This window comes from Notothenia rossii (assembly GCF_949606895.1).
Source record: "Notothenia rossii genome assembly, chromosome: 1".
Classification (NCBI taxonomy): domain Eukaryota; kingdom Metazoa; phylum Chordata; class Actinopteri; order Perciformes; family Nototheniidae; genus Notothenia; species Notothenia rossii.
In genome coordinates, this window is record NC_136912.1 from 79,999,135 (window position 1) to 80,071,223 (window position 72,089).

Sequence of the window (72,089 nt, forward strand, 5' to 3'; positions counted from 1 at the left end):
TGCCTTTTATAAGCAGCCCTAATGAGGGGAGTGGTTGGGAAGGGGGTCCGGCCTTGAGCTGCATTATGTGCACTGCATTATTTTTGAGAGCATTACCCACTAAACCTACTATAAACAGATAATAGCTGAGACAAAGCAGTCTGGTAAAACCTTTGTGGAGAGTGCCTTCACAACAAAAATCCTGCATTATCTTAGGTATTATTTCAGTCTTGCAGTAGCAATTAATAATCGTTGTGCAATAATTTACTTTGATAACACAGGCAAAGATATACATACAGTAATAACAACTATGATGGTATAAACTGATTCACATGGTGCAGTCACAAAGACACCATAGGTGATTTTTTATTGCAAATGTGATGCAAATGTTTCTGGTTTGACTTACTGTAGTATAGCCATTTAACAGTGAGATAAACCAAGTGGGAGATAATGTGGCTAGAGGGAAAGATACATTTTTTGCTGCTGAAGTTACACTACAAAAACTCAAAATCTTGCCCAGTATATTTGTTTAATATTTAGTCAGAACATGTCTTTAAACTAGCTATAAGACATAATAACAGAAGTAACAATGTTGTGAGAAATCGGGTCTTGTTTTTAGACAATGCATCATCTTGTTAAGTCAAATAATCTTATTTTGAGTTGTATCTCAGATGGATATTTTTTTTCATATTTATTGGAAAATCACCTACTGACATCAGAAAACACAACACTTTTGAGCATTTATGAGGTATCCCAGTTAATAACAAGATCTGATTTATCTAAATATTTCATCTTATTTAAAAAATCTTACCGAGCAAATTTTCACTTGTTATATTGGCAGATGTTTTTACTTGTTTCAAGGGAAAAAAACTTGTTTTCATTATTGTTTAATTTGTTTTTGTAGCAGCATTTTTTCCAGTGTAGTGTAGTTATACAGCACATTCTTACAAGGGCACAGATGGCAGTGCTTTCTCAAATTTTGAAGTTATGGATTGGGATGAGATTTGCACATCCAATTTGCTGCCTCACAATTGTGTTTGGTTGGGACAGATTATCACCTCAGCGTTTACCATCCATCCCAACTCAATCTCTCGACTGTGCTCCTACAGATACAAAATGGTTTGAGCTCACCGTTAGTACTTCCATTAACACAGAAGTGTAAAGTAACCCCGGGAGGACTGAGACTCTGGGGCATCTATTTTATCCTCCATGCATTTAACATTCAGAAACCAAGCCTCTTGGGACACCAGACGGCTCCAGTTTCATAGTGTAATCTCTGCTCATATGGGAGGGTAAGCAAACTGTCCACTTCTCCATCCCCCCCTTCAAATGAACAAGCTGAAATGTAGGAGGCAGGAGGCATGCTTGGCTCATACACTTTGAAAAACGTTCTTTGGTACTCAAATGGTCAATGGACTGACCTAGGGAGGATAGATGAGAAGAATATTGCTGCTGGTGCAAGTCTAATCCCAGGCACTCATTCACTGACAAGTGTGCAGAACTTTGTACTGGGGATACTTTTCTCTTCTCTACATTGAGTAAGGTAAAATCTATATGAAATACATACCGTTTGACAGTGAATTTATAAGAATATTGAGAATGGTCTTGATGACAATTTGTACTTTAGAAAAAAGGAGCGTTGGTGATAGCTTGACTAATTTGGTGTACGTTACAATAGGATGCTAATGGATGAGTGTAAAGATAGCGAGGAATGCCAAGTGTTTCAAAATTACATCAAATTCACCTATATGAATACCTCTAGATGACACATTAACCCTGTACTTGTACACGTACATCTTATGCACTGGTTCCTCCTAATCTTCCATTTGATAAATGGGTAATTCACAACCTGTGTTTACTGCCCATCTCATGGATGGCCTTGAGCTGCAGTCTATGAAGTTCGAATGTGGGGTGTTTCAATGTTTCACCTTTTTTATGTACAGTAACATGGTTTCTCCATACCCTTATCCTTTCCCTGTCCCCTGATTTGAATGAGGTTTATTGCCCAAGGCAGCTGGACTAACGCTTCAATCTTGTTAACTTTTCCCACCATTGAGTGTTCTATGGAATAGGTTAAAGCTGAAAATCAATGAGTCAGCCTTACCACTCAACAATGTGATTTAATATGTTCCATACCTTTATTGATCTTCTATCTGCTCCCCCACTTTCTCTCTGTCACACACGTGCACAATCCCTTGTACCCTCACAGCTATAGACATGCAAAGAAATGTAAACCAGATGTCGCGGTCCTTTTTTAAGTCATGAGTCACCTTCTGTTTGTAACATCGTATATTATTTACTATTTGCTGCTTTAACATCCATGCTTGTCGATCAGTAAACCTAAACATAAAAAAACAACCTGTTGAATCAATACATCACCCCGGTGATAACAGTTTCCAGTGTTGAGGTGTATACATAGAGGTTATGGAGCTGACAGTGTACATGGGGCAAAAGGCACAGGGAACATTTGGTGCACTGTGGGAGTCTGTCCTCCCGCTTCTCCATCATCACTCAATGTGTCATCCACCGCCATGTATCACCATGTACTTCGGCATCAGTTTTTTTACAGCAGACTTCCTTCACCTGATAATAATCACCCTCATAGGACACTGTAATTCAAAACACTATGCAGTGCCATGAGTAAATAAACTTGAATCATTACAGAGCCTAACCAATGGAAATGTAGGTGTCAATCTTTTTCAACTGAGCAACAGCTGTTGCTCACAGCAGCTCTATTTTAATATAGTTTCTGATAGGTTAAACTCCAACAAATATGGATTGAAGCCGAATGTTTCATTAGATCTAGACATATTTGGCGGTGACTACATCTTTAACATTGATAACCTATTGGCAGCCTGCTAAGCCAACATTCATAGCATTTAAAATTACATGAAAGATGCACTGTTTTGGTGCTAGAAGGTAATTTTTGTCCTGTAAACATTCCATGAGAAGCAATCATTAAACCTTCTCCCTCATGTGCGTTTAATATATAAATATAAAATATCATATATTCAAGTGGGATGGTGGGGGAAGGGCTTTGCTGATGCATGTTGGCGTCAGCGTTTCAGACCCTTTTTCATGGGAGTTGGAGACAGAGGAGCTCCCTCAGCTCCCTTCTTTCCATTAATCCCCCACTCTCTTGAAGGAGTGGAACAGGTGAATATTTCACGCTGACTGCCCAGAGAGAGGGATGAGGCATACGGGTGACGTTAGACTCCATTTATAATAGATGGGTGGAGAGGGCTGAGCTTGTCTCATAGAGGGTAAAGAATGTTCTCAAGGGGATTCCTCCCTGATTCTTACATTCGTCCGGCATCGCATGCTTTGATGCTCACTCTGGACGCTTGTTATTTGTGGAGCAGACATGATGCTAACCCCTGCCTGCAGTTTCTGCTGGAGGAAACAGGTCATCTTTTATGTCCACTCCACTCTTCTGTTAGTCGTTACATGAAAGAGTTATTGCTGGAATGGGAAATTAACACCAAAGAGCTGGTTTGTGTTTCTGTTTCACTTTGGCTGCTAGCCATTATAATCTGGAGGACCTGTTTTATTTTCATAATATTCTCACCTACTCAACTAATGTAAGACATTTTCAGCTGTCATTGCTGGAGGAAAAATGTGTATTGAAGCTTAAGCACGTATATGTCTTACCTTAATATGTATTGCTGGACCTTTTGTTTGTAAGAAGATAAAATAAAAAATGGGTGCTTCTGTGATTGTTTTTTGTTTTAAGGATTCACCACTAGAGGATTCCCCTCAGCTATCTTGTCTTTGGTGTGCTCATAAATATTTGAAGTCACATAGAGATTGCAGGACTGCAGTTGTTGTGGTTTCACACTGGGCCCTTTTTGTGTTTTATGTATCTGTGTGTTTTTGCATCACAGTGGGATGTGTGTGTACATGAGTGTGTGTGTGTGTGTGTGTGTGTGTGTGTGTGTGTGTGTGTGTGTGTGTGTGTGTGTGTGTGTGTGTGTGTGTGTGTGTGTGTGTGTGAGTAGGGCAATGGTGGGAGGGGGTGTTTTCATTGGTGGAAGTTTAAATGTATTCAGGCTTTGGTCTGAGAGCCAGCATGCCAGTGCACAAAAGGAGTTTTTGATGGAAAGGAAAGGGAGAAGAAAAAGAAACAAGTGGTTTTGGGTCAAAGCATTGGATATCCTTTCAAGCCTGAACACTCCACTGGGCGTTTCAGCAAATGTCAAAGTCACTCCTGGCTGTGGACAGACAGCCTAATGGACCACAGCACAGCGAGTGTGGGAGGGTGATGGAGGAGGACGAGAAGGAAACCAAAGGCAAACATAAGGGAACAAATTCTATATGCAACTTTTTCTTCTGCCACGTCAAAAGCATCCACAGTTGGAGAACACTAAAGAAATTCATCAGCTTGCCAAAACACTTCTCACCACCTTTCACTCTGCTTTGGCAGCTCATGTGGTTTGGTTTCCTTTTTTTATGCTCTGCTTTGTTGTCGAGACACGGGAGAAATGGCTCATGAATAGGAGTACACCCCAGCCGTCTCTGCTCTCACTGACAAACATTGGAGGCACTCGGAAATACACAAAAGCTTGAAGGATGTTGATGATGAGCTGAAGGCCTCCTTTTGGCTCATATTTCCAGCCATGCAGTGTTGTGACATGAGAAAAACAAGCAAGAAATTAAAGCATGATCAGGATGCAAGCGATGAGAATGATTGAGAAGAAATTGTCTATGAATAGTTTTCTCTACAAACATCTGACAGTTGTATTGTATGACTACTTTCTCTCTTGTCCAATGCAATCACCATGATACTACTGAATGGCAGCTGTCTTTGTTGACAAATAATATTCTATATCATTTTCCATAATGTATGATTGTCCTTGACATATTAGAGGTAGTTTATTTACATTTAAAGGAGCATCCAATGGAAACTGTAGGTTACTTACGTAACCCTAGTTCTCAGGGTAACATGAAGTGAAATGTCTCACTATGGGATGCGCCTCAACGCATATGCAAATAGAAGCATCAATCTCATTACGCCAATCCTGATTGGCTGGTGATCTTGACGTCAGCGTCAGGGAATCCACCCACCCTATAAGTAGCTTGCGCTACGTCGCAGCGTCATTCAAAATAAGCACCTCTTCTCGCTTCGCCTTAGCAAGAAGGGCCGTCTGGTGAGACATCTCACTTCATGTTACTCTGAGAACTGGGGTTACATAAGTAACCTATAGTTCTCATTCATAACACTCCGTTCGATGTCACACTATGGGATATTGAAACTCCCGTATTGCTAGACATGCTTATCTCGAAAATCACCAAAACAACCAGAACTTAACAGGTAGAACCCTGTCTCAACACGGGGCCCAGCACTGCGCGGGCCACACTTGGAGCAGAGACATCTAGCCTGTAAAAGCGGACAAAAGTGAGCGGTGAGGACCAGCTCGCTGCTGCACAAATGTCTTGGATGGAAACACCCTTCAACAAAGCCCAGGATGTAGCCAGTCCACGAGTAGAATGAGCATGCAGGCCCGTTGGTGCCTGCAAACCCTGACTCGTATAAGCCAGAGCATTCGCTTCCACAATCCAGTGGGAGAGCCGTTGCCTGGTAACGGGCTTGGCCTTATGAGGGTTAGCCCAGGATACAAAGATTTGGTCATTTCAGCGAAACTCTTTTGACCTCTCCATATAGGTGCGTAAAGCACGGACTGGGCACAGCAAATTCGGCCGCTGTTCCTCAGAGGAACACGGCGGTGGAGGAAATGACTCAATGTCAATTGGGGTACATGAGCCAACCACCTTAGGTACAAAGGCAGGGTTGGGCTTCAGCAACACTCTCGTTTGCCCCGGGGCAAACTGAGTGCATGAAGGATGTACAGAGAGCGCATGAATGTCACTGACTCGCTTGTTTCATGTCAGCTTCTTCCAGGGGTTCAAATGGAGGTCGAGTGAGCCAATCTAAAACCACTGCCAAGTCCCATAAGGGCACAAGTGACCTGGAAACAGGGAGGAGCCTGCGAGCCCCTTTCATAAAATGGCACACCAAGGGATGTTGCCTAGCACTTTTTCCCTCAAAGCCCACATGGCATGCAGCAATAGCAGCCAGGTACATTTTGATCGTAGAGAAAGCTCTGTGTTTATCAATCAGGTCCTGTAGAAATGATAGAATCACCCCGACAGGACATTGAAAAGAGATGTGTCCCTTTTGAAGGCACCACTCCTCAAACACCCTCCACTTACAGTCATAGAGGGACCTGGTGGAGGAAGCTCTTGCACTCTGAATCGTGTTTGTCACCTTCTGAGGGAGCCCCACTGTATTCAGATTGTACCACTCACGGGCCAGGCCCATAGTGCCAAGCGCTCTGGGTGTGGGTGAAAAATCGTCCCCCCCGCCTGAGACAGTATGTCCCTGCGTAGCGGGAGCTGCAACGGCTGCCCGCACAGCAGCTGATATATCTCCGCCAGCCAGTACATTGCAGGCCAGTGTGGAGCTATTAGGAGGCGTTGTTCTCTCACTCTGGCCAGAGTTGGGGGTATCAGAGCCAGGGGTGGGAACGCGTACAGGAGGACCGGAGGCCAAACGTGCGCGAGCGTGTCCACGCCTAACAGTGCGTTTAAATCGCGCATTGAAAAGAACAGCTGATATTGAGCATTTTCTTTTGATGCGAACAGATCCACCGCGGCCCGGCCGTAGCGCACCCACAGCTGACTCACAATTATTGGATGTAGAGTCCAGTCTGCATATAGTGGTGCACCTCTGGACAGCAGATCTGCCCCGAAGTTAATCACTCCTGGTACGTGCGTTGCTCTCAGAGAGAGGAGACGTCCGCAGCTCCATAAGATCAGTTTGCGTGCCAGCATGTGTAACTGGAGAGAACGCAAACCCCCTTGGCGGTTTATATACGATATTGTGGTCGTGTTGTTTGTCCTCACGAGGACATGATGTCCTCTGAGAAAAGGCAGAAAGCGTTTCAGGGTGAGGAACACCGCTAAAAACTCAAGATAATTTATGTGTGACCGTTGGAGGTCTCTGCTCCAGAGACCCCTCACAGGTCGACCTTCGTATATACCCCCCCAGCCCGTCAGACATGCGTCTGTGGTGACCACATTCCGCGATAGGACAGCTCCCATAGTCACTCCCCGTACTAGAAAAGTCGGGTGCAGCCAGTGGCGCAGTGCCATTACGCATTTCATAGTGACCATCACTCTCCGCGTGCCATGACGCGCGGGGTCCAGTCTGAGGGCAGCTACCCAGCGCTGAAACTCCCTCATGTGTAAGCGTCCCAGTCGCACCACCAGGATGGCTGACGCCATGAGCCCCAGTAACCGCAGATACGCGTCTTTCAGGTCGACTGATTTGAACCAATCGTTTTGGCGCACGAGATGCAGCAGAGACGTGTGAGTGAGCATTCTGAATTTGTATCTTTTGAGATATTTGTTCAGAGCCCTCAAATCTAGTATAGGCCGAATTCCGTTCCTTCCCCGTTTGGGAACGAGGAAATACATGGAATAAAAGCCGCTCTGACTCTGTTCGGAGGGTATTATAGATAAAGCATTATTTTCTGTTAGCGAGAGAATCTCTTGCTCCAGAATATGGGCCGACTCTCCCCGGGCTTGCGAATGCAGAATGCCCGAAAAGTGAGGGGGGGTGACAGCGAATTGGAGTCTCTAACCCCGTGCTATTGTCTTGAAAACCCAAGCAGAATCTGTGAGCATCCTCCACTTTTCGCTTCTCAAAGTGAGTGGAGATGTCACGTCTGCTCTCTGTGTCTTTATTTGTTGTGTTATGGGGCCCTCTAGTGTCTGAACACGGTGGTACCCCAGGTTGGCAACCTCGGTCGACCCTGCGCATGCGCGTGGCGGTGGTGCCTTCACAGCCCCGTCCATCGTCCGCCTTCTGAGAGAGGCAGCAGCCACTCTCAGAAGGGGGAAAGACATCAGACTGTTTATTTTTTTTATTTTCATTTTTATTGACTGCGCCCTTGGCTTTAAGCCTGGAAACGACAGTGGAAAGTGATTTATTGAGAAACAATAGTGATGACATGTGTTTGTGTGACTTAAACGAGCAGCGGAGCTTGCTTTCTTTGATGTTAAGTCCATTTCCCTCATAGCGCGAACTCGAGGATGACGTTCTGACATCACTCGAGGCGGCGGAAAGATGGGGACATGGTTGCACCCTGGAAACACATGAGCATCCAACACTGGAACATGTTCTGGAGCTGGAGAACAGGGAACTTCCAGCTCTTTTGTTGAGGAGAGGAGAGGAGGCTGTCAAGGCCGCTCTTTTCTTCTTCCTCGCCTGATGGCTGAAAATCTGGGCCGGCTGTGCCTGAGCGGCTGCTGCCGGAACCGGAGACTTTCTTGCCCAGCTCGTCCTCGCCTCGAGTCTGGACTGGAGACCCGGGGCGGGCTGTGGCCTCTGCTGTTTCGGGATCTTCAAACGGGCAGGACGTGAGGCAGCCTGAGCGAAGGACTGTCGCGGGGCCGTTGAAGGCGGCGGCTGGACCCTTCGGGGAAGACAAAGCCGGAGAGCCTCATCCTCCTTCTTTTTGGATTCACAGCGCTGTTGCATTGAAGCCAAAGCGGTGCCAAATATGCCCTCGGGAACAATAGGCATGTCCAAGACGTCCTTTTTTTCCCGGTCTGGAAGGTTCGTCAGGTTAAGCCACCTGGCTCTCTCCTGTACCACCATTATGGCTTGGACTGCACAGCGCTGCACACGGAGGCAAATGTCCGTGATCGCTGTGATTTCGTCCCACACGGCAGGCTCAGGTTTGTTCGTCATGTCCTCGCAGAGCTCCGCCTGGTAGGCGGTCAGCAGCGAGGAGACATTGAGCGCCCTGGCGGACAAAGCTGCGGCTTTATAGGCTTGTTCGGTCATTGCTGACTGGAACCGGTCTGCCTTTGCCGACAGCATGGGGTTCCTGCTCGGTGTCGAAGCCAGCCGCGGTTGGAGGTGGGCTGCCACCAGCGGCTCCATGGGCGGCATGCGGAGCAGGCCGAGCTTCTCCATGTCCTCAAAGTCCAAAGAGGAGGCACCCTGGATTGGGGCCTTGTTGCTGAAAGGGCGGTCTCTCCACGAGACCGACACCTCATCCAGCATCTCTGGAAAGACTGGGAGAAGCTGCCTCTTCATCCTCGCTGCTTGGGGCAAGTTCTTCCCCTCATAGCGAGATCTGGAGGTCTCCTTGGCCACTTCAGGCCAGGGGATATCCAGGCTGGACGCAGCGTGTTGGCACACGGCCTGCAAGTCCAAACTGAGGCAGGGCGAAGCTGGTGTGCTTTCGCCCGGGGGAGCGGACATCGCCTCCGGCTTGGCAGCCTGGGTAGATGAAACGAAGATGTTATCTTCGTGCTCATCTGAGTCGGATAAGAGGAACTCAGAGGCATCCTCTTCAGGCATCCAGCTATAGGACATCCCCCGCGGGTGGAATCACAGTGAAGTCCAGTCGGGAGCCCCAGCTTGACACAGCGCGGGGCTCCACTCTCGCGGCTCTCGCCGCCGCCGGTCCCCAGCCTGACACGGCACGGGGCTCCGACACAGCGTGGGGCTCAACCTCCGCTGCGGTCGTCACCATGTCTCGATTGCTGGCCGGCGAATAAACAGACATGAAGAGGTCCTGTCCCGACAGACTAGCTTGGTGCGCTAGCCGTCGGCGGAGGCTCTTGATGGCGAAGCGGGCACAATGTCCGCACGAACCGGGGGCATTGTTAGCTTCCTGGGCGTGTTCCAGCCCAAGGCAAGACGAGCAGACCTGGTGTGAGTCCGTGCTCGAAATCTTAAACCCGTTGTTAAACCCATGTTACCGTTTGAAAGAAAAAATCAAAACCTTATCGTTATTCCGAAAGGAAAAAACGGCGGGCAGATTTTTTTAATATTAACTGGTGTGTTAATATCTTTTATCTCCGTCTCCTCTGGAGTGAGGGAGAGAAGAATCCGTCCTCGCTCGCCGGGGTGTCGGCGTGGAGGGATAAACTAGTAACAGGTACGTTACTGTTAGAAGAAAAATCAAAACCTTACCGTTATTCCGAAAGAAAAAACGGCGTGGCAGATTTCAATATTAACTGGTGTGTTAATATTAAATTCAATCTTCTTGCAAAGCAAGAGTAGCCGGCAGGGTAGGATTTTCACGGCAGCCATGACGGCCATGGCCGTCGTAGCCCCTTGGTCTGGCCGTTATGCCCCACAAATAATTGTACGTCCTACGGCCACCATGGCCTGTGTGCCCCTCAGACTGTTAAAATCTCGAAGTTGCTTTAAAAGCGTCAGAACAGTGTTTTCTGAGCTGCATTATGCTGCGTTCACAACGGACGCGATGCAAATATTCTCATCGCTCTAACCGCTGGAGTTTCACCGCGGCTTTCAGCTTTCAGTTTCAGCTGTGTTTACTCCTGTCATTCAAACAGGACGCGCTGGAGAGGGGGTGGGGCTTATTTCAATGTAAATACTGTGGTGGAAACCAACTACGACAAAATTAACCTATTTTACAGTGATTTAATTGTAATACACGTTTCAAAATGATGCTGAAGTAACTACATACTGATACCGGTTAGTGAAAAACATGAGTTAATGCTTTGCCAAGTCTGCAGAAAAGACGGCAAGCGAAAAACCTTTTAAAATGCGTGTTTTCTGAATGGATCAATAAGGCTAAACTAACCTGTAGCTGCTCCGTCCACACTCACAACAATGTCCTAAAGACAGAATTAAAGCAGCGATTGTATTCGCCATGAGAGTCTGTGGTTTGTACATGTTTAACTTTTGTCCAGTTTCTGACCAGAGCTGTGAGGAGTTGATTAAAGAGACTCTCGTACACACACACACACACACACACACACACACACACACACACACACACACACACACACACACACACACACACACACACACACACACACACACACACACACACACACACACACACACACACACACACACACACACACACACACACACACACACACACACACACACACACACACACACACACACACACACACAACTGTGCACTGCTGAATGATGTAGGCCTATGTGCAGAGTTTGACCCTTGAAGGCTGTTTCTTCTGCTCTGAAATTGAATATATTTGTATATTAATATAATTTTAGATTTTCTGATTTGATTTTGGATTTGTGAATGGGAGAAGTAGTAGATGGAAAACATACCAAACAATAATTATTCAAAGTAAAGTATTTTATCTTATATACGGTAATACTAAGGAGGAATAGGCCTATATGATGATATAATGTTTGACGTTATTGATATTAATAAAACAGTGATTTGTTTTCCATGTCATTCGTGTGTTTTTCTTATCAAAAAGTTAAGTTATTTATTTTTAAGCTCCAAATCCTAATGTTTCCCTTAATGGCCTTTGAGCCCTGACATGTGGCCTTTGCGCCCTGAAAAAATGTGTGACACCAAAGGCCAAATGGCCTTGCCCCTAAAATGACGAAATTCCAAGCCTGGTAGCCGGCAAGCGCCCGTCGACCGAAAGTTAGCTTGTGGTTCAGTCTGTGGACAGTTAAGCTAGCCCGGCTACTGATATTTTGAGATGTGCTCCGAAGCGTGAAGAGGTGTTTGAATGACGCTGCGTCGTAGCGCAAGCTACTTAAAGGGTGGGTGGATTCCCTGACGTAGACGTCAAGATCACCAGCCAATCAGGATTGGCGTAATGAGATTGATGCTTCTGTTTGCATACGCGTTGAGGCGCATCCCATAGTGAGACATCGAACGGAGTGTTATGAATGAGAACTCGACTGTTCAAATTCACATTAATCTATATTATCAGATTTTTTTAATTCATATAATAATACAATGTTCATATTCACCTTTTGCTTCATATTAATACTACTTTAAGCTTTGGTGCAGAGAAATCATGTATATTACTTATTCATTTAAAGGTGGGTGGGTAAGTCTGAGAAACCAGCTCGAGTGCGCTAGAATTTGAAAATACAATACCGGAAAAAATCTGCCACTTCCTTACAGAGCCCCTCCTCCAACACACACGAACCCGCACATGACCAATGAGGGCACAAGATAAGTGCACAGAGGAAGGCTGACAGGCAGGAAGGCCATCCAGTTATTTTAGCCGGGCCGGCTAAAATGATTGGTCGTGCTTTTTACTACGGCTTCCACAGATGAACATTTTTTTATGGATTTTTTGTCAAAGCACTTAAGATATTCATTGTTATCGGGATGTTAAGAGCGTTCCATGGAATATAACAAAAAGTGTATCTCGAGCCGGTTTCTCAAACTTACCTACCCCACCTTTAATTAATATATGACCTGTAAATCCCATTTGCTCAACAGAAGATTTTACACAACAGTAACAACAAACAAACATGAACAAACCCAGTTTTTGGCGAAGTCTGATTAACAATAAAATTACCTGGAATCAAAGGTGGATGTATTACTTGTTTATCTGGCTGTACCATGGTACATTTCCCCATTGCTGGACAAATAAAGGACACATATGTGTTGTGTACAGTAAGCTCAGTAGCAATCTAGTAGCAGGGAGACATGTGTATCAAACACACTTCAACCGATCAGCTTAAATGGGAAATTTGCCAAAATAAGAGATAAACTGCTTGCACATTTCCAATTACATCAGCCTTTCCAATATGTAATTATATTTTCACTCACAGAGAGGTGTAGCAGCCATAAACAGCGCCCATCTGTTTATGAAAAACAGTCACTTGAAGAGCACTGTTCCACCTGGCCGCTGTTTTCAGTGCTGTCAACAAGACTCTACGCACATCGTCTCAATTTACCCTGACGTCACTGCTGTTGCCCTCCAACTCCCCTCAACAGTCACACACTCACTCTGCTCTCCTTAATTGCGATACACCACTGTATGTGCTGTTCGGTCATGTGAGCATTTTGCTGACTGTGTATATCTGCAAAGCAATAACTTCTTTTTTTCTGTCTGTTGTCTGGTGGCAAGGAAGAGCTCATAGAGCAACTTTAACACACACACACACACACACACACAGACAGACAGACAGACAGACAGACAGACAGACAGACAGCTGACCTTTCTGTAGACCTTATACAGGCTCGTAAATGTACATTAAGCTCTATATCAACCAGATTATTTGTAACGACGAGACGCCGTTACTAGAGCTCTCGTGAACATGTTTATATAATTTATTGATGTAGTATTTATTTGGTATAAGTGTTCACCCCCATCTTGTCTGTTGCTTCCGGTCATCTCTGTGTTCCCTCCTACTGATTACCCAATTGTGTTCACCTGGTGCCCTGTGTTGTCTCCTCCCCCCTCACCTGTGTCTAATTGCTCCCCCTCACCTGTGTCTTGTTAGTCTGTGTATTTAAGTGCTGTTTCTTTTTGGGCTGGTAGTGTGTGTGAGATCTTTGTGGCTGCAGGAGGTGTTCACGGAGAACAGCAGAATTGAGACTGTGAACTTTGTGCAACTTTATTTTAATAAATGTCCACGTCGGGTTATATTTTTGGGCGTTCTACCTCTGCCAGCTTGCTTGGTCGGGCCGCTCAACGGTCAGTCTCACAATTGGTGTACACTCCTTAATTGCGATACACCACTGTATGTGCTGTTCGGTCATGTGAGCATTTTGCTGACTGTGTATATCTGCAAAGCAATAACTTCTTTTTTTCTGTCTGTTGTCTGGTGGCAAGGAAGAGCTCATAGAGCAACTTTAACACACACACACACACACACACACACACACACACACACACACACACACACACACACACACACACACACACAGACACACAAACAGACAGACAGACACAGCTGACCTTTCTGTAGACCTTATACAGGCTCGTAAATGCACATTAAGCTCTATATCAACCAGATTATTTGAGAAGATCATTCGTGGATGACTGAAGGTGTGGTCCATGACACCATTAGCAGGCTCGACCACAGACAGTCAAGTTCGAGGATAAGGGATCTATCCTTCAGATACACAGTGATGACTTTGTCAGCCTGTCTGATTGTTCCAGGGAACCTGGCTCTGGCTTTGGCTGGAGGGATAAGAAAAGGCCAAATTGATGGAAATCTGGATTCTGTTTTTGCCAACACTGTCTCTGAGTATTGATTTTGTCTGGAAACCTTCAAAGTGGATGCATTTATGTCTGAAGCACGAGACAGTAGAGAGGTGCGGAGAGGCTATTGAGACCGTTGGAGTGCAACTAAGGTAGATTTTGGCTCAGCCTGAGGGTTTTTTCAATGGAAGGAGTGGGTTGCCAGTTTTAAGTTTTCAGGAAACAGTTTTATGGATGAGGGAGGTGATGGGTTGATGTATGGATCTGGCACACTTATATAACCCAAAGGCAGACACACTTGGTTTACAGAGAAATGGAATTGAGTTTGTTTAAAAAAAATAGTCAACACTTTTTTTGAAATATTACACATAGTTACTTCTCTAACAATCACAATACATTTATGATTGAAAACTGTTTATCTTTTTGAAAGGACATTTTTAAGTAACTTTGATTCTAAGGATATTTCCTTCCTAAGAGTATTCTCATTGATACAGCTTACATGTACGTGCAGTGTAATGCACTCTCCATCACATTTATTGTTATTGTCAACAACAAACAAGTATGATACTGGGTTAGCTGGCAGATGGGTTGCTTTTGCTTCATGCAACACACATACACACATTGCCACACAACCAGTGTGAGAAGGTTCACATGATCACAGAGTATCTGAGAACAAGTTTGTACAGCCAAGTTGCCCAACATGATCTGAGTTCTTCTGACATGGTAAAACCCTCCCATCTGGTACCCCAAACAGATACAAACAAATACCAATAATTGGTTGCATGTCTGCTGCTTATGCCTGCAAACTTGGTGTCATTTTCAAAATGATACTGGCAGTAGTGACAGCCCCACAACAGGACCATGCATTAAGATTTCATACCGATTCTTTGAGGAAAGATGAAAGTCAGGGCCATTTGTCATGTCTTTGAGTGGTTCTGTCTTTGCGGGGGACAGGAAATGTGTCCTGTGACATTTGGCCACATCATCTTGAATTATTAGCGCCTTCTGAGAGGACACAGGATTTATCACCGCTTCTGTCCCAACACCCTCTGATGGCACACCAAGCAGGACTCGTGAGTCTCCTCCAGGCGAGCTGTGACAGGCAGCCTGTGCAGGGTAAAAAATACAATAATCAACATTTTTACCATGGGTTATATATTAAAAACTAAAACAATGCATATTAAATACAAATCCAACCTACAATCTGATTTATATCCTCTCTAGTCCCAGCATTTTCAGTTCATATTTTAATAAAAGAGGACTGGAACAATTAGAGCTGCAGTCTCGACAGTAGACTGCAGCATTCAGCACATGAACATGATAATAACTGAATTGCTCAAGGACACTTTCTCAGTCTTTTATTGCTGTTGATAGAAACTCGGATTAAACCTCTGCACAGCTTGAAGCGTGGTTTTCCCAACTCTTAAATTACCAAACATGTCACAATTACAAATTAATATGCGTTTTTTGTATCTTCTTATTGGTGTTTTAAGGTTGTGTATACCACAATGGTTCTTGTTGCTCACAGAGTTTAGTATATAGAGATCCATTTGCCACATAGCTTTAGTAATCAAAACCTCTGCCCCAGCTAAATCAACAAGGGAATCACAGTGAAGCCTTTCAAATGGGGACTTCACTCCCCTGGATGTAATCTGCTCAGATAAACCTGCAGAGGCCATTTTACAGTTACAGTCTGAGGAGAGATAATCCTACCTGGTGTCACATCAGAGGAGGGGAAGGCTGTAGAGGTTATTTGTGCAATAATGATCGCGCCTGTGACTCCTGCCACCTGAGACCATGTAGCCTGATAGCCTGGTCAACTGTAACCCGACACTGTGTTGTCAAACTCTAACCTTTATTTTTTCTCCTCCTAGGATGTGTGTACAGCACTGTATTAAACATAGCAACTCAATATGTATTGCTTTCCTCCTGCTATAAGTATTTTTGTTTGACTGTTTGCAAACACATTTTATGTATGCCCTGTAGCTAAAGCAATACATGTGTTAATGTGTCAGGTAGGCTACTCAAGATGGCTACTCTGTAGCTAAAAGGTCACAGATGACAGGCAACAACAAACTTAACTACACATTTACTCGAGATGAAGAGAAAAAGGCTTTACCTGACTTGAACCTTAAAGTCAGGTAGGGAGAGAAAAAGGCCTAAAACTTTACTGTTTCTATCCGCCTCGATCTCCTTGGCTTCCTTTCTACTTCCTGCACCGTGGTGTGATGACAAGTAAGACCAGTGTGCTGGGTGAAGCAGGGAGAAATAATGAAAACAAATGGTTATTATTATGAGCACTTCACATCATATTGCACAGGCTCCATAACAATGCCGACAAGGAGTTTTCATCATGGCCGACATGTCATAGAGGACACTGCTTCTACTATTTTATAGACTGTTATGCTGTGACTTAAGGTTCAACTGATCCCAAAGGAAAAATGTGTCAAATATGTTACTATGTAGCTTAGTAGCTACAGCATTAAAGTAACATTGCAAGGGTGAAAAAGTTATTTCCCAAGGGGCCCACCGATGCTCAAAAATAAATGTGGTTTGGGTTCGATAACGTTTTTCATCAAAGGGCAGTGGATATGGGTTTCCATTTTCAGACATACAGAATGTAGTGAATCAGTCACAAAAATAATCTCTTTATTGCAAACATTTAAACAATAGATCAACAAAACGTTTTACCATGGAGCAGACAACATTTTAGTTTTGATCTTACGTGGATTCAGCTATGTGTGAGGTGAAAGACACTGTCTCATCCATATCAACAATCTCTCCTCTTGCACTACTGGTTTATTGGAAAGCGAAAAACATGACACCCCTTCTAAACTTTGAGGATATCGTCAATGGACTTGCAGGATCCACATGCACTCTGCTACAAAAATAATAATAACATTGCTCTCAGGTTAGTCTCTGAAGACAATGAGCCGCAGAATTTCATTGATTTGTTCTCCTCCATATTTACTTTATCTGCCGGATGTGATCGGTTGTTAATTGTCACACAACATTCAGTGTTGTTGCTACATGCCAAAAGTGAACTATTTCTAACTGTACAGTATAAACGCAATATGCGCTTGGGAATTGCTCTCTCATTTTAGCTCTCTTCCACATTGACAACAATGGATTTGAGAGCCCAGAAACACAACATGTGTGGCGCCTGATAGGCCATCTCCAGGCATGTAGGAGGTTGTTGGCATGTTGCAGCTCAGATCATTTTTAGAACAGCCCCCACACCTACAGGACAGGTCTGTTCGACTGGGTCTGCAGAGCATCTTTCTGAAAGAAGATATCAGGGAACAGGTCGTCTGATTGCAAGCTGTATAAACTAGTCCAGTCCCCTAAACTCATGGAGTGGTGTTTACATTTGTGAATGCCAACGTAAAGATATAATCTGTTTATTAAATCATTTTCTTCTGATTAACAAATACAACTCAAACATACCTTTTATCTCAGCTGTGCAAACCATGGACACATAAGTTCTCCAGAATAATTTGTAGTGTTAGTGTTTCCATCTTAAAGATGTGCAGTTGTTTTTCTACTGGAGTTTGGGTTTCACTTCCTACTCGAAAACAAGTCATACTTGTTCACCCTTTGATGTGGGAGTGCTGAGTCACGTTCCACCTCCTCCTCCACTGGCGTATCTGTAGTTTCCAAGTTTCCATGTGTACTTTGGCTGGATGGTTTGAATCCAAACCCTCGTCTCACGCCCGAGCTTGGACCAGAAGCTGTCTCCGTCGCTCTGCAGTTCATTAGAAGCCATCACTTTTTTCGGCGTCCAGATAAGGAGGAAGATCAAACCTAATTGGGTCTGTTTAGCTTGCTACTGTATGACAGCAGAAAGTGTTTTGCATACAAGGAGGAAAAAGACCAGATATCTCTCTGTCAACTTTGCTCAAAGACAACAAAATGTAAATCCTATCCTATGGCATGCATCTAACTGAAGGAAGAGAGGATGATTATAACAAACAGCAAGGTACACTACTCACTAATTAGGATGGATTGCCCACTACCCTCCCTTTCCCACGCAATCTCTATTACCATTCTTTCAGTTCCTGGAATGATACAGGGAAGAGTTCCCGAATGAATTTTTAAGAAATGAATTTTGAGGTGCAATTTCCTCCCTCTTGCTAAAGGGTTGATAGACTGACAGCATCAGGTAAGTCTTCCATCCAGAAGCATTATTTCAACGAAATGTGCACATGGTGTAGTCAAGCTATTTTAAACACACTCTCCGTGACAACCCCTCACTGCTGTCGCATTATCTATGATGTGCTCAGGCACTGGGGGAGGAACCGGCAAAGTGTTGTACCTTCAGTTTTCCTCGACGTCCCTTCTCACCGCTGCACCTACCTGTACTGCCTCGTTGTGTTGTTTACATTGAAACACTCCTGGCACCTCTGCCACGAAAATAGAAAACTAAAGCCGTTAGTGGTCCCTACCATTAACCTTGTTATTTCTCATCCTTTCCTTTATCTCTTCACACACACACACACACACACACACACACACACACACACACACACACACACACACACACACACACACACACACACACACACACACACACACACACACACACACACACACACACACACACACACACACACACAGAGATGCTTTTTTTTGCTATCAGGCTGTTAGGGGAAATAGAAATGTTCCTCTGTATTGAGCTGTGGCTTTGTCGGATGTCTGAGGATGGGAATGTATGATAAGAGGAAGAAAGAGGCTCCGCTGTGGAGGCTCTGGGGAGCAGAAGCCGCTCTCACTTTCACAGGAAATGGCACTTTCAGATCTCCTCCGAGCTGCAGTGCAGAGCTGTTTGCCAGGAGAAAGTGACCCTGTTGTAACGGTTTGTACTGAATGCTACATCAAGATGGGCTGTAATGTCACCGCCAACTGATTCGAAGGGGTCACAATCAAGCCAATGAAATACGTACAACGCAGTGAGGCCACAGGGGCAAGCAAATCATAACTTTCCATTATGAAGTTTTACAGAATAGCTTAGCAACTACAGCAGTTTGATCACTGTTTCTATAGCAGCAGGAAGTCTTAAGATGGATTCACTTCGCAATGCTGAACAACATCAGTGTCTAATAGCCTTAGAAGTGAATGTTTGCTGCTTTACGAGGAAGAGTGAACACATATGTTAGTGAGGAAGAACATTGTGAAAGAAATCAATAATAACCATTGAAAAAAACTTTTTAAAGGTCCCTATTTAAAATACAGTACTGTCGAATAGTGTGCCTAATGGCATGAACATGTTGTGCATAATGTTCAAATGAACTTCTGCAGAGATAGTGTTGCTTTTGATCATGGGCACAGTGACACATAAAGGCAGAGGCGCCATTAGAGAGGAGACGATAATGACTCTGGGGGGTTCCAGGCTTCTACATAACAGAGAAGTAACACTGTGAGTGTAATTATAAACAATGAATTTAAAATTGCATTGATAGGAGTGATTTTTGCAATTGATTACCTTCAGGTGATAATTAAAAAATCTATACAGATAAAAACAATGTGTGTTTTCTTTTTTTAAATGTGTAAATTGTCCATTGAAAGGCAGAGCAACACCAAAAGTATTGCTCTTAACATGGCAGCAGCTTACCTGACTTTTTCCGGGGATTGGCTGATACAATGTGATTCAAATACCAAGATTTTTGTTTTGAGTCTAACTTGTTGTTTTTCTGACACAGACCCTCTTCTCCAACATGCACTATGCTTAAGACTCACCTTGAAAGAAATATTAAACGTTGTTTACTTTGTATATCGGAGCCAATACCTTCTTAATGTAATGACGTAAAATAAACAAATAAAAAGGGGTTTGCCACCTGCAGAAGTCCATTACTGTCACAGGTGTACAGTATGTTGGCAGTAAGTGTAGGCAAGAAAAGAGTATTTACTTGCGATGGAGGTCTGTTTTTCCGTGTACAAGCTGTACCCAAAACCTTGTTCTTCTATATTGTAAGACAAGTCAAAGTTTAGTGATAAAGTACTTGTAACTAGCAGCTTCATCATTAAGAGGTTTTCCAAAGAGCAAAGTGTGTGTGTGTGTGTGTGTGTGTGTGTGTGTGTGTGTGTGTGTGTGTGTGTGTGTGTGTGTGTGTGTGTGTGTGTGTGTGTGTGTGTGTGTGTGTGTGTGTGTGTGTGTGTGTGTGGGTGGGTGTGGGTGTGGGTGTGTGCGCGTGCGGCCAAAGGGCAACATGAGAAGCAAAATCAATAACAGTTCTGCAGAAAAAGGAGACATGGGGAGATGTTTTTCTTTACAAGTTAATAGATGTACAGTAGCTGCTCTATGATTGAAATCCAGATGTCATGGTCCTCTTGAAAAATGAAAATTTCTTCTAAACACCAAGCCAGCACTCCAATGAAGAGAAAACAGGATTGCTTTTTCATACATTCCTAATCGCAGAGGCATCCCACCTGATTTGTTTTTCAAAGAAAGAGCATTTTCAGATGCAGAATAACAGCAAACCTTTGCATTTGGGAAAGTTAACATCTGTCTGACTCCAACTCATATTACGGTTTAAAAAACACTTTACAGTTCCTTTTTTGTTGTGATTAAATCTCTTATAAGTGATGTGTGCATCATTTGGTTGCTGAAGTGTAGTTTGACATAGGAATGTTTTGGCTCCAAGCTGAATGTGTGTGATGCCCATGCTGTTTCGGACTAATTGCTCCCTTTAATCAAAATCCCAATCGATCTTTTGATTCTCTCCACCTCATATTTCACTGGCCTCCTTTATCCTTCTTTTTTTGCGTCACTTCCTACCCGTCCTCCTCCGGCTGTCTATCGCTTTGTCTCCTGTCTTACCTCAGTACTTATTCTGTCTTTCCTCTATCTCTTCCTGTCTGTCTACCTTGTCTTCACACATTCCTGTCCTTTCCTTTCCCTTTCAGGAGGAAATCACCCAACCCCCTAAATATCCAGTACTTGGTGTGGAGAATCATAAATCAAGATACCATGAAGAGTGATTCCTCTCTAAACTGTGCAACTTGTAAACATCTGACTGAAAGCCATGCAGTGTACCAACAGGCTGCAAGTAACAAAACAACACAGGTAACAGGATGTCAGATGATCAGTCGTCTTGAGGAATTGCGTGAACGTTAGTGGCCTCGGAGTCAGAGTGACAAGCTGCCTCTGGTAAACAGGTTTTGCTTTCTTCTGTGACTTTCCAGCCCATTGAAGTTTATTTATAAAATGTTTAAGGATTTGGTTTATAACATTGTGCTTTAGTGAGTGCAAAGGACTGGAATCAATTAAACTAAAAAAGACTGAGCACATCACAAGACTTTATCTGAAAGGCAATGCTTTCATGTTTGTGTGTGCATTAGGGGTGTAGCGAAGTGTACCGAACGAATATAACGTTAAACGTAAAAAATTGAGAACTTGAACAACTTCTTGGAAGTAATCTCAGGTGCTGCGTCGCAGCATTCAGAGTAATTTGCTCACATTGGGTTCAACGCGTCATAGAGCGAGCAAGCGACCTAGCGAGAGGGTTTTCTCCACAGCAGGAGACATTGTTTGTTAGGCTCCTCGTAAAGAGACACAAAACTAGAACCCGCTATGCAAGAACACTGGGACGGAGACTTAGGTGAAGTGTCAAAAAGACTGGATTTAATAAGTCCACAAAAACCAGGCAGGGGACAAAGCAAACTCTGAACAGAGTGGGGAGAACGTGGAGCAGAGCTGAGACGGAGGTTGGGCTGGACGTGGCAGGCAGGACGGAATGGAATGTGGAGTTTCTGGAACAGGCAAAAAAAAAAACAAGATTAGCATACGAAAAAATCCAACAGGAAGAGTATACAAAAGTACGAGAAAATCTAGTCAGCCGGAACTGGAGTTTACCACTGTGAGTACAGATGTAGCGATTCATTTCAGACAGTTTGAAACGCGAGGGCCGTGATTGGTACGTGATCTGCCCTCGCTCAAGGGAAAACCTCCATCTTGACTTGAGACCGCCCCCGTGATAGATAAATGTAATTATAATGAAGCCAGCTGCAATGGATCATTGATCCACCAGGGGGTGCAGTGGGGTTCCACACTGGAGCTCATGTGAAATAAAGTGAGATACAGTATGCTGGATGTACAGCGGAACTTTGTTAGATCCATATGTCACGGATATCATATTACTGTGCTAAATAAGAGACATGTAATCATTTTACAAAACATCACCATGTTGTTATTTAACAAAATAATTTTGTTATTCGAAAAAAACGAACTGGAGGAAATGCAGCCCGGCTCTCGATTTTTAATCCTAATTTCATCATCATCTTCACCACGATCATTTATGTTTATGTTCGCCGAATTGACATTAAATCACTGACACATATGAATATACTGTATTCAACTTCATTAAAACGTTATTAACGTGCCTAAACTCAGTAATTCACCAAAAATATGTATATTTTAATGGAGCTTCGTAGGTCGATCAGGATCCCAAAGTGTAGCGGAGGGATCCTCTTCTGGATGAAGGGTGTTATTTTCCCCATAAGGAACAAGTCGCTGCAAATTATCCCGCTTATTACATGGCCACATTCTCAACAAAGTAACGACATGACTCCCAATATTAATTGAAATGCTTTTATGGATTTAGAAAATGTTTTTATTGATTTAAAAAATAGTTGTATGTATTGATTTAAATTGACATGCATCCGCTAAGAAAAATAGTCCGTTGTTACCGTTTTTTAAACAGTCTGAATGAAACAGCAGCTTTCAGCTGTGTATTTACACAACTAATGGCCCATCAACCACAGCTCTCTGCCCCCCTCCCCCCCTGATCTTTCTTCTCCAGCAGCTAAATAGCTAAACAGTAGGTTACTCTGAGTGAATACGGGAGGTAAAAATAACTAGAATAATTGTGATTTATTTTTTGTGGCTTTTATGTTTTTAGGTATAAAATGTTATGTAATTCAGGCTTATAGTTCACCCTTCTCTAAAAGCCTTCAACAATGACAATATTCATTGTAATTTAATAAATCCTTCCAACACACATTGTAAAAAATAGCCTACTGTAAGTTAAGAAATCATTTCAATATGTACATCTTCTGATGTAACAACAATAACATTAGAAATAGTAACATAGCTGAACATGGTATTGCACATTTAGCTTTGAGTGTTACTGACCTGAGATGTTTTTATTACATGAATTAAGGTGACTGAGGCTTTTTAACATACAGGGATGCGAACTCATCAGGTATGAAAAAGGTGACAAGGATCCGAGCCCCCGGCTCCCCCACCCCACGGAATGACAGAGGATTTTAGCAGTCAGAACAACTAAAGCAGCAGTGTTAACAGAAATGCCAAAGAGTCACATCTAATAGAAATATATAAAAGCATTTATTTTAAATTGTGTAGCAGTCAGTTTATAATTTTGTCAGCACTGTTGAGCATTTTGAAAATGTATTTTCGTGTCTCTGTGCAAGGCTTAAGTATTTTTATCTTTATAGCCACACGGTGTAAAGTAACTAAGTTCATAAACTCAACAAGTACTATACTTGGGCACAATTTTGAGATACTTGTACTATATTTAAGTATTTCAATGTTTTGCTACTTTCTTCTTCTACTCCACTACAGTTCAGAGGTACATGGTGTACTTTGACTCCACTACATGTATTTAATACCTTTAGTTACTTCACAGATCTGGATTAATTAAGTGAAATATAATCAAGTGTTAATTCAGACTTTAGTTCCACCTGGAGTAAATCCACAAGCTATACCCTGCAGTATACAAAGTCATTCAAACTAGCTGCACCTTTACTAGCTTTGAGAACACTTTCATGATCAATCATTATAAAACATATCATATCTATTATTCTGAAATGGACCAATCTGCACAATGACTACTTTTACTGTCGCTACTTTCACTATATTCTGATGATAATACTTTTCTACTTTTACTTGAGGAACATTTTGAATGCAGGACTTTTACTGTAACAGAGTATTCCTCCACTCTGGGACTATTACTTTTACTCAAGTACAAGATCTGAGTACTTCTACTTTTACTCAAGTACAAGACCTGAGTACTTCTACTTTTACTCAAGTACAAGACCTGAGTACTTCTACTTTTACTGAAGTAAAAGACCTGAGTACTTCTACTTTTACTCAAGTACAAGATATGTGTGCTTCTACTTTTACTCAAGTACAAGACCTGAGTGCTTCTACTTTTACTCAAGTACAAGATTTGAGTACTTCTACTTTTACTCTAGTACAAGATCTGTGTGCTTCTACTTTTACTCAAGTACAAGACCTGAGTACTTCTACTTTTACTCAAGTACAAGATCTGAGTACTTCTACTTTTACTCAAGTACAATATATATATACTTATACCACCTCTGTTTATAGCCTATGAAAAAAACTATTAGAAATAGAAGGCTAAAGCTAACGTTAGCAGATAGTGACAATGTATGCTAGCTAGCTAGCTCAACGATTCTTTAAATAATATTGCCACATAAAAACTTTTCAGTTCACATCACACTCTGCCGCTCCGACAGGGAGCTCTGCTCTGAACACCTGAACGGCCCGTTCTAACAGCTGTTCACCAGCGGTCCAGTCTGTGCCACAGTGACTCCGGACGCACAGTTATTATTAATTATATTATCGTACTTAGTTATAATATATAAAAAAAGAACAACATGCGTGTCATGATGGCACATAACAGCTCACGGCCGCAGATTACTCCGGGTCCCAGCCCCCCCCATACCCCAAAAATATTTGTATTGCAGATCTACATGAATCACACAAAGGACTTATTTTGGATTCAAAACGGCGAATTTCGCCGAAAGGTGACAAGTTTGCATCACTGAACATAGACAGAGCACAACTGAAACATAACATCTGAGATGTAACAACATAATACACTTTTCGGGGATGCTTGGGATGTGAGGAGTGAGGGACACGGCTTAGAACGGGCGTGTCGCCTGGCAGGACAGGAGAGTGTGTGCACCAGTCTGCCTTGATCTATGAATTCATGTCCGTGACACTCACTGCTGCCCACAGCTGTTTTATAGAAGGAAATTCCTTCACTTCATGAAAGTGTTTTAACCACACACACCTCTACACACACATGACGGGTGTTATTTTCCCCATAAGGAACAAGTCGCTGCAAATTATCCCGCTTATTACACGGCCACATTCTCAACAAAGTAACGACATGACTCCCAATATTAATTGAAATGCTTTTATGGATTTAGAAAATGTTTTTATTGATTTAAAAAATAGTTGTATGTATTGATTTAAAAAATAGTTGTATCTATTGATTTAAATTGATATGCATCCGCTAAGAAAAATAGTCCGTTGTTACAGTTTTTTAAACAGTCTGAATGAAACGGCAGCTCTCAGCTGTGTATTTACACAACTAATGGCCCATCAACCACAGCTCTCTCCCCCCCTCCCCCCTTGATCTTTCTTCTCCAGCAGCTAAATTAACGGTAGGTTACTCTGAGTGACAAGCTTACAGTTAGACACAACACTGTCATTGCAAGTGACCCTCAGTTAGTCGACTTTTATGTTCAACTGCTAAATTCGTTACGGATAAAAAAGGGCTTCTACTGTACCTAATTACCTTAACACTAGAACCGCCAGAGGTTTTTGTATAGGCCTACCTAAACCCGTCAAATCCCACTATTAGAATGCATTTTTTAACAACATAGGGTGCTACATAACACACTTTCAGGAAAAGTCACGGACTGGGAGACTTTAATATTTTATTGAAAAAAAGTTACATTGCACACACACAACACACATCACACAAATTGACCCGATTGGCGGTTCTAGTGTTAAATAAACTCACTAATTAATGAAACCAGTTCAATACGCGTTATTCTTATTCTTATCATTCTTTATGAGCGCAGAAATAGTCTTAAAATCAGATCTGTTTTTTAAATGAAATCTGATGGCAGGCAGTTAGCTCTGATCACCTATGATAAATGCGCCGCACCTAATCGCTGGCCATTCAGCCACAGACACTGTTCGAAATGGGGGGGGGAGCTAGGGGGAGCTTGGCTCATCCGAAGAGGGAGGGAGCTACCCTGAAGGCTGACTTTGAGATAATTAGGGAGAGCCCAAAACAATCGTGCATATTTGTGTCACACAGATTAGAAATGTTGAGTTTCTGTCAATAACAGTTCTTGTAATAAATAATAGTTATTTTTCATTACAGTTTCTGAACATTTGTTTTATATTTGTGAATATGTCTGGGTGTTGCCATCTGTACGTGGCGGCGCTGCATTCTTACTTACGTTGCTATGGTTATGGCGGTGATGCCGGCGCGGTATTTGAAATGTTCATATTGATATTTTTTTAACTCTGGCTGTGTAATAAAAAAAGATGGCAAAACAAAAACAGCCAAGCGTCACAGCTTTTGGATTCACAAGCAAAGAAGCAAAGGAGTCTAAAAATGACAACGTGAACGGAAAACAACTTTTAGTTGGCCGGCTGTAAGCGGCGTTAGGGTCGAGCTTGACAGCTCCACACCGAGGGAGAGGCCTGTCGATGCGGAGGGTTATGGCTAGAAAGGATCCGTCTAGTGTAAATATGACGTCACGTTCTCGTTGTAACTCTCGTTGTAATTGGAGCGGCTCGGAAACACATCTACAGCAGTAACATGATGCAACATACACATTAATGCAGCAGCAATATTAATAGAGAAACATCAGACATAATAGTAAAACACTGCAAGGGAACATTTTATTGCACCAGGAGCTATCTTGGGACATTTACTGCAACAACGTTGACTTGCCTGTTAATAAAAAATAAACCATAGTGTTGGTGATCTACAGTGTTGTCATTCTTCTTTGAACACCAGCAAGACCGCTAACACCCTATTTCAACAATCGCACTCCCTGTAATTGACATAATTAATAGATAGTTTAGCTTCTCATCATCATTTGCTGTGGCCCACTGATGTTAACGATCGTAACTGAAAGGCTGCCTGCCAAACGTAAACATTCAGCCACGTGACATTCAGCCAAACTCTCGCGAGAGTTTTACAAAAGACGGATCCTTTCTAGCCATAACCGATGCGGAGCCTGAAGAGGCTTCAACAACGGCCACATCCGCCGGCATAGTGACACCGTCTGTATTAGTAGAAGAGTGTTTTTATAGCAATTGATCGCATCCGCGCTGCTGCTTCAGTCAACAGAGCGTGCGTGTGACATATTTAGTAGCAGGATGTACTCTGAAAAATAGGGCTTCCCGAAAGCAAATGGGTAATTCGAAAACTGACAGAGCTCCCTCTATACAAATCAAATTGTAGACGGTGTGAAAGCACCTATTGTTTTAAATAATGGTCGGAATGTGACCAGTGTGAGAAAAAGTTTTTAGAGAGTACTTGTCCATGGACAAGTGAGTTTGGCAATTTACTTGTCCGAATACATTTTCACTTGTCCAGAATGGACACAAATTGGGGCCACTGGAATCTTCTTCTTCGCCATCGTATTTCACATTTTCCCACGGTTTTTACGACACCGCTCACGTGAGTGAGTGGTAAGATTTTACTGCATCACACATAGGGCTGGGTATCGTTTAGATTTTAACGATTCCGGTTCTGCTTTTCGATTCCAGTTATTTTCGGTTCTCGATTCCGGTTCTTTGAGAGGGTAAAAATAAGTCCCATGACAAACTGGGAGAAAAATATATTTATGAAAACATTAAGTCAAATCTGTATTCCTATTTACAAATCAGTTCATACTGTTAAATTTATTACGGTTATTGAATACAATTATATAAACATAATCTCTGCATTGTTTTGTTAGTTCTAAGTGGTGCAGTTTAAGAATGTACAATTGGCCCAGTCTCCTCTGATGTTACACTGCAACCTGCCTGTGAGACAGAGTCCAACCACACAATCTGTGTATCCAACACATGTCCTGCAACACACATGCTGCAACCTGCCTGTGAGACAGAGTCCAACCACACATGTCCAACACATAGGCCTAATAATAATAATAATAATACATTATATTTATAGCCTATAGGCCTAGCGCTTTTCTAAAACTCAAAGACGCTTACACATGTCCTGCAATACACATGCTGCAGCTGCCCAGCTGTTCACTGTTTGTAAAAGTAAATAGATAGTATTTTAATTTCAATAATTTCTATACCCTGCCTTATAAACAATACTGACATCCCTGTGCTCCTCCGAGTATGGGGGTCCGGGGATATGATTACAGCGCGAGGACACAGGGAGGCTGCTTCACTTCATAAAGGAAATGGCGGTCAATATTAACAACAAAGGAGCTAAAAGTCCTAATAACCTTCATTACGTGTTAGAGAAAGAACATAAGAAAGTTTGACAAAGATGAGGCTGTTAAACGGGCAGTGAATCCGCTGTGTGTAGAGAGAGAGAGAGAGAGAGAGAGAGAGAGAGAGAGAGAGAGAGAGAGAGAGAGAGAGAGAGAGAGAGAGAGAGAGAGAGAGAGAGAGAGAGAGAGAGAGAGAGAGAGAGAGAGAGAGAGAGAGAGAGAGAGAGAGAGAGAGAGAGAGAGAGAGAGAGAGAGAGAGAGAGAGAGAGAGAGAGAGAGAGAGAGAGAGAGAGAGAGAGGCTGAGCTGCACCATGCAGCGATCAGCTGATCCGGAGCAGAGAGAGGGAGCTGCGGTCCGCGGGGCTCGGCTTCGCCTCCTGTCCTCACAACTCTTATCAATCCCGGGAACGGACAATTGTTATTTGTTCCTACTCGGAACCGAGTTTTGCTTCCCAACCCTGCCACTGTGCTACACTTCCCGCCCCGCCCTTGCACAGAAAGCGGCGAGATGCATTTCATTAGGAATCGACAAACAGAACCGAAACTAACATTTCTAAACGAACAATGGCGGACACGTCCAATTTGCGAATGAGTTCTGCCTTTTGTAAACTGAATCTATCAATAATATAACAATAAATCCGGGCGAAAAACGTCACTTGTCCGCCGGACAAGTCAATTGAAAGATCTACTTGTCCGATATTGTAAATAACACGTCCCGGACGGTGGGACGTGTACTTTTTCGCACACTGGTGACCTGTGAGCCTTCTGAATTACCGTGGGCAGAGGCGCGGGAAGGTATTTTGAGTGGGGGTGCTGAGGTGCTGGACTCCAGTGAACACTATTACGGGCACTATCAATCAATGTTTATTTATATAGCCCAATATCACAAATGTTACATTTGTCTCAGTGGACTTCACAGTTTGTACAGAATATCAGTATGACAATACGACACCCTCTGTCCTTAGACCCTCACATCGTACAAGGAAAAACTTCCAGAGAAAACCCAGTTTAAAGGGAAAAATGGGAGAAACCTCAGGGAGAGCAACAGAGGAGGGATCCCTCTCCCAGGACGGACAGACGTGCAATAGATGCCGTGTGTAAATTGAAAAGATAATACATTTGCAACATAGGTAGTCCAAATGTTTGGAAATGCATGTGTGTATAATAGGAAGATGAATCCATGAGTATATCCATCCAGCACTTATGATCCAGGACCACAGCCACGACTCAAGATCCAGGACTCGCAATCCATGACACAGGACCGCAGGATCATCCATGACTCCGGATCCCGGCGTATATAGACACCAAAAAGAAAGACATTTGGGGAAGCTGGGTTAATCGGAACATGAGAGTACACAGGTATAGACAGAGAGAAGGAATAAGTAAGATGTCCCCCGACAAACTAAGCCTATATCAGCAAAACTAGGGGCTGAATCTAATCAGCCCTAACTATAAGCTTTATCAAAAAGGAAGGTCTTAAGCGCACTCTTAAAAACGGATAGCGTGTCTGCCGTCCGAACACAAACTGGAAGCTGATTCCACAAAAGTGGAGCTTGATAAGAAAAGGCTCTGGCTCCCATTGTACTTTTAGAGACTCTAGGAACAACCAACAACCCTGCATTCTTGGAACGCAATGCCCTAGTAGGACAATAGGGTATAATGAGTTCTTTAAGGTAAGATGGCGCCTGCCCATTAAGGGCTTTGTAGGCGAGAAGAAGAATTTTAAATTCTATCCTGTGTTCTATAGGGAGCCAGTGTAAGGCAGCCAGAACAGGAGTAATGTGGTCCCTTTTCCTAACTCTGGTTAGTACACGAGCTGCAGCATTTTGGATCAGCTGAAGCGATTTGACTGACTTCTTGGTACACCCTGATAATAAGGAGTTACAATAATCCAGCCTTGAAGTAACAAATGCATGGACTAGTTTCTCTGCATCGTTTTGAGGCAAGATATGCCTGATTTTTGCAATGTTACGTAGATGGAAGTAGGCGGTCCTTGAAATTGATTTTATGTGGGCGTTAAAGGATAAATCCTCATCAAATATAACACCAAGATTCCTTACAGTCTCACTGGAGGCCAAATTAATGCCATCCATAGTTAATATATCTTTAGATAATTTGTTTCGTAGATTCTTCGGGCCAAGTACAATAACTTCAGTTTTGGTCGTGTTTAACATCAAAAAATGTAAGGTCATCCACGTTTTTAAGTCCTTGAGGCAGTCTTGAATTTTATTTAGATGATTAATTTCATCAGGCTTGATTGATAAATATAGTTGAGTATCATCCGCATAACAATGAAAGTTTACAGAATGATTCCTTATAATATTGCCAAACGGAAGCATATATAGGGTGAACAAAATAGGTCCAAGCACTGAGCCCTGTGGCACTCCATGGCTAACTTTGGTTTGCATGGAAGATTCATCGTTGACACGTACAAACTGAGAGCGTTCAGATAGATAGGACCTAAACCAGCCTAAAGCAGTTCCCTGTATGCCAACTAAGTGCTCTAGTCTTTGCAATAGGATATCATGGTCGATAGTATCAAATGCAGCACTAAGATCGAGCAAGACAAGAATAGAGACAAGTCCCTTGTCAGAGGCTATTAGAATGTCATTTGTGACTTTAACCAGAGCTGTCTCTGTGCTATGTTGTGTTCTAAAGCCAGACTGAAAATCTTCAAATAAATCATAGTTTTTTAAGTAATCACACAGCTGTTTTGCGACTGCTTTCTCAAGAATCTTTGAGAGGAACGGAAGATTAGAAATAGGTCTATAGTTGGCTAAAACCTCTGGATCGAGGTTGTGCTTTTTAAGAAGCGGTTTTATCACTGCTACTTTGAATGATTGTGGAACATAGCCTGATAATAAAGACATATTCATAATATTTAATAAAGAAGTGCTAATTAATGGAAAAACTTCTTTTAACAGCTTAGTTGGAATCGGGTCTAAGATACACGTTGATGGTTTAGAAGAGAGAATCATTGAATTTAATTGTTCAAGGTTTATGGCTGAAAAGCATTCTAGTTTACTATCTAGTGTAATATTAGAACTTACGTTTCCGGGAGCTGTTGATAACACTATACTGGTTAAAGGCAAGAGGTCATTGATTTTGTTTCTAAGAGTAACAATTTTATCGTTAAAAAAGCACATAAAATCATTACTACTGAGTGCTATGGGAATAGAAGGCTCAGTCGAGCTGTGGCTCTCTGTCAGCCTGGCTACAGTGCTGAAAAGAAATCTTGCATTATTCTTATTCTCATCTATTAATGAAGAGTAGTATGCTGCTCTCGCTTTATGCAGTGCTTTCTTATATTCATTGAGTGTAATTTGCCAAATTAAACGAGATTCTTCAAGTTTAGTGGAACGCCATATCCTTTCAAGTTGTCTCGACTTTTGCTTTATTTTGCGGGTTTCGGCATTATGCCATGGAGCTAATCTATGTTGTTTTATTTTCTTCTTTTTCAAAGGAGCAACAGAGTCTAATTTTATTCGCAGCGCATCTGTAGCACTATCAACAACATGATCAATTTGGGGTGGTGTACATTTTGTATAAGTTTCCTCCCCTACATGCAGATATGCTATCGAGTTAAGTATTGGTGGAATCTCTTCCTTAAATTTGGCTATAGCACTAACAGATAAGTTTCTGCTGCAGGAGCTTTTGGCTAATGCTTTGTAGTCTAGTAACAGTACTTCAAAAGTTACTAAGAAATGGTCGGATAAAGCAGGATTATGCGGTTCGACTAATAGTTGCTCAATTTCAATACCATAAGTCAGAACAAGGTCAAGAGTGTGATTATAGCAGTGGGTTGGTTTATTTACACTCTGACAGAAACCAACATAATCTAATATAGAGTTAAATGCAACAGTAAGGCTATTTTTATCATCGTCAACATGAATATTAAAGTCACCTACGATAATTACTTTATCTGTTTTAAGTACCAAAGCTGATAAAAACTCAGAGAATTCTGATAAGAATTCTGAATAAGGACCTGGTGCACGGTACACTGTAACAAATAAGATTGGCTGCAAAGTTTTCCAGGTCGGATGCGTAAGACTGAAAATGAGGCTTTCAAAGGAGGTATAATTTAATTTTTGTTTAGTATTGATAAGTAAACTTGAGTCAAAGATTGCTGCAACTCCACCTCCTCGGCCCGTGCCTCGGGCAATATGAGTATTGATATGGCTGGGTGGAGTGGCCTCATTTATGCTGACATATTCTTCATGTCTCAACCAAGTTTCAGTGAGACAGCATATATCAATATTATAATCTGATATTAAATCATTTACCAGTATTGCTTTAGATGCTAGAGATCTTATGTTTAAGAGACCACATTTAATCTTCCTGTTTTGTTGCACTGTAGTAGTTGTTACATTTACTTTTATTAGGTTATTATGTATGACACCTCTATTAGGTTTTACCTTAAATTGTCCTTGGGCAGACACACACACCGTTAATATTGGGTATTTTATTGGGGTCGGGATTCCTATGGATGACTGCCTAGGAGAGAGCGCAGAGAAGCGTGTAAGACTGCGACTCTGCCTCCTGGTCTCAACTCCAGTTTGTCATGGATTAAGTCCACAGAGCCCTGAAATGTTTGCCGAAATGAGATTTGCACCTTCCAAAGTAGGATGAATGCCGTCTCTCTTAATCAGACCAGGTTTTCCCCAGAAGGCTGTCCAATTATTCACGAAGCCCACATTGTTTGCTGGGCACCACCAAGACAACCAGCGCTGAAATGATGACATGCGGCTATACATGTCATCATTGATCAGATTGGGGAGGGGACCAGAGAAGATTACGGTGTCCGACATTGTTTTAGCATAACTACACACCGACGCCACATTAAGTTTGGTGCATTCTGATTGGCGTAAACGAACATCATTACCACCGACGTGAATAACAATCCTACTGTATTTACGTTTATTTTTAGCCAGCAGTCTAAGATGCGCCTCAACGTCGCCCGCTCTGGCCCCCGGAATGCATGTGACTGTGGACGCTTCGGTCTCTAAATTCACGTGTCTCATAATAGAGCTACCAATAACCAGAGTTGGCTTCTCAGCGGGTGTCTCGCTGAGTGGGGAATATCTGTTAGATACGTGAACGGGTTGGTGGGGACCTGCGGGTTTCGCGTTATGCCCCTTCTGAACAGTCACCCATTCTCCCTGCTGCTCGGGAGTTGCCGGGGGACGGCTAAGAGGAGCTACCTTTTGCCGGTCCGCACCGGCTAACATGGGCTTTACTGTAGCTGAGTTATTTTCTAAGATGCGGAGCCGGGCTTCTATGGCTATGATTCCCGCCTCCAACCTAACAACTATACTACATTTAACACATGTATCGGTACCAGTAAAGGAGGTAGGGGAGTAACCAAACATGAGACAGTTAGAGCAGGAAATAGCACCCGAGGGTGGGGAAAGAGCCATGGCTAGCTATCAAGCTAAAGTAGCTACCGTTAGCAAACCCGAAAAGAGTGTAGGCAACTGTGGAGTTACAGTCGCTAAGAGAAGGAGAGTTTGTGAGTGCTTAAGCTGTAGTAACGTGTGATTACAACGTCAGGCAGTTGCCGTGATCAAGAGTTTTAAAACGATCGATTAAGTTAAGATAATAAGCTATCAGCAACAGAACAGGCACACGGGATACCCGGAGATGACAACAACAACCGGAAGTTACAACATGCTTACCGCAATAGTGGTCCGTGTAATTGTGGCTACAGCACAGAGATCACTCTTACAGTCCTGCCGTCACTATAGAGCACTCACAAAGAAACTCCCCACACGCAAACACACAGTAAACCCGTGACTGTTACAATGAAGACTCGATAATCAGCTCATGGCATATAGGCAGGGGTAAAGTGCTATTTTTTACGAGTGGGGAGCGGACCTCACCTCCTCTAGGGGGGTCCGGGGGGATGCTCCCCCGGGAAGATTTTTTGTAAATATTGAAGTTAAAAGCATCAATCTGGTGCACTTTGAGAGCAACATTAAGAGATCTATGGATACATCTCTCAACACCCAGATGAAACACAACTGTAAGCAGATGTTCTTTTTCTTTATGGATATTTTACAAATCACTCCCCTTTCAAACTGTATTCTTGTTTTACTGCCATAAAGTATTTCATAACTGTTTTTCCTTTATTCTATAACTATAATGATCATATGAAGGTGTGCCGCGGAAATAATCTTTTGAATAATTTTTGACCAAACCGTTTGAGACCCACTGAGATAACTTAGACTAAAGTTAACTATCTAAACACTCAGAGAGTCCTTTAGCTCACCTGAGCCTCTCAGTCTGAGAGGAGAGCTCTCCTCCAGCTTGTTGTGGAACAAACAGCTCCGTATGTCCGTTAGTGCAGCTAGCTAACCAGATGCTAACAACACGGTCCCTGCTGCTGGCACCGGTCCCTTTCTCTCTCCCCCTCTCTCACACACACTAAATGCGCTATTTCCGCACACACACAGAGCTGCGAGCTTGAATGACACAAGCACACTTTTATTTCCATGCAACTCTCTGATTGGTCTGGTGTCTTGCCTCTGTTGCATTCACTGAACACGGGAAATTACAGCCCTGCCGTCCTTTCTAGTGTCTTGATGAGATTCACGTAAAGCACGGTTAATGTATTATATTATTGAGGTAGAATTGTCCGGGGCTACAGAAAAAACATTCGGGGCAGGCCAAAATATTATTTTACCAACAATGTGGAATTTATTGGCTCCCTATTACACAGATTATGCACAGCGGGAGCAGCAATAACCGTCAAATAATAATTCAGACAGGGGAGCTCCGCACCCCCTGCCTGCCGCTAGGGGGTGCTGCAGCGCCCTCAGCACCCCCCTTCCCGCGCCCATGACCGTGGGACAGCACATTCTAAACTAAAATGTTCAATCAATAAAGTAACATCTTATCTTATCTTAATAATATCTTCATATTAATAATAATAATAAATCATACAGTATGTGTCCGAAAGGGAGCAGGAGGAAGCAAACACAAAAATATACTGCATATTAAAGCAAACGATTGTAAAGGTTAAAGTATGAGCATAACAAATAAAGAAGTGTAATGTAAACATTTACATTATGATTATTTAATATATAAAGACTATATATTATTGAATTACAAGATTAGATATACTTTAGTTGATCTAAAATATTGATGTGTTCAAATGCTCTTCAAAACACAACTGAAAGTCCATGAAACTAGTCTTTCTGTATTTGTGAATGAAGCGCCATCTCCTGGTTAAAACCTGAAATTGAAAATCTGGCAACGCCCTCTTGGAAAATAGTGGGAGCGCTTAACATTCCTCTACACTGGTCTTTGGCAGGTCGTAGGCAGGAAGCTGTAAGCTGGAGTCCGAAATTCAGTGCTACATCTGTATACGAAGAACTGGCGAAGTCTGATGATCGAACTGGGGTTTTAAGCAGCAGCAGGTGAGTGGTGGTAATCAGTGATGATGAGAAACAGGAGCGGAGGTGAGTTGTTGGAAAACGGAAAGTAGATCAACCACGCCCAGCCAGGAAGACAGACAAACAGATAGACAAACCAACAGAAAAAAGGAGAAGGAGGTACCGCAAATCCTCACATTGTTAGTGCCAGCAGATCTGCCCTTTCGGCAAGCAATGTGGACAAGTTCATTTTTCTTTAAAAAAACATGAAAGTACAATGACAAGCAAGTCCTAATGTCAAACTGTCTGCTTTGGTACGAGTACAGTACAGTTCAAATACAGATTATTTCAGTTCATCGAAAAGCTGCGCCTTAATGTTTATTTTATTATATTTTGTATTTATTTGAGTGAATACATTATTCACAGTTTAATAATAATTTAAAAAGCCCAAAAAATAGTTTATGTTTTGTGATAATTGTTTCTGCTGTACCGAAAACGTACCGAACAGAACCGAACCGTGACCTAAAAACCGAGGTACGTACAGAACCGAAATGTTTGTGAACCGTTACACCCCTAGTGTGCATACATGTGTCTACTACATGCATAGAGTATATACTGAAGGTTCTTACTGGAGGGACGTAGACTATAAGGTTTAGTATGTAAATATTACATTGAACATTGCATTTATGTTGCTTTCCGTTATTTTTGCGATTTAATTATTCTATAGAGAACATCATTTAATGAATCCTTTTTCTAACCTACAAAAAGTAGACACCCTCTTATCTTAAAAAGCTCATACCCTTTTGACCTGCTAGAAAACTGCAAATCCAGTATGCAGGGTTCCTAGAGTCTCTAAAAGTAGTTATAGAGCAAGAGCTTTCCTCTTCAAACCAGCTCCCAGTTTGTGTTTAATTTTTATTGTTGGTCTTCCTTTTATTAGTCATATTCTATTGTTGTTCTTATCATAACTGTTTGTTGCAACTTGTTGTAGGCTGCTAGACAACCCCCTGGATCTTTCTTTTTCATACTTCACATAGTTCACATTAGATTTTCATAAGACTGCTAAGGAACTAACTTCTATCACATTATCTCTGGGAAATGTGTCAACCGTCTTTACCACAACTCCGACTGGCTTCGTGTGAGTGATTCGATAAAATGGAAAGTTGGTAGGAGGAAGGGCAAATAACTGAAGGCAGTGGGCAGGAACAAGCAAGTTGGCAACTTGGTAGCAGTCAGGAAACGGGTGACGAGAAAGAAGGAACAGTCACATATTACTAGGTGCTGAGAAGGTACAAAATAATAAGAAACTGGCAAGGAGCAGATGGAGGTGGCTGGTATAAGTACTGTGTGGGGTAATTGTAGAATGAGGAAACCATGAACAGCTGGTGTATTGGAGTCAGGTGACTAGGACTCGTCAGAGAGTCAAAGGGCATCTGGTGGAAGAGTGGAGAATGGCTAGTCTGGAGAATCTATGACTAATCAGATATGATATGTCAGTATGTTACTCTAGTAAAACACCTGACTGGTCAATACAGAATATACACATGCTGTTCATTTAAACTTGCTCTGCATCTTTGATATTTAACTTCCTCAGAGGAACTGCTGTTTAGATTTGTAAATATCTGGTCATTCAGCTTGATAGGATTTTAAGCTTTATTATAAATACAATTATGATCAAATGTCACAGAAAATAACATAGATCTTTCTTACTTTAGATAAGTAGGATAAAAAAGAAAAAAATCCTATAAATAACTTCTTTTTTTTTTTTATTTTTAGTTATAAAATAGGATCATTAGTGGTTTAGGGTTTGCACCAAATAGAAAGGCGACAGTGGTACCAGATACAGTGAGAGTTAGCATCCGTCACTCGAACCTTCTGATGAATAAACCTGTACTGTATCTGGTCATCTTTATTAGCAATAGAAATCCCTTTGGTGTGTCAGAGAGAAGACAAGCGGCGAGTTAGAACATCCTCTTATTTTCTCACCGTAATGTTTTCTAATTTGAAAACATTAAGATTCCACAAACAATTGCCCTTTTTATGAGGAGGAGGTGGGTGCTAATATGCATTTACTTCTGTGCCTCAGTAAGGAAGTATTTCCGTTGCAAATACCGGTAACCAGGTTCAAAACATTCTCCGACAGGCTTCTTTTTATGCTTTATCAGATCATGAGGGTGCTGTCAGCTAACTTAGTCGTGGGTCCTCAGCAGATGTGACGTGGGCTTTAGTCGGAAGCAGTGGCTCTTTCTCCATGTGAAAATATTGCGGATGGCAGGTCCTGATTGGATGCCATAATCTCCTGCCAGTAGATCACCAAGCTTCTCTCACTCGAAGGATTGAAATGTGCCTGTCATTTCTTTGGTGGGAAGGGAGGAGGCGTTTGGGCCTGAACATGCTGTTCTTTTTCTTCACTGAGTGTTTGGATCCAAAGATACTCTGCAAAACAATAAGGCAAGAAATGGAGCAGTTGAATCATATTTGTATAGGGAATACAATAATTAACAATGAGAATAGAGTGCAAGTTTTATGTATTTTAAGAGACTACAGGTGTGGAGAAATGAAAGTTCATGGTGCTAAAAAGCCCATAGCTTAACATATTTAACATCAGTCTGGATTGTTTAAACCAGTGTCAACAATTCCCAGTGTCTTTACAAGCATTCAATGAATCGTCATGCAGATATACACCAAAACAACGCCCTCATATCTTCTTCATGGAACTAAAAGTAAGAAGCTATACATAGGATAAAGAAGTGATAAGCTATTGTGGGTGCCTCATTGCATCCAGTGGTGTGATATGGACACTTTGCCTGATAAAGACCGAAATATTGCTTTTGCATCACCTTTGTACTACTGGAATATCTAGAATATCTTATTGAGCAATTCAATAGATGTAGTAACTATGCACTGATGATTTCCCAAAGAAAGAAGTGTAACATCAAAGAAAGTCTATTACTGAAAACATTTTGACATTCCCAAAACATACTAAGGAGTTACTGAAAGATCTACTGTATGATGACAATTCCTGATATTTCAGATCAACAACCCATATGCTGCAGTGGCGAACCGTCAGGGTATTCAGAGAATACCCTGGAACACAAAATCGATTTAATTATATAAATAAAATGTATATAAAAAAATATATATATATATACACGGGGGGTGTGTGTGTCTACAGAAGGTCCAGTTGTGATACGGTTCACCACTGATATTTTGTTTTACAACGCCACACCATCATCTGAAAAAGGCACATTATTCTGAATATTTCATGCATTGGATTGGGTGCGTCATTTTAAAAGAATTTGCTTATTATTTCCTAAAATAATTCAACAATGTACTGACTTATTTTAAGCAAACAATTTAACCTATGTGGAGCATAAGGTTTCCAAAATGAACTATTAAGAATTTGTGGTTCGTATGATTTAGTATCAAGTTTGATCATTTAAACTTGTAATGATACACTAGAACAGTCTATACATGTAATAGAAGGTGCCCAAAGACTAATAAATGGCATCAGATCGTATCCTCTCCTTTCAAAGTAGTCAACTTGCAAGAGAAGGCATATTTTTTTTAAATTAAACTGTTTATGCCTTCACTTTTCTATGGCCTCCTGTATCTGCTTGAATCTGAAAATGCTTTTTAACTTTTCTCAACGCACTTCCTTTGAGTCCAACAGTGAAGGAGCCGTGTCAGTGTCAGCGAGGGAGAGGCGACTGTGAATTCTATGTGATGATTAACGGTGTTTTCAACAGTATTCAGCCGGTCTTATCTCAGCCCCAAGCTAAATTGCTCTCTTTTCTGGCTCTGTGAATGCTCGAGTGCCATCGTATTATATGAGATGTCCCCCTAACAGGTCTAGGAGCGTTGGATTATTTATTCATGAACTTACCTTTTTATTTCTATTTGTGCGAAAAGGGAAGAAAAAGGAACAGACAAGCCTGTTTCTTCCTTTGTTTTGACTCTGTTCGCAGTTCTTCTGCAGCATGATAAAACCATGTTGGATATCATGGAAGGGTTTGGTTGTTTTAAAGATGTAATGAGTATTAAAAAGATAACAATGACACAAATGATATGATACCTATTATTTTACCTTATGACCAGCTATGTCAATTGTGTTTAGATTGTGTTTAAAATTAAATAAATGATATTTATAAAATTGAAATCAATTTTCAACAATTCAACAATTCACGTTGTGTGCATGTGTGCGGTGTAAATGCAGGATAGCTATGACTTCACATATAAGGTTGCAGCTATTGTTGCTCTTGTTTAAATGTTCCATGGCTTAGGCACATTATGTCCATTCAAAACCATCTTCCTTTCTCAATGAAAATAATTTAACAAGAGGCTGCTTCTTCACCTCACCAAAATAAACACAAAGATTACTAATATAAATTACAGTTACGCCAACCCCCCCCCCCCCCACACACACACACACACACACCCTTCTTAACCCCCCAGCCTTAAGCAGCCGAAATAATTCTGAACACAGTTGTTGACAAATGGTAATTAAAAGATTTGTTAATGTCGAGTGATTAAAAACACTGCAGGCATTTCACAGGGAAATTCAGCATGCAAATTGCTTTCTCTTCAACTGCTGGTGCTCCTCCGTTTGTTGAATAAGTGCCTTTTTTCCACTGTTATCATAATATTAAAGAGCTGTCACTTCTCCTGTAATGGAATGCAAAATGTGAAGAATTAGCATTTTTCAACAGCTATCTTGTTTGTGCCAGGGTGAGCAATTATTGGCTAGATCCCTTTTTTTCTCAGAAGTGGTGCGATATTCCTCTTTCTTCCAAGGAAGATATAGTTAGTCACAGTCTGAGATGGGTTTCTTCCTGCACGTGTGTATGCGCACATGTTTTTTTGTCTGTCCGATTTGCTTTGGATAAAAGTATGGACTGTATTTCTTGTGACAGGCTTGAATCATTGATTCTTCCCATCATTTCATCACGGGCTGTAGCATAGCGAAAGGCAGGTATGAAGATGATCAACATGAATATGGAGTTGCCCACCACAGTAAAAAAGTATACAATTAATGTGATGGATTATTTCATACCTAAATCCTTATTGGTCTTCACTGAGTAATTCAGGATTAATTCACTACACAATACAAGTTAATACCTTTAAGTGTTCTGCATAATGAAATGCTGATGTTACAAAAAACCTTTCCTATATACAGTAACTGCATTAGAAGCCTTCTGTTGACTTTGATGGATTAACATAAATCTGTGAAATTATTAAAGCAATTTTTTTAATTGGTGATAATGTCCTTGTGTGTAGAGTACTTAATATTGGAAAGGAAGAAGAAATTGGAAGAAATGTGTTATGTCTTTTAATATGAATGAACCTGCAATGTTGCCTGGTGGTCACACACACACACACACACACACACACACACACACACACACACACACACACACACACACACACACACACACACACACACACACATACACATACACATACACACACACACACACACACACACACACACACACACACACACACACACACACACACACACACACACACACACACACACACACACACACACACACACACACACACACAGGAACAGATTACATACATCTTTCCACCATCACTGATAGGTGTAGTGAAGATGCCCTGAAGGAGCATATTTCAAATACCATGTTCAGCATGCAGTGGTTAGTTAATCATTATTCAAGGACTTACCATTTGCAATACCTGTTATCAGCTCCAGTGGCAATCAGATGTAAAGAGCCAGACTGTTTTAAATGGAGACACAGTCTTTTTCAAGGTTGTATAACTTTGTGTCTGGGTTTATTTTAGAAAACGTTCTGCACATGACCACAGTGACAGCAAAGACAATAATCTAATTAATCAAAAATTATCAATACATGCACTACATGTTAATATTCATGTCCCCTTTAATAGCTGCAAGCAGATATTCTGCTCTACGTACAGTAGACAGATCTTAGTGCTAGTGTCCTGTGGAAGGAACACTGGTTGGTAAAAGCTTAATCTAATTTACAATAAAAAATTGAGTAAATAGACAGAAAGAACGCTTCAGTGTTATTTGTTGACATAAATGTCAGTTTTATGGTTAACTAATAAACCACAAATAATCTTTCAAATGTAAAGCTTTTGTAGATTAACCATCTCTTCATGATTCTGATGCTCGTGGATTCCAGAAAATTATTGAGATTTGTTTTATGGCAGATGCTATTTACACCAGGGTGACTGTAGTGAACAATGCTATTTTGCAACATGGTGGGTATTGTAGCTATTTTCACCCGGTTGCAAATAGACACCCCGTCTTTCATTCATCTATTATAGGACTGTTAATATAGCAGTGTTGTCCTATAATATGATCATAAACAATTGTAATGGCAATAATATATTACAGTGTCGTGTGAAGTAAATGGGATGAGATTAACTTAATTGAATGGGGAGATTGTCTGAACAGATGGTGACACTGCCCAGTAACAGAGATTAGAAGATCAAATCCCTCTGATATATCTTTCAACAGCCATGTTTATTGTCCATGTGTCCTTGAGCAGGAAGACAAGCCTCCTCTCACTCTCTATATCCGAGTGCTAGCTTTACGGCCAGTAGTACATAGTGAATGGCTTATTTTACTCCATATTTATACAGCATATGTTTATTCTTACCATATGCAGTACATGTCAGGACAGTGTGTGTGATCCAATGGGGAACAAATTCAGACAATGCAGGCCAACAGCACCATTTCAAGTCAGGTAGGTACAATAGGTAGACGGATGGGCACAGGTGGCTAGGAAGCAAAAATAAAAGCAAAAAGCAACTGTGCAACATCGAAACGTCAACAGTGTGACTCTGTGTCTGTGGAAGAGAGGCAGGAAGAGGTGCTACAGGGCTAAATAGGAAATTAGATGCAGGTGAAGGTGGGCAGGGAAGGCCAGGCAACTGTGGAGCAGACGAGGACAGCCAGGTGACGGGAAAGGAGGAAAAGGAAGAGAAGGGGCCTGGGAAATAGGGACTGTGTCTAAGGAGTAGGGACTCAAGATGACTTTTTGACAGTAAACTTTTGCAAAAAACAACACCACAGTCCAGACAGCCAGTTCTGAAAGTTCTCAGAACCTTGTCTCAAAATAGAGTCGCTGAGTGAAATCCTATCCCTCCTCATTACATTCCAAAAAGGCTTTTGAAGTACGGCCATTTAGGCTTTATAGCTAAAATCATGCTCCAATGTTGGATATATATGTATTTATCTGTTGCTTTAAGTGGAAACAGGGTGTGATGAGCAGTCATGTCCTGTCTACTTCGTCTCTTCTGTCTGCTCTGTTAACAAAAAAAAGGTCTGTCTGCTGAACCAAGATGTTCAGAACAAAACCATCAGTCCCATATGGTGCTGAATGTTCAAAGGACACTGATCGCAGGAAATAGAAGGATCCAGCTTGCCTGCAGAGCTGTTTTGTGCCTTATGCCGACTGCTGCTCACATGCTTTCCGTCGCACAGATGCCATCTTGATGTCTTTAAGTGGGTTGTCATCCACTGAAGTGATGTTCATCTTTCCTCATTTTTTGAGTAAAGCCGAATTAGGTCTTAATGAGAATTAGGGAACCATGGTTAGGGAAAGGAAACAATAACTGTTCTTTAACAATCGATTCACTTAAGGCTGTGTGCAATCTTAACAAATGTAACAAAATCCTTTAATGTTACATTTCTCTACTTATAACCCATAACGTAATATTATTTAATACATGCCCACTGTCATTAAAGGTCAAAACTATTTTAAAAGACAATACATGTTTACACTTTATAACATTTGTTTTGCACTTTTATTCGTCTGCCAATATGGGATGGAAATGACGGAACATCAAAGCAAAAGTTGAACTATGTTTTTTTTCTACAATTGTTGCCACAACCAAACCATGTCTATTAAAACTGTTAATTGTCCACAGATTGGTTTCTTTCATTTTTGAGTTTCAATGTTTGCAACATGTTTTTACTGTCTGTTTTCTTGTTACTGCACCTCCATATGTTGGTAAAATGCAGTCTTCTTCCCCCTTGTTAGGTCCTTAAAACAACTTAAAAAATAATTATGGGCATGCTGTTGGAATTGAATGACATGTCAGTCTTAGTTTCAGTGAGGCATTGAGGGGGAAATTAACGTAGCAAAAAACCCCATATGACAGGACAGCTGTCAGGGATGATGCTCTCTTCTCGTGCTCTTTAGTTCCTTTTTAAGTGTAGCAGGAGGCATCCTTGAGTGTGGCAACAGAGGGCTGTAGCAAATAAGTTAGTATTTGGCCTAGATTAACTTTATACATGTATGAATAATTATGACACCAAACTGATAGTAAAATAAAACAGCCAAGCTGCTTTACTATTGCCCCTTTTTGGGCTCTTGTCAAGAATCTGAGTTCAGAATGATGAAGAATAAGTAGTTTTTTTATCTGCCATTGATTTTTCTGCCCACTATCGCAGAGTATGCCTGTAAAATAAATATACACATTAAAGCTTATAATGAAGTCTGAGTATGGACATATTTTTTACAACTTCCACCATTTTTTTCTGCTGTTCAGCCAAGACTCCAAGGCAACAGTCTCTCACAAAGGTAGAATGAAATGGGTCAATTGAGAAACAATTGACCCATCCTAGTGTTAGGAACAGTGTGCTGCCATTTTGAATGGCACCCGGGGAGCAGTGTAGGGAACGGTGCTTTGCTCAGGGAAACCTCGGGAGCACTTCGTCTTGCCTGGACTTGAACTGGTGACCTTCCAGTTACCAAGCCAACTCCCTATCGACTTCGCCACCACCGCCTTAGGATCATTTAATGTAGCAGATGTCAGAATGATGCAAACAAGAAGAACTCAAATCATATCTAGGGATTAACTGGCCTACTGTAGACATTGTGAACTTGCGGGTCAAAGTTGACCAAAGTAAACATTTCAAATCAATCAAAGAATAAATGTGTCGTTTTGGATGTTAAACAATCTTTATTTTAAATCAGCAATAAAGAAAACAATTGTTTTGCACACGGATAATGTAACTGTTGATGAAAAGCTGACAAATGGTGTTATTCCTGTTAATAAAATTAGTGGAATGTAACAGACTAAAACGGTTAAAAATGTTGGCCTAAAAGTTTGGCTGCTGATGAAAGTGAAATGAAGGAGCCAAGAAATCAGAAAACAGCCTTGGCCGATGTCAGCTGTTTAATTGTTGCTTTTGGTCATTTTGAAGCCAGCTGAAAACAATTAATGTTGATTGGATCGGTTCAGAGAAGTCTGAAGTGGCGCTCTGGGGGCATTTTCGCCTGGGCAATCTCCGATTTAGAGACAGAACAGTCTCATTACTTCCTGGGTTGTGGCAGCGAGAAAGGTAGGAGAGGTGAAAGTTGACAGGTAAAAATGAATGTATGAGAATTACTGCTGATCCTGTTTAGTATTAAAACTCAATTTTGGCTCTTTTTGCAACTTGTATTTGCTTCCAGCTCTTGGCTTCGGTTTCCCTAAGGACTGCAAGAATGTAGAGTAAAAACAAAAAAAATCAATATCTTTATTTGGTCAACAAAGACAGGGATTCAGCCTGGATAACTCTCTGTGTTGAAATAGGACTTCAAATGTGTAATCACACTTCTTTTGTGGCTGGGAGGACAATATGTTAGGAATCAGGCCACAGGTCAAAAAGGAACTATCCCTACTCCACCAAGACTGTACAAGTGTTGTTGCCTTCTATGGAAAGTAGGGGATAATGAAAAATATGTCAGGCCCAGAAAATGTTGGAAATTCAGGTGAAATAACAGGAATGTTATGTTGCGACGACAGCAAATATGTTATATCGTAAATATTATTTTTGATAAGATGCAACAGAGCAACAGGCAAGATAAAATCACTCTGTTGTTATGGAAACAAGCTGAACTATTTACCTTTTCCCTTTATTTTGCAACCTTATTTTTCATCAAAAAGTGCAAACACACAAAAATACAGCTGCAAAGACAATCTACACATTTTGTAAGCTACACCCCTTGTCACTACATGTCAGACACTTCTAATTTAGCATTATATTCTTCTTGAATCATCTGATGCATCAAATGAATATGTGGGGCTTAGTTTGTTTAGAGTGAACATTGCGTCTTTTTGTGACGTCTAATCCCACAGATGTCAATATATGTTTGGACGGTTTTGTGTCCTTTGAACATTTTATTACCAGTTATTTGGGAAATTATCTTAAGACAATTTTGCCTACCATTCTAAGTTTTCCTCCCTGACTATAGATTGACCTTTAATTTCAAATTATTTGTTCTTTTGGTAGGTGACAGTGACTCAGGTATTGCTACAACAATATTCTATTAAACTTGCTCTGTTTAACACCCGGTCCCTAAACAACAAGGGTCTCATTCTCAATGAATTCATCACTGACAATAATCTGGACTTTCTCTGTATCACAGAAACTCGGCAAAAACCACAGGAATACTTCTCCCTCAACCAGACAACACCCCCAGGATACACATATATTGAAAAACCACGCCACCATGGGCGTGGAGGTGGAATTGCCACAATTCTAAGAAATAATATAAAAACAATTGCAATAAACATCCCTTGCCCCTCCTCATTTGAACACCTTGCATTTAAACTGTCTAGTCCAAAACCCCTGGTTACAGCAGTCATTTACCGTCCCCCCAAACCAAACCCTGCTTTCCCCTCGGATCTTGCTGAATTCCTCACACAACTTTGCTCTATCTCTCCATGTGTATTATTACTTGGTGATTTCAATATTCATGTCTACTCAAATGACTCCAATACTGCTTCAGAACTCCTGGACATACTCAACTGTTTCAATATCACACAACATGTTGATTTTCCCACCCATAAAAAAGGTCACACACTGGACCTGATCTGCACCACTGGCATCGCCATCAGCAACCTGACCACCTATGACCTCACCATCTCCGATCACTTGGCCATCATCATGGACATCCTAACCCCAACCCCCCTCATCAAGCAGAAGAGCGCCATACAATTCCGGAATATCAAGTCCATACACCCCTCCTCCCTCTCCTGCCTACTGGCTGACACCATCCCTGACTCCACCGTCACCCAGAATGTTTCCCCTACTGACCTGGTCAACACCTACAACAATGCTCTCTCCTCCTGTCTCAACCAACTCGCTCCAATAAAAACCAAGTATGTCTCTTTCACTCACTCAGCCCCCTGGTACACCGATCATCTCCGTTGCCTCAAAACGAAAGGTCGACAGCTCGAAAGACATGCTAAACGAACTGGTCTCACTATCCACAAAGACATTTATAGACTGCAACTGAAACTCGCTGCTGTCACTCCCATACTAAAAAAAACCTGGTCTCAACCCTGATTCCCTCAATAACTAACGGCCCATCTCTAACCTCCCATTCCTGTCAAAATTTCTGGAGCGAACTGTTGCCTCACAACTAAAATCCCATCTGGACTGCAATAACCTTCATGAACCTTTTCAATCTGGTTTCCGTACTCGCCACAGCACAGAATCTGCCCTACTCAAGGTGACCAACGACATTCTCCTCTCTGCTGACTCTAGTTCCCTCTCAATTCTCATTCTCCTTGACCTAACAGCCGCATTGGACACGATCAACCATTCCATCCACATCAACCGCCTCCAGTCTTCCATTGGCATTACCGGTACTGCCCTCTACTGGTTTAAATCCTATCTCTCTGACAGACATCAATTCATCTCCATTAACAACTCCAAATCCCCCACAGCCCCCGTCAATCATGGCGTCCCTCAGGGTTCTGTACTTGGTCCCCTTCTGTTCATCATCTACATCCTCCCAATTGGACAAATCCTGCGTCAACACCAACTCCAGTTCCACTGTTATGCTGATGACACACAGCTCTGCCTCTCAACAAAATCAATTTCTCCAACCACACACTCCCAGCTCAGCAACTGCCTCACTGACATTAAAATTTGGATGCAAAACAATTTTCTAAAACTTAACTGTGACAAATCGGAACTTATAATCATTGGCCCAAACTCACTTACCCGCTCAACCCAAGATTTTTCTCTTACCATTGATGGCTCCATTGTCAACCCCTCCAATCACATCCGTAACCTTGGCATCATCCTCGACCCCACCTTCACTTTCCTCCCTCACGTCAACCAGGTCACAAAAAACGTATTCTTCCATTTAAAGAACATCGCCCGCATTAGACCCTCCCTCTCATCGACCGCTGCTGAAACTCTGATCCATGCCTTTATAACATCCCGACTGGATTACTGCAACAGCATACTTTTTGGATCACCTGCATTCATACTAAAAAAACTTCAATATGTCCAAAACTCAGCTGTCCGCTTGCTCACCTCCACCCGACGCTCCGACCACATCACCGCTATCCTCCATGACCTCCACTGGCTCCCCATCAAACACCGCATTGACTTTAAAATAGTTATTTTCACTTTCAAAGCCCTCAACAACCTTGCACCCCCCTACCTCTGTGGCCTCATCCAACGACACACCCCCACACGTCGCCTCAGGTCTGCTGAAGCTAACCTACTGCAGCCCATCAGGACAAAGCTCCGGACCTGGGGTGACAGGGACTTCGCAGCAGCCTCCCCCACACTCTGGAACTCCCTCCCCAGCCACATCAGATACGCCAACACTCTCACATCATTCAAACAATCCCTCAAAACTCACCTTTTCACTCTTGCCTTCAACTCCTAATCAACTATCCCCTTGCCCTTATTCCTCCTAGCTTAGCACTTTCTACTTTTGTCGTTATTTTGTTTTACTCGCTTGTAAGCGCTTTGAGCACCAGGAAAAGCGCTTTATAAATGTAATGTATTATTATTATTATTATTATTATTCGTAATGCAACAAGACTGCAGGCAGCAGACTATAATTGTCCTTCGGTCCTTTCAGTTTCTTGGAAAGTTTGTTAATAACTGGATTCAGTTTCAGGTACCTCTGTGTACCAAAGACAAGTGAAGACTCTGTGTTACCTGAGAAGCGACTTTACAGTTGGTGTAAGGGAAACTTCTGCAGCAATGGAGAGTCAGGACTCAGAGAGACACGAGGAGAGTTGGAGCTTTGATGTCAAACACTGATGTTTATTATTATACATTATTATGTAAGTCAAAAGAAAATATATAATATTACCTCAAAGTTAAGGAAATTATTTGCTTGTTTCTCAAACTCATGAACTGTAGGACAATTATACTTACTACAAGGGACAGTGACACAGAATTAAGTTTGTATATTCATTATTTCTTATATCTCTTGTGCTCAGTTAGAAAGACAGGTTTACAGGATATGCTTAATTGTCTTCTCCTGTGGCTACTTCTAAGCCCTCTTCTATAAAAAATATAATAATTAAAGTAAGACAGGAATGTTTTTGTTTGCTATCTGTATTCTGTGGTATTTACAGGACTGTCTCAGAAAATTAGAATATTGTGATAAAGTTCTTTATTTTCTGTAATGCAATTTAAAAAAACAAAAATGTCATACATTCTGGATTCATTACAAATCAACTGAAATATTGCAAGCCTTTTATTATTTTAATATTGCTGATTATGGCATACAGCTTAAGAAAACTCAAATATCCTATCTCTAAATATTAGAATATCATGAAAAAGTATACTAGTAGGGTGTTCAACGAATCACTTGAATCGTCTAATTAACTCGAAACACCTGCAAGGGTTTCCTGAGCCTTGAAAAACACTCAGCTTGGTTCAGTAAACTAAATCACAAGTATGGGGAAGACTGCTGATCTGACTGCTGTCCAGAGGACCATCATTGACACCCTCCATCAGGAGGGTAAGACACAAAAAGAAATTTCTCAAAGAGCAAGCTGTTCACAGAGTGCAGTTTCAAAGCACATCCACAAAAAGTCTGTTGGAAGGGGGAAATGTGGCAGGAAACGCTGCACAACCAAGAGAGATGACCGCAGCCTTAACAGCATTGTGAAGAAGAGTCGCTTCCAGAATTTGGGGGAGCTTCAAAGACAGTGGACTGAAGCTGGAGTCCAGGTATCAAAAGTCACTGTTCACAGACGTGTCCGGGAAATGGGCTACAATAGCCGTATTCCCATGGTCAAGCCACTTCTGAACTCAAGACAACGGAAGAGGCGTCTGACTTGGGCTAAGGAAAAGAAGCACTGGACAGTTGCACAGTGGTCCAAAGTCCTCTTTTCAGACGAAAGCAAGTTTTGTATTTCATTTGGAAGTCAAGGCGCCAGAGTCTGGAGAAAGGCTGGAGAGGAGCAAAATCCAAGTTGCTTGAAATCCAGTGTGAAGTTCCCACAGTCAGCGATGGTTTGGGGAGCCATGTCAGCTGCTGGTGTTGGTCCACTGTGTTTCATCAAGCCCAGAGTAAATGCAGCTGTGTACCAAGAGATTTTAGAGCACTACATGCTTCCGTCTGCTGAAAAGTTCTATGGAGATGAGGAATTCATTTTCCAGCATGATCTGGCACCTGCCCACAGTGCCAAAACCACCAGTAACTGGTGTACTGACCATGGCATTACTGCCCTCGATTGGCCTGCAAATTCCCCTGACCTGAACCCCATAGAGAATATGTGGGGTATTGTGAAGAAGAAGCTGAAAGACACCAGACCCAACAATGCTAATGAGCTAAAGGCCGCTATTGAAGCATCCTGGGCATCCATAACACCTCAGCAATGCCACAGGCTGATTGCCTCCATGCCACGCCGCATTGATGCAGTAATCCTTGCAAAAGGATTCCCAACCAAGTACTGAGTGCATTAATGGACATTTTCAAATGTTTGATTGTGTTTTGCTGTTATAAATCTTTTTTTTTTACTTGGTCTGAGGAACTATTCTAATTTTTTGAGATAGGATTTTTGAGTTTTCTTAAGCTGTATGCCATAATCAGCAATATTAAAATAATAAAAGGCTTGCAATATTTCAGTTGATTTGTAATGAATCCAGAATGTATGACATTTTTGTTTTTTTAATTGCATTACAGAAAATAAAGAACTTTATCACAATATTCTAATTTTCTGAGACAGTCCTGTATATTTTGAACTTGTTGCTACTTCCACTGTTTAAAATGTCATTGTCCCCCACCCCCCCTCCACAACCTAATGACCATCCTAGCACGTCTTAAACAACGCTTAGAGTATAAGGTGCCCAGGATTATTTTGCTTCCAATATTGTCACAAACCTACCATACAGTACATGGCAAGTATAGTCTAGTTCAGTGTTTTTCAAAGTGGGGGCCCCGACCCCCCGGGGGGCCGCCAGGGTACGCCAGGGGAGTCGCAAAGTTTGAGGGAAAGAGGAATTGTTTTCTTTTTTTAATAAAAAAATAAAAAAATAATTAATAACTGCATATCTATCAATCTATGTGTCCTTTGATGGCAATCTTTTAATATTTTTTATTTATTAATATTTTGTTTAATCTTTTAATTTTTAAACCACACGACCAATCAGAATCGAGCTGCCGCTAATGAGAGTGAAACTGAGGCCGTTTCTCAATCGCGAGTACACATGCTGCAGAGCAACTATTTGAAGTATACTACGTCATAGACTGGCACAGAATGCTGGGCATTTAAGATGCATTTAAACCAGTGGTTCTAAAACTTTTTCTGTCAGGCCCCCACTTTGGAGAAAAAAAAAAGTCAGGCCCCCCCCCCCAACACAAATAGTCAGGCTCAGTGGCGGCGCCAGAGAGTTATTTTGGGGGTGCTGTGGGGTAGCTTGACGTTTCATAGAGGGTGCTCAAACATTTAGGGTTTCCCATTAATGTACCGGTCGCTACAGTGGAATTTTCTACTGCAACAATCCCCACGCATATACACAACGTACTGCAACTGTGAATGCTCGATAATCAGCTCACGGCATATAGGTGTAAGCAGGGGTAAAGTCCTATTTTTATAGGTGGTGTGTGGATCTCACATAGGGGAGTCCGGGGGCAAGCTCCCCTGGGAAGATTTTTAAATATTGAAGTTGAAAGCAAAATGAAGAGATCTATGGATACATCTCTCAACACCCATTTGAAACAGAACTGTAAACAGATTTACTTTTTCTTTATGGATATTTTACAAATCACTCCCCTTTTAAACTTTATTATTTTTTTAATGTCATATAGTATTTCATACCTGTTTTTAATTTATTCTCTTATTTTTTTATAACTATAATGATCATATAAACGTGGGGCCTCGGAAATAATTGTTTACATTAATGGTGACCAAAACGTTTGAGACCCACTGAGATAACACTGAGAGAGTCCTTTAGCTCACCAGAAGCTAACAACAACGATCTGCGGTACCGGTGCGCTCTCTCTCTCCCGCTCGCGCACGCACACAAAATGGCTCGTTTCACACACACACAGAGCCGAGCTTTAATGAAACACAGAGACCCAGCCGTAATAGTACTTTATCATATTCTTTTCGAATCAATAATTTTTCAAAATATTATTATTATTATTTATTTTTTTAAATAACCATTTTCCCTCCTGGTCTCTCACGCCCCCCCTGTCATGCCTCTGCGCCCCCCTGGGGGGGAGCGCCCCCACTTTGAGAACCACTGATTTAAACAGTCCTTCGGCGCCACTCGATGACCTAGTATACTTGAAATAGTTGCTCTTCAGCATGTGTACTTGCGATTGAGAAACGGCCTGAGTATCTGCTCAGCTTTTCGAGCAAGTGAGAGCTAGTGAATATTTTGCTCTGCAGCTGAATGAGAGCACGGATGTAACAAATGTTGTTGTTTATATATATGAATATAAATATGTTTATTGTTAATATTACTGTTGAATATTATATATAATATTATTAAGGCCTAAGTAGCTTTCAAAAATGCTAAAAATGTTAATTGTTCATATTACTGTTCAAAATTATATAATATTATAAAGACAGAAATCACTTTAAAAATGATTTTAAAATATATTTACTGTTGATATTACTGTTTAATATTGTTTGAAGAATGTTTATAACAGAACACACAATGAATGTAATGACTGACAAACAAAAGATATATCCAAAAAAAATTAGAAGAATATCTGATTATTAATACAAATATATATTAAGAAAATGTATTAAGCTGTATGATTAATTTGTTATATTTTCCATCATAATGTACTCATCATTTAAAAGAAAATTGCAACAGGGGATAATGCTATATGGGGGTCCTTGGCATGGCAAAGTTTGGGAACCCCTGACACTAGTTCATTCACAGCATTGGTCGAAACCTTTAAACGCTGCTCATGGATAGCAGGACATTGTAGTATGTGAATGAAATGTCTTCTCGTACTGTTTTATTGAGAGCAAGTTAAAGTTGTAGGAAACATTTCTAGAAAGACCTGCTCACATCACAACTGTGTTGACTTCTGCGCAGCATGCTCATTCTCTCTATCTCAAAGAGTCAAGCACACTGTTATGCATATTTCCATAATAATCATCTAAATTCCCTGAATTGAAAGTAGTTTCTGCTGGAGACCAATTAAATGTGATGTTTGAGGGGAATATAAAGGGCACTGAGAACTTTCTATGATGTATTATTGAATGGAAATTAATGGCAGCTTGTTTTGTCAGCTGTTACTGGCTATCTTTCCCACCATCTGTTGTCTTTTACAGAAAAAATAGGACCTCTGTTTCTCTGCCTTCACTTTGTGTTTCTCTCTCAGTCTGTAGAAAGAACACATTGAGATTGTAATGGTTTTATACAAGGTTCACAGATTCACTTCTTTAGAAAAGGCTTCATGTGCAAGGACCATACTGCAATGTGAAATACCATCAGAATTTCAGAAGGACGCATTTTAACTTAACACCGACAGCCTTCTCCTTCCAAGTAAATGTTTGACTATTCTCTTAGAATTAGAACAAGGAGAGGAGCTGGAAACTTCACACACAAACATCTGAAATACAGATGTTGGGTTCATCATCTGACACATAGCCTTGAAAAGTGTTTTATCATCAAACTAAACAAGGCAACCAACTTGCCGAACCTGTCTCCTAATCATATATCCTGTTCATCTGATCTCCTGTACACCGGCACCTTATCCCCTCATTAATTCAACTTCTTTTTAAGTCCTTATTTTCTCTTTAGTCATTGTCGGATCCTTGTTTGTTGTGAATCAGGAATTTCCCTCGTCTGGACCCAGCCTGAACTAAAGGTATTTTTTGTTAAAACTTCTTAACAGTAGTAGGTGTATCCAGGGGCAAAGTTTGCCATGATGAAACAAACACTTACAAGCTGTAAACATTGCAAGCATCGCTGTCATGTCCTATAACCATTTTTCGTCTGATTTTCACCAACATTTCCATCTTGCTAAGTAGCTTGATAGACTTAGTTAAATCTATGAAAGGTAGGGTCAGAAATACATAAATGAAAACAGAACTGTACAGGCTATCATGGAGTTGAGTGGTGGCAATAAAGGCCTTAATTGCTCCCACCAATGGAAACTACAGCTTTAATGTCAGAAGTGAACCTAAATAAATCTACCAAACCAAGTTCTGAAAGCTACCTTTAATAGACCATGGTGGTTTAACAAAAATGGACCTGCTGGGAATTGGAGAGAAGCAAAGACTACAGAGAAAATACAATTGGATTGGATTTTAATACTTTCAGAAGTGCCATGAAACACCTGCATGGTGCTGGTAAGACAAAGAACAGAGGTGGAATCTGGAAAAGAATAATCACAAGAGAAAGGAAACCCATAAAACTCTGAAGAAGGTGGGGGATAAGCAATGAATAATGTAATGAAGTTGTAAAAGCTCAAAATGATCTCTTTCTCTTTTAGTCTTTTGTTTCCTCCACCCCTTTTCTTTTGTTATTCTTTGTCTATTTTTGCACTCAATACTTCTTTAAGAAATTCGTCCTGAACTCATTATATGTAACATCACAAAGGACCAGTAATAAAAAGATTAAATACCGAACAAAAGTAATGCTACTTCGTTAGTAGACACTAACAGTTCACTGAATTGGAGTGCAACCTGTGAGGGACCAGTAGAACTTCTCTTTTAAGTACTTCCTGACTAAGCCACTGTTCGTAATTACAACTCATAAGAAAATGTCCCTGTTGGCAGTTTAATGCCCGGTTTTCTTTCTCATCTCTGCACCAAAAGGGTTATTTAACCTTAATGATCAGAAAGCAATTTCCTTGATCCTATCAAGCTTCCTTAAAAAGAAAATTGTTAGATAGAAATTACAACTGGTTATGATTTTCCTCGCTTATGAGATCCTTTTCATGGAAATGGAAGGATACATGTTTAAAGGGCCCGTGTCATGCTTTTCCAGTTATTACCCGTCCCCTTGTGTGTTACGAAGGTTTTTATGCATGTAAACGGTCTGCAGAGTCAAAAACCCTCAAAGTACACCCTGTAGCGAGTAAAACTCAAACACAGTCTATGCTGCACCAAAACGCCTCGTGGAGATTTCTCATTTTCCATTGTTTACTTCCTGGGTACAGTGACGTGTGAATACCCAGAGGCCACACCCTCTGCCAGCATTTCACGAAACACAGGTTCACAAACCTTTCAGCGATTCATGGCGGATATGTACAGCGTAGGGCACTGAAGAACGATGCTGTTCCTACTTTGTTTGGATCAGCGGGAGATTCGGGTACACAACCTGTAAGTATTCATTGTTGTTTGTGTATTTATGATGTTTAAAACAAACAAGGTATCTACCACGACTGTTTAAATGGGTAAACGTTTTTTGGGCTGCTAAGTTGGGATCGGGGAGAAATGCTCTCCGCAGACCCATTCTCACAGCGTTATAAACCTTTTTCTTACTCAATATCAAGCCACACTTATTGTTTTTACTTTGGCTGTGAGTTTTTGTGTGTGCTCAGGATGAGTTTCACTTGTTCTCGCTGTATCGCTGACCCGGAAGCCGGTCCGCTCCTCGCAGCAGATCGCAGCAACGAGCCTCGCAACTTTCCGACCAATCAGAGCACACTGGGCTCACAGGGAGCGGGGAGCAGGAGCTCCAACAAGCCGTTTAGGACAGAGACTGAATACCTGTGAATACACATACTTTACAGAGATGCTGTATGAGAAACCAATGTGAGTTTGGAAAATTGCACAGTATAAATCTATTTCAGTCAGACAACGAACTCACGTGTTTCTTTAACATGTTTATTAGAAGCAGCATATAGTTGAGTTTGGCGACTAGGCTCGGGCATCATCACTCCATAGCACGATGAGTGATGATTAAATAACTAACCCCGAGCCTACAGGTGGAAGCTGGGGTGGTGGTGGGGCAGGCAAGCAGCGACGTGGAGGTAGCTGCAGCAATAGCAGCAGCAAGCAATGCATGGAGAGAGATCTGGCAGGTTAAATAGAGCGGCATATTAAGGAGACTCTGTTTGGTTGGTTGTAGAGTGGCAAGTGTAAGAATGCAGCATAAGGGCTTGAGATGACTGCCTGAACTAGCTCGCAGGCTTTGCCCCATTTTAGTATACCTCAACAATGGAATTATGATCAGTAGAAATGGCCATGATATGGGCCCTTTAAGAGCTTGTGATCAGCCCAAACCTGAACATTATTCAAATACAAGAAAACGTGTGTGTGTCGGACAAAGATAAATATCCGGGTGCAATTAAACCACAGCAAAAGCAGATCGATTGCAGAGAGATGACATCATTGTAAAAGCACCACTCCTAGATTGGTGGTTAACAGAAAAATGGATGGAAATATGGCATGTATGTTTATTTATCAAATGAACATCACATAGCCTACTGTTTTGGTACAGAGTGCATGTATGTCTTGATTAATTGAATCCCGATATCAGTGTATTTTAACATCAAAGTAATGTCAAACCCCCACCCACTCTCTTAGCATACTCTATATCAAAGTAGAAACGAAAAAACATAAAGTTTTAATTGCTTTGCTGTGTATCGTCATGACCACGACTTTTCTCTGGAACGCTCTCCTGTGGTATGAAGCCACAACACTGCAGGCACTACAGCTTCAGCCATCTGGTCAGCCTGTCTGCTCGTCTCCTCTGCTGTCACTCACTCCTGCCCCCTCAAGTGTCACTCAACAGCCTGGTGGGCGCTGTGGTTGTGAAGCAGCAAGAGAACATGAGCGTCATAAACTCGAATTACTGAGGTTAATAGTTGACAGTCGCAGTGCAAATACGTTCTCAATTAAACCTTTATTCAGCAAGGCAGTTGCTGAATTAAAAGCTCCACCAGTATTGTGGTCACAGAAGAGAGAAAATATTAAGAATGATCCTCAGTTTTCAGATGTCACACTACACAGAGCACGTTTCGGTTTTACAGCAATATTAGTAAGTTTGAATTGTTCAATATCATGAAGCACGTAGTCACTACTGCTTAGCAACGTTGCATATTTGATTGCCTATACGTTGTGCGTAGACGGCTCTGCTAGGATTGTTCCCTAGTTTAGGTTTCATGTTATGTTTTAGGTTCCTGTTTTATTTTGATAGTCTTGTCTACCCTCATGTGTCTAAAGTACATTTCCTGCCTTGTCTGTTTTCCCACTGTTGTGATTATCTTATTGCCTTCACCTGTTGCCCTTGTGTTTCTGCCTCCCCTGCCCAGCTGTGTCTTGTTCTTTGATTACCCTTCTGTGTATTTATAGTTCTCGTCTTTCCCTGTCTCGTTGCCAGATTGTCTTGTGCGTTTCCAAGCATTCCAGTGTTATAGTCATTGTCATCGTCCATAGGTACAGTAATCTTTCATAGATAGCTAGATTAAGTAAGGTAAGATTAGTAAGTATTTTTGTATTAGTATTTTGTAGTTTTTTTTGATAGTTTATCTAAGACAGTTTATTGAGTGTTTTTTTTTTAATGTATTCAGTGTATTGCTACCTGTTTACATTACAAACACTTTATTTTGATACTTTGTCCGTGTCTGCATCGTGCATCTGATCCCATGCCTTTTTACAGCCTTAACACTATATTTGGTTATTCATTTCCTTATACATCATGAAGACCACATACTGTACAACCCAGACAAGAGATTTGCTAAAGCCATGGTTATTTTTTGTTTCAGCTTCTGATACAGTACATGGACCAGACTGGGCCATCAATGGCTTGGCTATTTATTTTTGCCAACATCTTTCAAATTCAAATTCAAAGGTTTTATTATCATGATATGCACAAAGCTACAGTATAGAAATGGCAATGAAATTATTCTGACCTGAGCTCCTCCAGCAATGCAACATATAATAAAATACAAAATGAATAGTAGTGCAACAAGTCTATATACATGTCAATAGCATATGGGGTATGTAGGCTACAAGAACAGAATATGAAATTAAATAATGTAAATTAAGACTAAATTAAATATGGTTTATTGCGGTGATAACGCATAAAATATGTATATAAATGAGTATATTGCATATCTTGGCACACCTTTCAGGACTGTACTTACAGGAAGGCACTGTCTTCTCACCAATTGAAATTAATTTACATTAACAATCTTTTAACCTTTTCATACCTACTTGCAAATGCAACTATACTGCAACTTTGATTAAAATGAAACAGCCCTAATAATAATATTTATCATATTGTAAAAAGCAAAGTATAAAAGCTGTGATGGTTAGGTGATGGCAGATATCTTATTATGATAACTTTTTAGTTATCAATCACTGGAAGATTAATCATAATCTGTACTTTTGGTCAACATACAAATGTTGCTGTAAAATCAATTGTTAAAAAATCACAATAGGTCAAGGTGCATGTAAATGCTGCAAAATGAAGCCAGCAGTTTCCTATGAAGTGGTTTTTGAGAGAGGGTGCAGGGACTCCAGGTCACATGGCTTGGCAACACAAGAATTGAGAGCACTCTTAAATATGACAGTTACCTCCTTTAGGCAGCTGTTCGGAGCTCCCTGCAGAGCTCCTAATGAGAAAAACATCCATCCAGTAACTACACGAGTGTGACTGTTTACACTTCAAAGTTGTTAAGACTTCCCTATTTCACACCATCTTGCTCTCGTACGTACACTTACTGTAGTAAAGTGTGGAACACAACGTTACTGCTCGCACCGGATCTGTGCGGGCAGTCACGTGTATCTCTGCAAATGTCAAATACTCAGAATAAATGGAAATATTTTTTAAATTCACAACCTCAAACCCCTCACAAAGAGAGTACAGAAACAAGTACAGATACTCCCCACATAGTCATCCTATTAATCTTCTGATTTCTATCAACTTTTCTCCCGGATTGTGTCTCTCCACCTCTTTGTCTCGACCATCTTAATGCTTTACATTCCTCTCCCTCCTTACTCTAGCTAAGCTGTCTCTTAACTTTGATAAAGCTCTGTTCTTTGTAATAGTTTCCATTGTTACTTGTTAGCTGAAGTATGCACAGTATTGTGAAAGAAAAAGTTAAAAGGGACAGTGTACAATAGGGAGAGGTGTGTGTGACCTCAGTGTGAAAGCATGTGTTTGTGTGTGCCCATCTGTGTGTGTCCTGATTCTACTTCCCCCATCTGTCCCTTCAGCCTTGACATCCAAACAGTCTTCTAATGTGCTGTCCAATAAGCCATATTGGTGCAATATTAGCCTCTATCACCGTCTGGCTGAGGATCAGTAATTGCTGTCCATGCAGAGGAAATGGGAAAGGAAATGACATCTGCCTATACAAAGAGATCGTTTCCTTGTTAGTCCAAAGGGACTGTGATGACCACCGGGTGTGTTTGCATGCACTTGTGTAAACTTAAAAATGTGTGTGTTTGCGTATGTGCAAGCCTATGTGTCTGTGTTTGTATTTGTAATAGACATTGTCAGTATGCAGATGACTCTGGCACTAATATCAGAGTTGTATTAGGGAGAAGCTTAGAACAAGGACAGCGCTGATGTATAGGTGTCTCCTGCTGTCTGAATGAGTTCTTTATTGCTATTATGAAAAACAAAGTTTGGTGGTCCAGGTTGTAGAAAATCAAACTTATCCAAATCAGGCCTTTGTGATAAGCTTGACTGGCTTACAAATCATCAATGTGTTATTTTGAGTTTATTTTTGCCCTTTCTATGGTTTTAAGCTTGAGCATGATGTGAATCTCACTCCATATCATACTCAATTATCTTTACCAGTGGCTTTAAAGGTCCCCTATTATACTATTTTTCATTAATATAATGCAAATCCAAATACCAAACAGATCATTGCATTAGCATCCCATAAACCCAACTGTTTCAGCCCTGTTTCAAAAGTGCTAATTCTCTGTTTGTTACTTTAGATGAAAAATAAGGAGCCACTCCCAACGCCCCTTTGCACGATATATATATATATATTTAAAAACACAATGGTTCTCTAGGAGGAGATTCAGCTGATAAGGTGTGCAGGTGTTATCTTGGTTGGTTATTGGCTTATGGTTACACAAGCAAAAAAAACATTATGACATCACAAAGTGGCCAAAATCTGATCAGATCATTTTCAGACAAAAAGTGGCGAATCTTTTTTCCTGAAACTTTCAGAATCTCTTATTTATGTATGAAAGACATGAAAAAGTGGATGTTGCATAAATCACCTTCTTTAAAAAAAATAATCTGATATTCGTTTTTAGTTCTATCCGGATCATTTCAAAATAGCCCAAAAATGACTTACATATTATGTGTGTACCTTAAAGGTGGGGTAGGTAATTTTGGAGAAACCAGCTGAGTGCGCTAGAATTTGAAAATACACAACCGGAAAAAAATCTGCCACTTCCTTACAGAGCCCCTCCTCCAACACACATGAATGCGCACATGACCAATGAGGGCACGAGATAAGTTTGTGCACAGATGGAAGGCTAACAGGCAGGTAGGCCATCCAGTTATTTTAGCCGGGCCGGCTAAAATGATTGGTCATGCTTTTTACAGCGCCACGACTTCCACAAATGATATTTTTGTATGTATTTATTGTCAAAGCATTTAATATATTCATTGCTATCGGGATGTTAAGAGCATTTCATGGAATATAACAAAAAGTGTTTCTGAAATAAATTACATTCCCCACCTTTAACAGCAATGGGATATAAACTAAACTCAACCATAACACAAAATAATCCATACTGTGCCAACATACTACTGTTTGCTTTTGAAAAAACCCACATACTTCATAGTCAAATCTAGCATTAGAGAAACAAAGTTCTCCCCCCCTCAACATGCATTGTGTTTACGCTAAATAATGTATAGGTCATTATAAATTGTCTAACGCATGACCAGTAGGTAAATGTACTTTTTATGCATTCATGCACATAATGTGTACCTGCCCTCAACAAGACGTAGATCAGATGTTAACATTGGAAAGTGGCACTATTGTATAAAACTGCAAGCTATGAGACCATCTGCAGCGCACAACAACTGCTCTTATATAGCACTGTGTCTTTATTTTTTTCAAACCAGTAAAGCATCTGCAACAGTAGTGATATAGTTTAATTGTCCACTAGAGCACTTTCATTTGGCTTAAGACAAACATGAAGCCAACAGTAAGAATCTTGAATTTTGAATTATTTAAACTGCCCTTAACAACCACATGCACATTGACATCTATATATATATATATATATATATATATATATATATATATATATATATATATATATATATATATATATATATATACTGTATGTAGGCAGGCATAGAGATGTAAAGCTTGTGTGATTGGATTCAATTAAAATGCAGAGTTTGGAATAATATTGCCACCATAAATGTATGTGGGCGGCATATTGACATTGACCATACTTGAGTAGGATGAGACCGAGAGCCGACTGGACCTCTCCATTAGGAAACCATTCCAGCTCCTCCAACTCCCTCTGCAGATCTAAGTGCATACAAGAACAGGCCTTCAACTCCCACGGACTAAAATGAAGCTTCATGTACATCAATGAATATTTTAAAATGCTCCCATCCATGATCCCATTTGTTCCTCTTATAGTTGCCATGCAAGTGACATTACTCAAACATGATTCTTGCTTTTTTCTCTTGTTTTTTATTCTTAAACCTAAGTAAACTTAACTAAAATATATATTTCCACTTTGGATAAAGACACTGCTTTTCTTCAATGATTTTGCATATCGTATTTTGTATATCAAAGTTAGATTTTTGAATATAGCTATCACTAGGGTTGCATTAAATGGTTGCAATAATAATGGAAATCGCCTAGTGCAATATGTTGTAACTGTCTTACTATAAGTGCTGCTGTGATCTTTCCTGCCAGATGTATCCATTCTCCTCCCTCCTGCTTTGACTTCCATGCGAGGAGATCCAGCTGCACGGTGCCAGCTTAAATGACCTGAGGGAGCAAAGAGAGGACAGAGGAGGCGTGGAGAGGAGCTGGGAACCAGGGGCAGAGGAGATTGAGCGGCAGTGCTCCTGCTGGTAGGTAAACATACAGTGTATCCACAACATCACCCTCTGTCTTCCTCCTGTACCCCCCAGTGTCTTTTGTCTATTGTCTCTGTTCCCCTCTTCCCTGAGGTTTTAACCACAGCCAACATTTGGGTCACTGCAGATATTACATTGTGTCACAACACCAAAATGCTCACATATTGTTCTCATAAAAACACAGAAAAAACACACACACACACACACACACACACACACACACACACACACACACACACACACACACACACACATATATATATATATATATATATATATATATATATATATATATATATATATATATATATATATATTGTTGTCTGTGTGGTGTTTGGGGAACATAGTATATTACATCCAATATGGGCACCACTTTTTGAAGGTTGTACAGCACAGGAATTAACTAGGAAAAAAACCGAATATTTTTCTTTTTAAAATCATCTTCTTTTTAAAATATCCACAACGTCAGATTAACAATACAGATAAGGATTTGATAAGGCTACTTTTCTTTGTCAAATTGACTTTTTATTAATTATTAATCTATTATTACATGTTTAGTTGATTAAATTCAATGATCATAGCACCTTAAGATTGAATCCCAACTGTGTTTCTGTGGGATTTGCTGGGCTTTAATCAAGACCAATGACTCTGCTATTTTGGCCAGGTGCGAAAACTTTAAATGTTTCCAAACTCAACATTCATCTCCTACTTTATTGTAGGTGTGTTTCAGGTGTGTGTCAGTAAGGCTGATTTTACCCACCTTTTACAGAGGAACAGCGTGTTGTTACTCATAGGTCTCTGATTCAATTTCTTCTTAGAGGCTGCATGGCTGAAGGCACATTGTTGGTGACGTAGAAGTGCATTTGAAGTGCCTGCACAGTAAAAGAACAAAATAAGCACAACTATGTCTAAAATAACTGATGCCTTTCATAACAATAGCTCAAGAATAACTGTAAGATTACATTAAAAAATGGTGTCTAACTTTGTGCAGTTAGGCTTCTTAATAAGTCAACTCAGCATTTGAAAGTAATGCATTTATTTGAATGCCAATACATATTTAAATGTTTCACTTCTGCTAATAGAGACTTTGTGTATCCTTGGTAACGCTTGACTTTCCATGTCCTTTTATATACCTGAGGATCTTTTTGCTTAGCGTTACCCACAAAACACACACACACACACACACACACACACACACACACACACACACACACACACACACACACACACACACACACACACACACACACACACACACACACACACACACACACACACACACACACACACACACACACACACACACACACACACACACACACATATAAACACTACCTGACATCTCCTAATCTTGCCCTACAAATACCACTCACTGTCACTGCCCCAGAGACCTCCATCGAACCGTCATTGATCGCTGCTGGAACTAATCGAAGGCCCCAGCGGCCTTCTTGTCCTGTTGGTTAATGGTGACCCACCTTCCCTCCTCTCCCAGCTGCCGCCACGCTATCTCTCCATCTCCCCCACCCCTTCCTCATGTGCTCTGGGTTGATTCAATGGCATTGATCCCATCCACCTCTTGACCTTCTTTTAGAAGAAGATTTACTGACGTTGCTTTTCCCCTTTGAACACATGCTGGTACTTTCATCTACAATTGTGTGGTTTATTTCACATATAACTTGTGAAAAGACTGCTCTATGAAATTTGGTATGTTAAACTCCAATGTTTTAAAATAGATTGCATCAGAAGTTTATCGTACTTCAATATATAACATTAAATCAGAAGTTCTCAAACCTTTTCTACAGGGATCCCCTTTATTGTAAAACAAAAAGGCAACCTTAGCGGCCTGTACAAACATATATTTCAATAGTCATAATATGTAAGCTCTTTATTTAATTTATAACAAATAATACTGATACAAAGGTAAGGTTGGAAACAGCCAACAGAGACCTTTGTGAAGACAGTTTGTTAATTTGTTAATTCAAATTACATGTATTTTGAATCCTATTTATATTGGAACTTAAATGTTATTTGTTACTATTAAAGCCTTACAACAATTGCATGAGCTGGGAGCCAAGCAATATGTTGGTGTTCTTCATATAAAGTTGGTTTAATAATGACAACTCAATAAGAGTTAACACCTGCGTCACATCATCTTTTCTTTTGTTCTGATGTTGTTTTGTTTTCCTCTTCCTTTAGTCTTCTTTTATGCTGTTGCCACACGTGCATACACACACAAGCTCTCATATTCTTTTGGTGTATTACCTAGTTCCCACTGGAATGGCCCAATTGTTTTAGCTGAAGACAGGGCCCTTAACGTGCCATTAAAGATATATCACCACAGCAGCTAATGTTTTCTTATCCATTGTCGAAGCACCTTCAGGACTATAAGACTAACAGATTATTTTCCAGGCCATTTGCAGTCATCCCTCTAACTTCTTCAGCGCCCTCCAACCCCCCCACCCCCTACACACACAAACACACACACACACACACACACACACACACACATTCCCCATGCAAACCAGAGCCTTTTTCTCCTCTTTCCTTCTTCTTTCTTTGCGATGACTTAAAGATGGTCAGCACTTTGTATCACTGATGATGTATTTTGAGAGTCCACAAATCTAGTGTTAATCCATCCAGGAAGAAGCAGACATGTTTGATTACCATTTAAGACTTGAGACTTGATTTGTTGCTGGGCTGAACATTACATCTCTAAACATGATGTAAAAGTCCTGAACTATTTAAGCTTGTTTTAGTTTTTTTCTATTGTCTTGGTTTTATACTGATTGTAGTTGAATGTATTTCAAATGAAACGTTATTTCCTAATGTGTTTCTTATTGCTTTTATTATTTTAATTAATTGCTTTGTTGTTGAAATGTGCTATTTAAATACAGTTGCCATGCCTAACCTTGCCTTGAACTGCAATCTTTTGAGGTTGTGAAGAGAGAGAAAGATAGATATGTAGAGCCAAAGAGGACGAAAGGGAGAAGGAGAAAGAGAAAAAAGGGTCTGAGAAGGAATAGAGTAAATGGTGGCATTTCTATTCTCAGTCCCTTACATATTAAAAAATAAGTATACCCAAATGTAAAGAGCTGTGTTTTTAGCACACACACGACTGATGCGCTAAATCTAAATCAATTTAATCACAATGTTGTTTGCTTCAATGAGAAATACAGTGTGTGGGCTGCATACTTCGTCCTCAATATTTAACAGCACAAAATGAATGAATGAATGATCAGGGGTTGAACAAAGAGTGCAGTCGACACATTGAACTATTCTCCTTCAGAATGGTGTAATCATTCAACCAGCACATGTATTGGCTTTTAAAAAGGTACAGTAGAGATATAGATCATAAGTTGATTTTCAGAAACTATTTTGGATTGGATTACATTCAAAATGCTGCTCCAATTTCTTGAATTCCTAGAGTATATGTAAGAACAATAAGACACAAATTGGAAGCATGTGAAATATGGAATATTTGTTCAAAGGCCTTGATGTTTTTACAGAAGACCAAAAGACACGGGAAGTGGTTAAACTAATTTAACATTTTAGATAACAGCTCTAAACTGATCCAAACTGTCGTACTAGCACTAACATATTACCAATTGTGAATCCCTCTATTCTTAAAAGTAATAAAAAGATTAAAAAAAGATATTGAAAAAACATCAAAATCCTTCTCGTATAAAAACTTTAATTTGATTCACTAAAGGTTTCTTTAGTCTGTCTTTGCCAAATGTGATTAATGTAAAATAACTTTAGTAGCCAGGCCAGACAAGATGTATAATCTCTCTGGCATGTTCTGGGTCTACCATAGGGCCTCTTACCAGTTGGCGGTGCCTAGAAAACCTCTAATGTGAGTTACCCATGAGGCATCCTGATCTCGAATAACCTCAATTTGCCCATTTAGTTGTCAAGGAGAAGAGGCTGTATGCCAAGCTCCTTCCAGATGTCAAAGATTTCCCCCCTTTCTCTCAGCCGTAACCCAGCCACCCTACAATGGAAATCTAATCTAGCTGGACCGTTAAATCAAGAGCCTCGCCTTCCTGCCCAATTCCTTCTTCACTACAACAGTAATGTTCAGTGCTGGCATCATGTGCATGTCCATCTCATGCTCCATTTAACCCACCGTTGCGAACAAGACACCCAGACACTTGAACCACTTCTCTCGGGGCAGTAACTCACTCCCAACTCAGAAGCAGCAATCCACCACTTTCAGGCAGGAGATCATGGCCTCAGATCTGGACGTACTGACTCTGATTGTGACTGCTTCACACCCAGGTGCAGACTAAATGAATTATTCATTACTGATGGATCCTGACCACATCATGAAAGCAGAGATGTAATTATGAGGTCTTCATGAAGCAGCGACCCAGTCCCCCATAGTTCAACAGTGCCCCCACCGGACTCCCTGGTCATAAGCCTTCTCCAAGCCTGCAAAAACTTAACAAATAAATAATTACATGAAGCAGAAAGTGAGTACTATATGTCTACCATCTTAACTCATGTGAGCCAATAATCATTTAGGTCAATGTCCAGCCAGACATTTCCCATCATGTGTTAAAGTATTGCATTCAGTAGAAAGCAAACTCCATGCCTTACTCTGTAAAAAAGCAGCTTGTTGAGGTAATGCTTCATAATACCACATCAAATCAAGGGGAAAGAGAAAAGTTCCAGAAAGGAACATGCTCTGATCAGCATTTATCGATACTACACAGGTCTGACTCATCTCAAACAGGCCTAATATCTCATGGTTGGTCATATTGGCTGAAGTTCAGCAAATATTGTATTGTCTTACTCTCAAAAGCCTTAAGCCACAAGCAACAGAACTCTTGAGCTTGTGTACAATAGTAGCAGAAAATATTGCTGTGATTGCAGAGAGGCCTAGTAGGACCTTGTTAACAAAAAATCACAAGCTTTATCGATATGTTACCGCATTGCGCATGCTACCCCTATACTGTACCTAAAACTGCAAGACGGCATAGGTTGAAATAATTAAATATGGTATCCATTACATTGTACTTTGTCAGCGCGTATTAAATGACAGAAAGACAAAGAGAAAATATCAATGCAACATCTACTCAAAGGCTTCCAACACGCACACCTTTTTTTCTCATATATATATATATATATGTTGAAATATATAGCACCATAATACGTGCCATCAGAATTCCTATCACTTCTCAATTCCAGGAAGGCAAGCCAACATACAGAACATTGCATTTCAGATAAGACACTGGGAGGCAAGCAAACCCACATCAGCCCTTATAGACATCTGAGCCCTGTTCTCTAATCTTGACAGAGATGAGACAAGGTTTGGTGCTGTTAATGGGTCAGTGGCTCTCTGTACAAACAAGCCAATAGATAAATAAGGCTTGAGGACAGGATGAAGGAGGGAAGAGATGAAAGCCGGGGGAGAGTCAAAAGAGTGGGGTCGAGGAGCAGTGAGGCCGAGAGACGAGGAGATGATGAACCACTACAAAGGCAAAGAGAAATCAAAATGGAAATGATGTGCCACCAAAGTGCACTCTGGTGCCCCACTACACAAGTCTGAAAAGCAAGAGTGAAGGCAGAGAAGAGAGGCAGGGCCGAGGTATGATGTTTGCAATTACATTAACTGCAGATCAAATTATATTAAAAAAATGTCAAGGCAATTGTATGAAAAAATATATAAACTAATAAATATTGACTGCTGATGACCTTTATTTAAGACACTGAAAATACATTTAATCACAAATGTTTCCTAATTATATTACAACCACAACAACAGAAATGCATGCTGCTGGTTAACAAATGTGGATGTTTGTTGCAAATATATCCTGTTTGTGTAGATATCTATTCAATAATATTTGTAAAAAACAGATTTGTGTGAAATGTCATTAGGATTTTGTTTTTCTCTGGTGTTTTATTTAGGATTGTTTGGGAGTAAACTGATTCTCCAGGAAACTTCAAAGACTTTATTTTCTACCTCATGACTTAAACAACCCATGTGATCATTTATAAGGTAGAATAATAAAAGTCAGGGGATTGCACCAAAAGTGAAAAAAATATGTGGAAGTTTATTGCTGAAATTGCTGAGCCATTGAGATTACTGCTTTCCTCTGACAACTTTCTAAGTTAGATATATTCAGTCTGACTGAGCTGGACCTCCATCTCTAATTGATCACCTTTAACCAGCTGGATTATAAAGCTCATCTGTCATTACTTTATCAAGGAGAGTATTATTTCTTTTTCAAAGTGCTCTTTGTCTTTCGTTACATTTATAATTTATCTTTATTTTATTTATAATTGCATTATACATGATGACAAAATGTTGCTTTCTAGGATGAATTATGCATTATGTTCCTAATCTAAGTGGGATGCAGTAGTTTTGTGTTGTAGTCCAAGCAGTGCTTCAGTTTTGCATGACATCACATTGCAAATGAAGGTTTCAGAATAAAGATTTGAAAACGAAAAATGTAATACAAGATTGAGAGTGTTAAGAGTCATATATGTTTAGAAAAAGATACCCAAAGAGAGTAAACACAACATTGTAAATTGAGCAAGAGGGAGAAGGTATGGAGATAATGAAGAGGATAATAAATGAGAAATATAAAAGGTTAGCAGCAAAACAGAAAGGCATAAAGCAGCAAAAGACAAAGCGGGAAGTTACAAAGGAAAGTGTGGCATAGCCAATGTGTGGAGGAGAGAAAGAGAGGAAATGAGACGCTGATGGAGACAGACGGGAGGAAGGGCTGTTGGGAGATGAGGAGGCAGGATGCCAATATAATGTCTTCATCTTTCTGTTAACGTCATGTCAAGCGTATGGCAGTAGATGACCAGGACAGGCAGGGGGCAGGTGAGAAACCTCACACAGGCAGTATCAATCTCCCAGTTTATCTCCCCTGCACTTCTTTAACACTCACTTGCTATTTTCACCTTTAACATCCTGCACCTGTTATTCCTCACTCTTGTTTTCCCCTTTAAAAGTTCACTTTGATTGTACTCTTGTATCTTCTGCCTTTCGAACATTTTAACAACAGCCATGAATTGCCATAGCAGTATACTTGGAGGTTAAATTATTCCCTCTATGCTCAATTTACCACAAACCAAATATTTTTGACAGAAAGTCAGATTTACAATCTAGGGTGGGTTGATCAAAAGATGAAGTCATTTAACCGGCATTATGGCATTATGAATTGTATTTTAATTGAGGGATACACAATTTGAGCTTAAAACATACTATTTTGGCATATACAGTATGTTTTGTGTTATGCTGTTGTGCCACATGTATGGTTGACATTTATGTTTAGTGTTGATTTTTGTTTTTTTCTGTTATAACGCCTTGTGCGGAATGCTTTGGCAATACTATGTTTGAAATGTGGTCATGCCAATAAAGCTCCTTTGTATTATATTTTATTGTACTATGGACTAAAAGTTAGGATATATAAGTTTGCTGCCCCTTTAAGAGGGCCTGAAGAGTGTTTCTTGTTTTGCAGTGTGTGTGTCCAGAAAAGCTTGCCGTAGTTTCCTGTTTCTGGCTGTCTGAGGAGCACATGGGTTCTTTCCTCTGCCCATGCACTCTCTCTGATGAAGTCCAAGGGACCTTTATGTCTGTAAGTACTAATTCATTGTCTGTTGAATTACTTGCCTACATACTTAATAAAAACAGTTTTTCTAGAGACTCTAAAACAATGATTAATACTAATCTTGTAGCATGTAAATGCAAATTCAAATGTTTGGTTAGCATCCATGTTAATTGATATTCATTATGTAAAAATTGTATTTAATCTTTTTATTCATATAACCATCAATCAACACCTTGTAACTGTTTGATTTGTTTTTTGTTTGTATGTCAGTTTTACAAAATTAATGAGAATTAAATGAATTTAAAATGACTCGAATGAAATGAATTTAAAATGAAATGGGATTTAAAAAACTACCAGTAAACATGCTAAACTGACCTGCTATCTCCTGGGTGTTTTTAAAGACATTGTTAAGCTTTCTGTCAATAAATCACACAAAATTCTAGTAAGTGAACATAGTAAGCTGTTTCAATTGTGAACTTTTTTTAAATCTGTCTTGTGAGTTCCCAACTTCATAGAGGTGCAATAATCAATTGCTGCAGTATTGTAAGGCTAGAATGTATACGCAAAGCTTAGACTTCTTATTTTGACAACTGAAACAGGCATTTGTACATTATCAAATTAGGTTCTTCTGCAGAGAAGGTGTGTGTGTGTGTGATAGTGTTATTCTTCAGCACAACCAAAATACACAGAAATGTGCCCTAAGTTATCTATAATTTATTATCAATGTTGAAACATAGTATTGTTAAGTCAGTAATGCTTTTCTGATGTCTGTGGATCTTTTTTTAGATAGTCTAGACTGCTATTACCTCACAAAGAATGATTGGCCTTTTTAAAAACAATTTAAAACAAGTGTTTCTTATTAGTTTTGCATGTAAAAATCTACTTTTGACAACTGTAGAAGTTTGGAGCCCCTCCTGTGATAGACCTGTGATGTTTGGAACCACCGCTTTAGTGATTTATAAAATGACAAACAACAGTCATTAAGGCAGCAATTCAAAATGTTGGAGGTGTGTGGCGCAGTGGGTTGTGCGTTGGTGTTCACAGGTTCAAACCCCACTGCAGTCAGCATGTCGTTGTGTCCCTGGGCAAGACACTTCACCCCAAATTGCTCCTGTGGGGATTGTCCACAGTATTGAGTAAGTCACTTTGGATAAAAGCATCTGACAAGTGACATGTTATGTTACATTGATGATGTGTTTATTAAAGAGTAGAAGGCAACTAAAGACACACCATTTAGTAGTTACATGAAGTTACACTGCAATTTAGATCAATAGACCATTGACACGTTGAAATTGTTCATGCCATCTAAAATGGTTTACTCTTCTCCATCGATCCAATGGAAGTCTTTTCCTCAACCTGTGATACAGACCGTTTGATTTAAAATATTGACTTTGTTGGAGCGTTTCAGCTCCAGCAGTTATGTTGGTATAATAATTTGTCAATGATCAGCAATGAAACACAAATACTACTGTAGCCAGCAATCCTTCTATTCACTTAGAATTTCAAAGCTCACTTTAGACCTTGTTGTACCTGTAACCTTCCTAAAAACAGAACAAATTGGTTCCAAATATATTTTTTAGACATACCCAGGGACCTTTACGTAAATGTGCCTGCTTGCAGTTGTTGATAGGGAGAGAAGGGGGAAAAAGCCTTAATGTCAGTGGTGACAGCGGATCCCTGGGGCAGCAAATGATAGAGATTGACTGCCTCTGAACTTAAATGGAGGCGTGTGTGTGCGCTTGAGACTGACAATGTGTGAAGCATCATAGTACACCCATGAACCCTGTGGTTGTTTGTGTGTGAGTGAGAACACCATAAATTCTCTTCTTTCCACATGTCACAGACAACACCCGAGGGTGACAGAGGATGGATGAAGACACCGAGGGGGATGGCGAGGGGCTTTCATTGGGTTGAAAGCTCATTAACCGAAGACTTTAATGAGGCAGTTTAATTTGTGCACACTTGGTTTCGAGTAGGGACACTGCCCCCTCAATATTCAGAACACATGCATTTATCCCCTCCAATAAACTTACAATTACCTTTTTACTTTTATTTTGAAGAACAAATCTCAGACACAATACGTCTGATTAAGTAGGGGGCAGTATTCAACCTCAAAAGCAATGGTTAAATTCTGCAAATAAAAGGAAGGATACATAATGATGCTCTGCCTCGATTGAAAAGTCAACGTGTTTCCGAATGAAATCAAATAAATAAATGTTTCATTGTCATGAAAAGGTGCCACAAGTTCTTTTAAAATATGTTTGAATTATTCTTTATGCTGCTCAAAATTCCCTGGATGGGGAATCTAAGAACTACTTATCTTTTCCTCTGCCAATTTATCTCAACACAATAGACACTGGCACATGGAGATGCCCCATCTATTTACTGAACCAGCCAGGTTCATCTTAGGTTGCTCTGACAGTTAGAAAGAAAAAAACATTAACATTTTAGGATATATATATATATATATAGCGCATATAAATAGCAATCGGTATTAATGGTTGAATTTCCTGAGAAGTTGTCATCTTGACACTGGTGCAATGACATATTGACAGCCAGTTGTGAATAGCGTACAGTTCAGTACATGATGCCAAGCAGTCCCACAGTCTCTTTGCCAAGTGTCAACTGTGTTTGTGGCGAGCTGATCAACACGTTGGGTATCTTTATATGCCTGTGGTTTT